The 72,089-nt window shown below is 36.1% G+C and overlaps 2 protein-coding genes and 1 long non-coding RNA gene across 12 annotated transcripts; all 3 read left to right on the top strand.

Annotated features, from left to right (window-relative positions):
- The first annotated feature begins 401 nt into the window (after positions 1 to 401).
- Positions 402 to 15,853, top strand: LOC115972095 (delta(7)-sterol-C5(6)-desaturase-like). 2 transcript variants are annotated; one of them, XM_031092244.1, is made up of 3 exons: positions 402 to 816; positions 11,255 to 11,560; positions 15,317 to 15,853. In XM_031092244.1, the coding sequence occupies exons 1-3, from the start codon at positions 579 to 581 to the stop codon at positions 15,607 to 15,609; spliced, it is 837 nt and encodes a 278-aa protein (XP_030948104.1). In that variant the 5' UTR covers positions 402 to 578; the 3' UTR covers positions 15,610 to 15,853. The 2 variants fall into 2 exon arrangements, with proteins under 2 accessions (XP_030948104.1, XP_030948105.1); XM_031092245.1 differs by lacking the exon at positions 402 to 816 and adding an exon at positions 8,396 to 8,855.
- Positions 15,854 to 19,209: 3,356 nt separating this feature from the next.
- On the top strand, positions 19,210 to 37,614 carry LOC115971811 (chloroplastic group IIA intron splicing facilitator CRS1, chloroplastic-like). Of its 9 annotated transcripts, none has more exons than XR_004087348.1 (10): positions 19,210 to 20,074; positions 20,746 to 21,277; positions 24,175 to 24,305; positions 24,844 to 25,194; positions 25,277 to 25,433; positions 26,936 to 27,228; positions 27,360 to 27,419; positions 30,485 to 30,571; positions 33,811 to 34,124; positions 34,259 to 34,481. XR_004087348.1 is itself a non-coding variant. In XM_031091865.1 (9 exons), the coding sequence occupies exons 1-9, from the start codon at positions 19,286 to 19,288 to the stop codon at positions 37,543 to 37,545; spliced, it is 2,478 nt and encodes an 825-aa protein (XP_030947725.1). In that variant the 5' UTR covers positions 19,210 to 19,285; the 3' UTR covers positions 37,546 to 37,614. The 9 variants fall into 9 exon arrangements, 4 of the variants coding, with proteins under 4 accessions (XP_030947725.1, XP_030947727.1, XP_030947726.1 ...); XR_004087350.1 differs by lacking the exons at positions 33,811 to 34,124; positions 34,259 to 34,481 and adding exons at positions 27,648 to 27,829; positions 28,867 to 29,014 and having other exon boundaries at positions 30,485 to 30,569; XR_004087349.1 differs by lacking the exons at positions 33,811 to 34,124; positions 34,259 to 34,481 and adding an exon at positions 27,648 to 27,829 and having other exon boundaries at positions 30,485 to 30,573.
- Positions 37,615 to 48,282: 10,668 nt separating this feature from the next.
- On the top strand, positions 48,283 to 50,000 carry LOC115970947. Its single transcript, XR_004087181.1, has 3 exons — positions 48,283 to 48,377; positions 48,488 to 48,579; positions 49,952 to 50,000. It is a non-coding gene; the product is annotated as an uncharacterized LOC115970947 (long non-coding RNA).
- The last annotated feature ends 22,089 nt before the right edge of the window (positions 50,001 to 72,089 follow it).

Here is a 72,089-nt window from a genome sequence, read left to right as displayed (position 1 = left end):
ACTAAAAAATTTAGCTATTGTTTTACTGCTGCAAAGGAGTTTTTTGTATTTTGACACATCTAAAATAGTTATATAACTATTTAGTTTCACTGTTACAGGTGCTCTGAGATCTTTCTCCCTCCCACCCTCGTATTAGTGCGGTTAAGTGTGTCGGTGACATAAAATAAAGAATTTTCAATGAAAAGTATGGATTACTGTAACTTAAAAATGTATCTTGCTTTCGCATCAAAAAAGGAATATGCATCTTGCTGAAGTCAAAGCAATATCAAAATATTTATTTTATCACGTCATGTCATAAGAAATGACCCAAAAGATAAGCCATGTCCAATCGTGGGACCAAAGTTTGATATATGTGCTATTTAAGGCAATTTGAGCTCAATGGTGCCCATTTACCAATAAAATCTATCTACAAAAAACCACCAATTGGATTGGACCCTCCGCAAATACAACTGCCCTGCACTGTTGTGACGTTCATATCTCTCTCTCTCTGTTCCAAATCGCCGGCCACATTTCTGGTGACCCATCACCGGAACCAGACCAGAAAAATCATTGGACCATCCATCCATCCACCACCAAGAATGGAAGACCACCATGGAAGTAGTAGTGCATATCTGCAACTATTCATGGATGAGGCCACCTTGTACAACCGCATTGTGCTTGGGAGTCTCTTGCCAATGAAACTGTGGGACCCACTACCTCACTTCATACAGTCGTGGGTTCGCAACTGCATTGGTGGTACTGTGATCTACTTCCTCTCTGCCTCCCTCTGGTGCTTCTACATTTATTATCTCAACCGCAATCTTTATTTTCCTACAGGTATGTATATATATTATATTGCTTTTTTAGTTGGGTTCAATTCACAATCACAGTAGTACTGTTGCTTTGTTTTTGGTGTTTTCAATATTTTCGTTGTTTGATTTGGACTTTGGACCTGTTGGCTTTGATATGAGAGGTGGGTTTTTCTTAATCTGTTTTTCATATTGTTGCTTAAAACATATAGTAATCTTGATGACTGTAGTATAAGATTAAATTATGGATGCTATTTTTTTTTTTTTTAAACATTTTCGGAGTAAATTTCATATTAATAAGTTTTTGTTTTTTTCTTTGATATAAGTCTGTTGCTCAGTTTAATTATATTTGGGTTCTTCTTTTTTTGGAAGTTAAATGAGGATTGGGAATTTTTTGTCTGTTTAGTGTTGTTGTTGTTGTTTTTATTTTTTATGGATATTCTTTATTTGTATAGATGCATTTCTTCTAGCTGTCAGTTTTGGATGTGCTGGTCTAAAGACTCTAAACTCTAAACTTTTCTGTTAATTGTTGTGAAAATTAAAATAAACTGCCTTTAGGGCGTCTAAGGTTAATTGTTGTGAAAAATAAAAGAAATAGTTTTTAGAGTATACGCATTTTTGTTTATTTTAGTATAAGAATATATTTTTGTCAAAAAAGTATAAGAACTTACTTTCTTATTTTACATTACAATTTTTTCAAAATACCACATCTCAAATTACCTATTCTAAAACCTATTTCAATAAAATATATATTATCCATTAATTTAACCACTTTTTAAAACTCTTACATCACTCACACACCAATCAAAAGAGTGAATTGAGAAATAAATAAAATGCTCATTTACACATGAAGAATAGCCGTGTAAATTTACATGGATACTGTAAGTCCTCTAATTTTACACAACTTTACATATTTGATATAAGTGATTTTTAGAGTTAGATGTGCAAAATGTAGACCTTAAACATTTGTCTAAAAGTTTAAATAGTCTATATATGACTCCATTATCTATATTACTATTTAAGGAGCTTCTTCTGTTTAGATTCCTCATTTTTTTAGTTCAAAAATGCCCTTACACTCCTATATTTAAGTAAAGATAAAACTAAATGCAATCCAATTAAAATGCAATTCTAACTCCTACTAAAACATTGCCTTAAAGATAGGATCACTTTCCTATAAATTTTCAAATTATATTATCCACTTATAAATTAGATTCTCAAAATAAAAATTATATATATAAAATAAAAATACATAATTTTTTTTTGGCTAAAAAAAAAACCTTATCGCACTCGTGAAGCGCGTATGATGAGGTTAATTTCTTTTGTTTTTTTTTTTTTGGTATCAATGGCGTTCTGTTTGGTTGTCTCTTAAACATTTATATATCAAAAGTTGTGTATAGGAGCATTCACTGCCGCCTCAACACACTTTTAGACAAATTTAGTCCATGTGTTACCTTTAGCTAATTTACTATTCACAAACACATATATCAATCTCAATATTCTATTAGTATTTTATTTAAATATTTTTCTCTCTCTAACAATATCCAATTTTTTTCATCCATCTTTTCAAAAAATTTGAACTTTCTCTTTGAAAACACTACCACCACCACCAAAATCCTAAACTAGAAACTCAAAGAAAAAAACTCAAATCAACGAAAATTCCCACGAGCAAACACTAAACACAAACCTAGTAAGAAAAACAATACAAACACAAACACAAAGCCACTCAAATTGCCTCATAGATCCAACACCCAGCCAAAAACCCAAATTGCACCCATCTGCATAGTCGCTCACCAACCAGAATGTGACCCATAAATCAAATTAGATTAGAACAATCCTTATGCAGTTGCCATCACTCGACCACAACTATCCCAGGGGAAGCAAGGTGGTTCGGTTGGTTTAATAACTCAATATGAAACTTTGAATATCGTGTTTCAGATCCGGGCATAAAGGTTTGATTAGAGAGAGAGAGTTTTGGTCTAATGGAGGGAGACGAGAGAAGAGTATCAAAGAGGGAGAGAGAAAAACAAAAATAAAATTGGTGAATTTGGTTTGCCGATCAATAGTGTCTCAACAATAGTATATATTTGTAACTTTTGGGGACAAAATTTTGATGCTGACTCTCTTCAACGAGCCAAGATGTCTTTATTCTTTAGTAGTAATACTACTAAAGAAATTCAAGATAAGATAAAACAAAGATTTGGGGCATAGGTCATTTGACAACACAAAAAAAAAAAAAAACCTTGGTCTTCCTTCTTTTGTGGGACAAAGCAAGCAAAATTCTTTCAATGACCTAAAAGAGAAGCTTTACTAAGAAATTAGCGGGTTGGAAGGAAAGCTACTATCTAAAGTAGGAAAGTAAATTCTTATCAAGGTGGTGGCATGTGTTATACCAACCTACACAATGAGCTATTTTAAAATACCTCATGCTTTCTGTGATGATTTAACAAGTATGATTCATAAAATTTTGGTGGGGATAAAATCAAGATGAGAAGAAAATGGCACGGGCCAGTTGGGACTTGGGAGAAGCTGTGTGCCCCGAAGTCTAGTGGTGATATGGGCTTTAAGTTTCTTAAACCCTTTAATTTGACTCTCTAGCCATGCAAGGGTGGAGGCTTCAAACGGGTTAGAAATCCTTGGTATACCAAGTTTTTAAAGCCAAGTACTTCCTAGACTGTGAGTTTGTACAAGCCTTTATGGGAAATAATCCTTCATATTTATGGAGTATTTTGTCTAGCTACTTAAAAAGTAGTACAGCGTGGATTGAGATGGCGAGTTGGTAATGGTAATAAGGTTTGAATATGGGGTGATAAATGGCCACTGACAACTTTAACTCACAAGTTTTCTCTCTGCCTTAAGTTATTCCTTCAAACTCACGGGTTTGCGAGCTCATCAATATGGCTATAGGCAATTGGAGTATAAAGCTAAACCAACATATTTTTGTCCTTGGGAAAGCTGATATTATTTAAGAGGATAAGAAAATCTGGCTACTTCCAATGGTTTATTCAATATTTGTAGTGCCTATAAGGTTGTTATGGAGATTTTTAAGGCCAAGTACTTCACGGATTGTGAGTTTGTACAAGTCTCTATGGGAAATAATCATTTATATGTATGGAAGAGTATTATGTCTACTTAGAAAATAGTATAGCGTGAATTGAGATGGCAGGTTGGTAATGGGAATAAGGTATATGGGGTTATAAATGACTACCGACACCTTTAACTTAAAAATTTTTCTCTCTGCCTCAAGTTATTCCTTCAAACTCTCGTGTTTGCGAGTTCATCAACTTGGCTATAGGCAATTGGAGTTCAAAGCTAATCCAACATAGTTTTGTCCATGGGAAAGCCGATATTATTTAGGGGATCCCCTTGAGTTCAAGACTTCTAGAGGATAAGATTTAACTTCTAGAGGATAAGCAAATCTGGTTCGAAACTTCCAATGGTTTATTTAATGTTCGTAGTGCCTACAAGGTTGCTTTGGAGATATTTAACCATGAGTCTGTGGGCTCTAGCTCAGATGTGGGGAATGTACAGAAAATGTTTTACATTTGCATGTTCCCCATAGGCATAAGATTCATCATTTTACATTGAAAGTCGTGATATCTTGCCAACTAACTCGAACCTGGTGCACATGCATATTGTCACACCCTAAATCCGATACCCGGATTTGTGACCATGATCTGTATGCTAATATCAAGTTTAAACCTAATATTTTAACAAAAATCAACTTAACTTTTTCCAAAACTTTTACAAAAGCTTCCCTCTTTCTTTTCATTTTTGTTTCTTTACTTAAATGATATAACTTTCTACTTGATATTCAAAGCATCTACACTGTACCTCAAAGGATAACACAATCCACCGATTATTCAAATTCTAAATTTCACATAATACATCTTTTAATACTTTAAGGTATACGCTTTCATTATATCCTAAAATACACCATACTACAAATCTAAATATCAAATTGCTAATTTAGGATCTATACATATAAAACTAAAACTAGCTCCTTCCAAACTCGACTAAGATTCCCTTTACTCCAAAATAAAATCTGCTAATTAAAAGAGTGGAGGGGATGAGCTACACAGCTCAGTAAAGGTAAGATATATAAGAATTCAATAAGAATGCATGTAAATCAAATCATTTCATTTTCTAAATGTTTGAATAGGAGAACAACTTTTCATGCATAGTATTTTATACTATTCATAATAATAACTTATACGCTCTTCATAGAAAATAATTGTTCTCATTTTTTTTATCAGGTTAATATTACCAAAAGCTTTCGAATTAAACTTCTTTCATTTCCTACAAAGTCACCATATGTATATTCTCATTACAAAATAATTATTTTAACTTAAATCAGATAATCGGAAACTTTGTATTAAACTAGAAACATCTTGACCCAATAAGAAAACCTTTCTTTATAAACCTCTTCCTGAAAAATATTATAACGTTCATAGTCATAAAACTTAACATTTCATAAAGAACAGGTATCTGATAACTTTTAAACATAAACTTGTACTTTTATCAGAAGTTTTATCTTTATAACACAACAGAACTTCAAAAACTTTTATCTTTAATGAACAGTTTTTCTTTTCATCAGAAACTTCTTCTTGCCATGAGAGCTTTTACTTTTCACATTACATTTAAACAAATCATTCTCACATGATTAATAACATAATATAGCTGTTCATAAATTACTTATTGGTTAGTCCATATTTGATAAGTTTGTACTTATTTGGGAGGTTTTTAACACCACGGTGCTAGGCATTCAGCATTCCCCACAATGCCAGGTATTCCTAGGATCACATCATAATACATAGCTTTCAACCATGGGGGTAGGTTGACTTCCTCTACAAGTTGGCCGTAACCAATAAGGGTGGGTACAGCAGAGCTAGTCCCACTTAATGGCCAATCATATAACATTTTTCATGAAAAGCCAGTAATTAACTTCTACTAACAGAGTTCAGATCACTAGACGACATAATCCAAAAACTTTTCATACTTATACATCATACTGAAATTTCTTATTTTGCATAATATTTCATAATAATAGCATTTCCATTCTTTTCTTTAAATATCATGTTCGAGGAAATTAGTAATGATATCAATATGCTTAAATCATATATACAAAATTTCAAAAACTCACGAACATATCTTTGTCAGAATAATGATTATATGCCAAATCTCTAATGAAAAATCTTTTAATGCATAATATACTTTAAAATAATCTCATGATTTACCAAAAACCCATATAATTTATCCCTTACCTGAAAGTAGAGGAATCGAGAGCCTACAGTCGAAGGAGTTTAGATTTGGGGAACTGGTAATACCTAAACCAAATATCAAAGTTTATTACTTACTATCAATTATTGCTTATCATAAACTTACATATTCATCTCAAAACCTATCTCTTAAAATCAAGAAAGTCCTAATCCCACCTCAATGAGGTTCTCACAAATACAAAATACATTCATCAGACAACATGATGTACTAAATCATAGAGAAACCAATATTTTCACACTAATCTCATATCTCTAGAAGAGCCAACTTTATTTCAGAAAGTTCTTTAAGGTTAGGGCAATAATGCATGCATAAACATAAACTCTTTTAAGCATGGTCATGTAACTATATACATTCATATGGTAACATACAACACGTCAAACAAAACAGCTTCATTAATACAACCGTCGCATGATTTAGAACCCCTCCTTTGAGTATTAAATCTCAAACCAAGTTACACAAAATTAATATATATATATATATATATATATATAAATATCCTTACCTTTATAAAGTTATATCCATCACATTAAAAGAGCATATATGTTCTAATTGCTTTGAGAGAGTGTGAAGAAGAAATAGAATGGAGTCTTGTCTTTCTTTCAAAGTGTGGATCCATGGGTTTGACAAAAGGGACTTAAGAGAGCTTCCTAGCTCTTTCCTTAAGAGAAAAGAGAGTAAAGTTAGAGGTGAGAATTCTAATTTTGCATGGACCGGTGGAAATGGAGAGGCTTCTTGGATGTTTGTCTTGAGAAAAGTCAAGGAAGAAGTGAGGTGGAGATTGGTGATTGCATGACCAGCCAAGTCTTCGTCTTTGGATTTGTCAAATTTTTTGCATTCACACTCACACTTTTCTACAAAGAATAATATCACATTACACACACACACACACACACACACACACACACATATAGATATATATCCTTACCTTTATAAAGTTATATCCATCACATTAAAAGAGCATATATGTTCTAATTGCTTTGAGAGAGTATGAAGAAGAAATAGGAAGGAGTCTTGACTTTCTTTCAAAGTGTAGACCCATGGTTTGACAAAAGGGACTTAAGAGAGCTTCCTAGCTCTTTCCTTAAGAGAAAAGAGAGTAAAGTTAGAGGTGAGAATTCTGATTTTGCATGGACCGGTGGAAATGGAGAGGCTTCTTGGATGTTTGTCTTGAGAAAAGTCAAGGAAGAAGTGAGGTGGAGCTTAGTGATTGTATGACCAGCCAAGTCTTGGTCTTTAGGTTTGTCAACATGCATGAAACTTTGGCATTATGTGAATTCCCATTAGTTGCATGTGGGTGAAATTTCCACTATAACATCTCATGCATCATGCTTAATTAAAACACCAACTATGTATCTAATAACTCAAACCACTTAATACAATTTTGTACATACTTAGTATATATTTAAAATACTGATAGCCATTCAATTATTTATAATCTTTACAATTCTTATTTAATGGTATTATAAAATAATATGTTTATTAAATACTTTTATATTAATTTTAGAAAGTAAGTGGCTTAAAAATAATAATTAACCACTCAAACACATAGTTTAATTATAAAATTGGATTGGGGGTGTTACACATATAATCCATGATAGTACATGTGAAGCTTGTCCACAGGAAGGAGAGAGCTCAGGTCATATTTTTCTGGTCTCGCCCAAAAGCCTGTGAGGTTTGGGTTAGTTCTATAATTTTTTATTCCAGTCCCCCCATAGTGTAGTACCTGATTTTCTTTGATCTTCTGTGTCATGTGATCATGATCAAGAAATGGGACCAAAATTCAAACGATATGTTACCAAAACCCATATTACCAAATAAGCTGTCAAATAAGTTGTCAAAACCCATATTTCAAAGAGATTAAATTCGGTAAGAATGTGGTGTAAAATTCTTTTTTTTTTTTCTCAAAAAAAAAAAAAGCCCTATGTTTTATCCATTCAATCCCAGCATGCCATATTATCTTATTACAAATTTAAGAATAGCCACAATCACACCCAATCAATTCTAGTACCCATATATAAATCCAACCAAATTAAGTGTTTATTGAGATATTTTTAGATGTGATAGAATATATTGAATTTAAAATGATGATATAATAATCTTTTATTAGATGAGGTAAAATATAAATTTTACTCCTCATTCTTACCAAATTCGAACTCTATTTTAAAACCAGCCAATAGGGATTGGTCATTTTCTTTTTTATTTTTTTATAGAAGAAAAATGAATAGGTGTAAATCGAGTCAACTTCTTCCACCTCAGCGAAACAGAATAATACTTTCAAGGCAGTTTGAGCTCAATGGTCCCCAACCCCACGTACAGCGCACTAAAAAAAAAAAAAAAAAAAAAAAAAAATTCAATGGTTATTGAATTGGATCATCCCCAAAGCCGCACTATTCATTTGTTCCCACACGATTAATTTTCGGAATCTTCGACTCATATACTCTGTTCCAACTCACACCTCCCACTTGACTCTCTCTGAGTTCCAAATCGTCGGCAACATTTCCGTCGGCCGATCACCGGAACCCGACCCGTGAAATCATTGGACCATCCATCCACCACCAAACATGGACGACCATGGTGATGCATATGTGCAACTATTCATGGATGAGACCACCTTTTACAACCGCGTTGTGCTTGGGAGTTTCTTGCCAATGAAATTGTGGGACCCACTACCCCACTTCATCCAGACATGGTTCCGCAACTACATTGGTGGAACTTTAGTCTACCTGCTCTCTGGCTTCCTCTGGTGTTTCTACATTTATTATCTCAAGCGCAATGTTTTTGTTCCTAAAGGTATATATGCGTTTTGGTTGTTTGGTTTAATTCACAATTATGTTGCTTTTTTGTTCTTGTGATTTTTAATGTTTTGGTTGTTTGGTTTGGGCTAGTTAACTCTGATATGAGATGGGTTTTGCTTGGTTATTAATTCTTAATCTGTTTTTGTAATGCTTAAACATATAGTAATCTAGATGACTGGAATATGAGATTATGGATGTAATTCTTTGATTTTGATTTCTGATTTCGTATAAATTTTTTTTTTTTTTTTAATTTTTTTTGGGGGTAAATTTCATTACAATAGTTGATTTTTGAAGTTTTTGACTTTGATATCGGCTGGGTTTTGCTCAATCTAAATCTGGGTTCTATTTGAAAGTTAATTGAGGATTGGAAATTTTTTGTCTGCATAATGGTTTCTTCTGAGCTTAGGCACCTTATTATTTATTGATTTACATGCTTTATTTCAATTTGTTTTGCTCTGTTCTAGGCACTGTATTATTTATTTATTTACACCCTGCCTGCATAATTGTGTTTGGATTTTAAAGTTAATCGTTAAGTATCATCAATGACCAGTGTTTGTTTTAGTGTTTTATTTTCAGTTGTGTTGTCAGATGCATTTCTTTTTGGTTGTCAGTTTTGGATCTGAGATGGTCTAGACATTTCAGTTAATTGTAGGGTAAAATAAAAGTCACTGCCTGTATGATTTCATTGTTTCTTCGTTTTTCTTTTGTGTCAATGGGTCTTGTTTGGTTGTCAGTTCAATCTGTGTCTAAAATTTTGCTCTGTCCATGAGTGGATACGTGTCTATTCCATTTGCTGCCACCTGTTTCTGCACCACTACTTTCTTATCACATGATAAGGAACACAATAATTTTTTTATTGAACTCACTAATCCAGTAGCAATCGCCTTTTATGGTGTGTTGAGAGAAAAATAGGGGAATGCTTCCTAAAAAAAAAACCGAAACGAATGAAGGAATGTGTATATTAAACTTTCAGGATTTTAGAAATGATCCATGCATCTTTGATCTCTTGAGAGTAGAAAATTTTGTATCTTGAGTACCATTTTTTCTGCTTCTCTATGGGATCCGGATTAGAGAGTAATTAGACTGGAACATTTTCAATTTAAAATAAAAAGGGTTATTCTTGTGCTGTCAGATTTTCAGCTTTCTCATCAATAAAATTTTCTCTTCCACTAATGTTACTTCCTAAATTAAATGGCTTAAGGATGAATAGAACAATTTTAAGCATAAAGCTTGATAAGTAGACCTCTACTTCTGCCCCTTGCCCTTAGTAAGGCCTAAAAATGTTTGCATTAAGCTTTCATGTCATGGAAATATGTGGAAAATTTCTAATTGTCAAGAAGCTATATATTGAATACTTTCACATTCAATGCACAACTTTGAGGGCTTCTGTTAATGTAACGTGCTGAATATCTGTTATTACTTGTAACTGTTTTTATGCAATGTTATCTATCGTGGAATTAACAATTGATTAAATAGTCATAGATGTGTCATAATACTGTCTGAACTAATACTTTAAAGTTTGGAAGGAGCAAGAGGATAAAGGGAGGAAACTGACGGGAGAAGGGAGTAGATACCCTTCCCCTTTTTTGGTTGCAGAGTGGAATGGAGAGAAGATAATTTATCATGTTCATTGACAATTATAGAGAGAGAAGTTTTAAGTGCTGGCTTGATAATTAACATTATGATAATTTTTTTTGATATATCAATAGTCTGGGGTGAGGGGATTTGAATCTTGGATGTCCCGGTTGGAAACTGTAGGAGGTGCCAACTAGTTAAACTTACCAGTCTCTTGGCAACACTATGATAAATTGTTAAGGTGTAAAGTACTGAAAATTCATTAAAGTAGGTATCCCTTACCTTCGAATTCTCCCAATTTGAGGACATTAGAAAAGTAAACTTTGAGGGGGTATGGTACCCCTCCCAACTCCCTTCAAATCCTCTCTGCCTCCTCCCCGCTATGTATATATACATATATATATATATATATATATATATTTAAAGAAAAAATCTGAAGAGGGAGAAGGTGAGTCACCCACCTCTTGCCCTCTCCTTCCCTTTTCTCCCCCTCTTTCCAAAGGCATTTCTACAAGGCATGCTTAAATATAGCTTGTAATGTGCATTTAACTTTGTCTTGTTTTGATTTTCGTTCCCTGTTGATTCCTTTGTGTTGCATAAGTTCAGGATAATGCTGTCTGAACTTAACTAACTCTAGATAGTTTATGAAACATTGAATTGATCTATTATATTTTTAACACCTAAGTAGTTGCTGTTTAATTCTTGAAAGTTCAGCTGATAATTGTTCTCCATTGTATGTTGATATTTTTATAAGAGAATCTCTTCCATCTGGGCCCATGTTAACATCTTTGTTGGATATGTTGAATACCCTTCCTGCAGATGCCATTCCATCTAATAAGGCCATGCTCTTGCAAATGTATGTCGCTATGAAAGCCATGCCATGGTACTGTGCTCTTCCAACTCTTTCTGAGTACATGGTTGAAAATGGCTGGACAAGATGCTTTTCAAGAATTAGAGATGTAGGTTGGCCTGCCTACTTTGTTTATTTAGCAATTTATCTTGTAATTGTGGAATTTGGAATTTATTGGATGCATAGGGAGCTGCACGACATAAAGCCTCTGTATAAGTATCTTCATGCTACCCATCATATCTACAACAAACAGAATACTCTTTCTCCATTTGCTGGTAAGTTCTCAAATTTACTAAATTCAATCTCCATGGTTTTATCTCTAGTTGGCTGGTCTTGGATTTTGGATGCTTGTATGTGTAATCTTTGCCTTTTAAGATTTACCTAAGCTGACATAGATGTTGCACGTTTATGTATAAGAAGTATCATGTCAGAAACATCTAATCCTGAAAATAATTTACATATCAGAACAGGGTGCAACTGGTACTGCTGAACTCTGAAAAGAATGTTAAGGGAGGTCCTAGGATATATCCTTTCTTGCTTAAAATAATTTTGTAGTGGAATTATTTTCCAGGGTGAGCATTTAAAGTATTCACTTGGTGCATATAATTCTCTTTTGGGTGAAATGATGATTCACCCCCAAATACTAGCTATGGCAGCAGGAACTATGTTGAATATAACTCCGGCATTTATGGAAAAAGTCATTCAACATACATGGATATGATCATACTACACACATATTGTCCTGCAAAAGAAAATTTAGGAAAAAAAAGATCTGGGGATTTGTAAAGATGCCATTATAAGTTATGCCTATTCTCTAAATAAAATCATCATTGGATCTCATTTACTGAATTCGACCATGACTATGAACATCTCTATACCAAATAGCCTTTCTCTAATGTAAAGTTCCCATCCTACCAAAAGTGTGATAAACCATGTTTTGCCCATTAGGTGATTCTCTACCAGATTTTTGACACAAACATATAGGGAATGAGGATGAGAAGCAGACTGCACTCAAGCCATAGGATCCACGTGAAATGTGTGCTATCTAATTTCTAAAGTCATCTTTCTTTTTGTTTCAATATATATGTATATATATATATATATATATAGAGAGAGAGAGAGAGATATGGGTTCGAGTTACACCTAGTGTAACTTTGATAAAGTTACACCTTTTTTACACCATAGATTTTTAAAAGATCTAATGGTTGAAAAAATATCATTAAATGCTATTACTTTCCATCTGATAACCTAATTAATCCCACTATTTTTCTCTCTCCCCTTATTTATTGCTTTCCACTTATTAAAAGGCACACCACACACCACCATTTTCAAGAACCAGCAAAACACAAACTCATCTACAGAAGAGCACCTTGCCATTGCACGGTACACTAGAAATTTGTTAGGTTGGCACTGTTTGCAATTCAAGCATTTTAGAGCAGTTTTCCTACCAAACTTAATTACCATATATCTATAAGAGTTTCTAAAGAGTTTTACTTTAGAAAGAATCCAAAAAAAAGTTAACTTAAATTTTAATTTATTTTTAATGATTCCTGATCTTTCTTCTATTCAACTCATCTTTTCTGTTCGTAAAAAAAAAAAAAAAAAAAAAAAATGCTCTAGCTAAGTTACTCACATTTTTTGCCTCACCTGTTTAAACTATGCGTGGATCATTTTATTCTGTGAAGATTGAAGAAAGTTCAGGAATCATTAAACAATTTTTTAAAATTTAACTTAACTTTTTTTTGGATTCTTTCTAAAGTAAAACTCTTTAGAAACTCTAATAGATATATGGTAATTAAGTTTGGTAGGAAAACTGCTCTAAAATGCTTGATTTGCAAATAGTGCCAACCTAACAAATTTCTAGCGTACCTAGCAATTGTTTCTTTGCTGAAACTCCCACTTTGGCAATGGCAAGGTACTCTTCTGTAGATGAGTTTGTGTTTTGTAGGTTCTTGAAAATGGTGGTGTGGTGTGCTTTTTATAAGCGGAAAGCAATAAATAAGGGGAGAGAGAAAAATATTGTGGTAGTAATTAGATTATCAGATGGAAAGTAATAGCATTTAATAATATTTTTTTAACCATTAGATCTTTTAAAAATATACAGTATAAAAAATGTGTAACTTTATAAAAGTTACACCAGGTGTAACTTTATAAAAGTTACACCAGGTGTAACTTGAACCCATCTCACACACACACACACACATATATATATGGCTGTCATGGTTGAATTGTGTTGCTTTGTTCTTAGTTTCCATTTGCAGGCGTAAGTATGCTACAACCTCATACCTGGCTCAATTGCTACATATGTCCCTTTTTCTTTACTGAAACGTTTCTTTCTACAAAGATATGATAATATGATTCATTAAAAGAACGTATTCTTGAAGCTGCATAATGCATATTTTTATTCTTTAGTTGTATAAAAGCTTATTGGATTTACTGGCTTTCATCTTGGTTCTCGTCTTTTTCTTTTTGGGGGAGAGGGGATGGGAGGGGGGACCCAGATCAAATCTGTGACACAGAAGATAGGGGAGAAAGGGGGCGGGGGGAATTACGTGCCATCAAGCTAGAAGCCCATTGGCATTGGTTCTCATGTTTGTTACATGACATTGATATTGTATTCTTTGGTTTATACTTGATGCAACAGTATGGTTTCCTTTTGGCCATGTTTCTCTTGGACTGACATCCATTATCATTTCTTCACTTTACTTTTGGAAAACTAAAGGGGGTGGGGTTTACCTAATTTTGGGCTAGTAGGAGAGGATTTCTAAAATTTTATAGGGTGTTATATGATTACCTGCAGTCTCATTCAATTTTCCATGCAATCAAGTTTGGGTGGGGACCAAGTATATTATTTTACTGAAGGGAAGTGCTCCATTTGGTTTGACACTGAATTCTGAGTTGTAATGCTCCGCCGAGGGAAGCTTAGAATTAGGCTGTGTCAGTTTGACTAATTCAAGTTGCTTCCTGTTTTGGCTCAAAGAAAATTTAGGACCACAACTTTTTCTGCCATGACTTTGCCAGCGATGGAGAAAAAGTGGTGGGTCAATGTAAAAGTGATAGGCATCTACTCGTAGTCTACCACATCAGAGTTGTGGCAAAAGTTGTGGTCTTAGGAGAACTATCTAGCTCAGCTCAAGCTCGAGTTGAACTTGGGTAAGTAGAGTTGCACTTGGCTTTTCCATGGGCTCATCAGGGAACTTTTCCATCTTTGATTAGTCATAGAAGAAAAAGATACTTTCAAGTTAAAACAGATTTGGTAAACCCTAATTGAAACGTCAAATTAACGTTAAGGTGTATGTGTGCATTTGATAGCTGTTTATTTTTTATTTAAGAAGTGCACATTTGGTTATTGTTAGGACTTAGGAATTTTGGATTTTGAAGGATTTTGTGAAAGAAAGAGAAGCCATGTTGGTGAAGGTGGACATAGAAATCTGTAGGTGACCACAGTGGGTTCTTTTTTTTTTTTTTTTTTTAATTCTCTCTCACTTATCAGGCACAAAGTTTAGGTCACTTTAATATGCATTGGCCATTACTTATTCTTGGTTGGCTTCAATGGTTAATGATTTTTGTGGTCTATCAATTGGGCAGACCCCAGCCTATTTCAGTAATAAATTCCCCAAAAAAGAAAAGAAATAAAGAATCAGTGTCCTTGGTACTTTCTAAGAATCAAACTTTAAAATGAAGACAGTTCTCAATATGAGATGACTCTTCTAGGCCAAATGAAAATTTCTAGTCTTCATGGAGTTTGATTAAAGTGTAGGATTTTCTTATTTGCTTCCAAGGCCAAAATAAGAACAGGTAGTAGACGGCTATATACACTGTTCGGCAAAGTATATGAAGCATGGCTCTATCTTTAATCTGACATTATTGTTTATTGGTTCACCTTTCTAAGCAATAAGCTCCCCAAAATTTTCTATGTTATGTATAACGTTCATATACTTTAAATATTCAGCCTTATTATTAGAAGGTTGCATTTGTAATGTCTTATTTAACTACATGAACTGATGACTATGACTTATCTGTTATGTCAGGTTTGGCCTTTCACCCACTTGACGGAATATTGCAGGCTGTACCACATGTCATAGCACTATTTCTTGTACCAACCCATTTTACATCACACATAGCATTGCTATTCCTCGAGGCTATATGGACAGCAAACATTCATGATTGCATACATGCCAAAGCATGGCCTGTCATGGGTGCTGGCTACCACACCATTCATCATACTACATACCGTCATAACTACGGCCATTATACTATATGGATGGATTGGATGTTTGGCACTCTTCGTGATCCGAAGGATGATGAATCCAAGGTCATGTGATGCTCTTGCCTTTGTTCCTGATTGGTCCTTCAGTTATTCAACTTCAAAATGTATTCGGATTGCTTTCTTGTATGCTGTCTTTGTATGTAAGTCATGTTGGTTACTAGTTTCTCTTATATCCCATGACTAGAGAATATTTGAGATATGTTTTTATCTCAGGTAGAACTCATTCTCACAAACCCATGTACTCTTCAAAAAATGGAGGTGTAGCAATGGATAAGCTAGGTTTGCTCTTAAAATGTTATTTTCCCTTCTTCTTCTCCTTACATGTGCTTCATTAGGCCCCCAAATGCTCTAGAGATGCATGCATATCTAGAATGCCTGTAACTCTTGGAGGTCAGGTACCAGTTGTAAAGGTTCGATTGCCTTATATTTCACAAAAAGGTTTTAGTTAAACGTCTAGAATCTACACGACTATGTAGTGTCATCAGCTTTACAAAAATTCTTGCTGGCACAAGCTTTCCTTAGGGCTTGTAATCTGAAAATTTCTGGCATGTGCATCATGGAACGGGTGGGAGATTGATGTATATGCAATTGCTTTGTTCAAATAGACTTTCCTTGCATCCCTGACCTGAGCTGCGGTGGGTCTCTTTATTTTTGATGATCTGGATAAAACTTTTATTGTAAACAAAAAACCCAACGGGTTACAAAGGAGTGCCACAGACAGTGGCTTGCTCCAAGAGAATTATATCAGAGAAACTAGAACTAGCTGAGCCCAAAACAAAACAACTAGCTAATCTATTGGACAAAGACCATAAAGCCAGGACGTGAGCAGCCATGTTAGCTTCTCTAGGAGTCCATTTAAACTTGTTTAATTTGTTTTTTGGTTAAGAGGTTACTGCAATAATATTAACTAGCCATAAAAGATGTTCTGGCTGAAAGCCTGAGTATACAAACCATCAGCATCCGCATTTAAAATATTACATAAGTCATCATTGGGCGGTGCATTAAGTACAACAAAATTTCTAGAAAAAGAACAGCCCGTTCTAGCAAGGTTATCGGCACATCTATTCGCCTCCTTAAACACATGGGTGACCTTGACATGCTGGAACTGCTCCAGGAGGTACCTGCCGTCATTGAGCAGAGCAATACATGAGTTATTAATAGCTTTCTTAGACAGCACAAGATTTACAACTTGGGCATCTAATTCAACATGCAGATGGTTAATGTCAAGTTGGGCTGCAAGCATCAGCCCATCCCTCAAGGCCCAAAATTTAGCAGCCACACTTGTACCCTGCCCAATATTCCTCATGTAACCCTTAACCCACTTCCCATCATGGTCACGGATGAGACCGCCCCCACTAGCATGTCCCGGATTTCCCTGCGACGCCCCATCAGAATTCAACTTGAACCACCCTTGATCTGGTTTGTTCCAGCAGATTGGGTTGACAGTGCAGTGCCTAATTTTTTGCCTCTTGCTCACACAATAGAAGAATTCACGTGCTAGCTGGATACACATCAAGTGTAGGTTGGGATTGACAGGGGCATTTTCAAAAACTACATTATTTCTATGCCTCCATAAGCACCAGATAGCAAATGGAATTGATTTTTTTTTGGCGCTAGAGAAAGGGGACTCGTTTAATTCTAATAGTCTGATAGATATGTCTCATGCCAGTTTTGATATATGATATATAATATGTCAATGTACTTGCTATGCAACGTAAGAATATTTTTGGAGTAGATGGAGGAGGATGGGAGAGTAAAGGGAATGGTGGTTATAATATATTAAAATATTGCACATTTTAGCCAGTGTTCATTCTCCTCTCTTCAATCTCCCTCCATCCAAACGAAGGTAAATTACGAGCTAGGTTATCTATACTGCTTAATTACTTCTCAATGCTTGGAGCAAAGCATAAATCAAACTACTTCGTAATGCATTTTCTTCTTCTTAAAACTACTACTTATTAATGCATGTAAAACTAAAGTACAATTTTGGTGATGGCACGATGGCATTTGTTTTGTCTATAACAAAGTTATGTGCAAATATCCATCACTTATAAATAGATTCACTATGGCACTATGGGCACTTGATAAAAAAAATGAAAAGTAATCTTATCACTATATATATGTAAGCAAGTTGTGACAATGTGTGTGTATTTTGTACTTTTCTAACATCCAATAAATTTTACATATTTGAGTTTATGCTTACCATAAGATTTGGCATCTTAATCCTAGTTAGATGATTGAGTTGAAACTCAACACTATAACAAGGAAATTATCTCGATTTGGAAGGAACAATCTCTCCTTCCTATAATTAGTCTTTTCATTTAAGGACCTCACAGAAGTAGAAATTTATCCGAGAAGGATTATGTGTCGTTAAATATTAATAATTTGTCACACTTGACCAAGGCACAATTCTTTTTCCAAGAGCCTTGTAATGACGGTCCAATTCTCCTAACAAGGGGAGCTGGGTTTGAATTCTTCTACCCTGCTTATTGAAAGAACTAGGTAAAAAAAAAAAGGTTTGTATGTTGTGACTTGGAACAAACCTTTCTTCGTAGAAAAAGGAAATATCAATTTCTTCTTATAACCCATCTATGAATAATAATATTTAATCAGTAATATTAGGTTGCTCCCTTCTACCCATTTCCCCCTCCCCCCCCACCCCCCAAAAAAAAGTAGAGCCAAAAGAGGAAAAAAAAAACACTATTTTATCCAAATTATTCATTACCACTTGAACTTCCATCACTTATTTATTGCATTTTTTTTTGTGTGCACCTATTTTATTAGTTTTTATTTAAATTGATATAGAGCAATTGTAACCAATTACTATGTCAATAATTACTAAATTTAATATTTAAATATTTTCCAAGCAATTTTAATTGAAGAATGAGAAGATTGGATTAGTCCAATTAAATAAATCTCTCTCTTTTAAGAGGAAATAAAAACCAGTCCTTATCCACTTGCCATTGCTTTATTTAAAAAATCATGTGACTTATATAAATCCCTTAATAAGTTTATTTAAATAAAGAAACATAACCACCACCACTTCTAGGTGAGTTGGTACCCGGTTATGTAAGTGACCTATTGCTTGGGGGTTCAAGCCCCCACATTTACCTAGCAAAAATAAAAAACATAGATGATGATTTAAACTGTCATTATATAAGTTGGAAAAAACTCTACTCAAGACCATTAAATGAGGATAATTTATTTCAATATATACACATGGTCATATAACTACTAATCAATTCAAAAATCATTGTGGGTTTCAATGATTATGGAGCCTTTTAGAAATTATCAATTTATAAGAAAAAATTTATGTGTATAGGTTCGGATGGTCATGTGGTTGTCCTCCCCTAATATTGAGAATAATGACTTTTAATATTTTTATCTTCACCTCAAAAGAAGCAAAAAGAGGTCTTAGCTATTTTATTTTAGTTTTTTTAACTTCTTTGTATACATACAATTTTTTAAAATACTGTTATTTTTCTGTACATTGTATATAAAAGAAATATAAAAGAAAAGAGACTTACTTATTAGAGATGAAAGAAAAAAATGCAAATCAGACTTCAAAAAAGAAAAAATCCAATAGCCGAACAAAATATCCATTCCAACGACCCTGATATTACATGGACATTTATGATAAGAAAGTGAAAAAAGAAAAAAAGTGCCACCAAAATCAGTCTTCTCAATTCTGCTAAAACTTTTACTCACTCTCACAGTCACTCACTCAGTCATGCCTACAATTCTCTTCCTCTCTTCCACTCCCCATTTCCCCTCCCAATATTCTCACCTCACCGTCTCATCCTCCTTAAACCCAAAACCTCCCAAAACCCATAACCCCACTCACTCCTCCAAATCCAATACCCCAACCCCAACCACCACAAACCCAGAATTCTCTGTTTCCTCAAACCCACTTTCACAATCCAATGCCACCGTTAAAGTTCCCACACCTCCATGGATGAAGGGTCCCCTTCTTCTTCAACCCCATGAAGTTCTCGACCTCTCCAAACTCCACACCAAGAAGAGCTCTAACAATGAAAGAGTGGAAAAGTCTGATAAGGCCCTGACTGAGAAAGTTGGTGTCAGAGGCAAGAGAGCGGTGGGAAAGATCGTAAGGCAAATTGAAAAGCTTCAAAAAAACGATCTTTCTGAAGAAACCCAGATGGGTTCTGGTGAGTTTGGGCTTGAAGTGTGTTTGGAAGGGCTTGGAGAAGATGGTAGTAGTGGTGAGAGAGTTATAGAGAAAATGCCATGGGAGAAGGATGTGGAAAAGTTAGTTTTTCGGAGGATGAAGAAGGAAAAGGTGGTAACTGCTGCGGAATTGAGGCTTGACAAGGCCTTGCTTGAGAGGTTGAGAGGTGAGGCCGCTAAGATGAGGAAATGGGTGAAGGTGAAGAAAGCTGGTGTCACTCAAGGTGTGGTTGATGAGGTTAGACTGCTTTGGAGGAGGAATGAGCTTGTTATGCTGAAGTTCGATGTCCCTTTGTGCAGGAATATGGATAGAGCTCAAGAAATCGTTGAGGTTCGGTTCATGTTTTCGTTTTGTTTTGTTTTTTTTTTTTTGGGGAACGAAATTGTACTTGTTAATTCTTTGTTTTTAAGGGGACTTATTGAAACGGGTCATATAGTTGTTAGATAATTGAAGTAGGATATTTCTAATAGCATGAAGATTACTACTTATTTATGTAACAATAGAAGATAGCTGTTGTGATTTAGAATTGTCTGCGATGCTTATAAGCTGGAATTCAACTACTAATTAGGGTCAGCCGGGGCCATTTTGCCAACTACCAAAAATTCTTTGGTTTTTGCAAATTATCCCCTGATTGTTCTTCAACACAAACAAGTGCTTTGCTTTTAAAATTAATCTTTTTTCTACTACTTTGACTGTCTTTTTGTTTAAATATTACTTATGTTCTGTAGATTGACCATATAATTGTGAATGTTTCCATTTGACTGCTTTAAGATGTTTAATTTTCTGGTATTTTTTGTACTACTTATGATGCTTTCTTGATAGGTTGAAATTTCTAATTATTTGTCATGCTACTTCTCTTATTAAATTATTATTTTCTTCATTCTTGTATAATGTTTGTTTGTTTGTTTTTTTTTTTTTTTTTTTTTGCTGAATACGTTTGTTTTTTTTATTTATTTTATTATTCCGATAGTTGTCCTTGTAATTCATTTCTTAATATACAGACCAAGACTGGAGGTTTGGTTGTTTGGAGTAAGAAAGATAATCTTGTTGTATACCGAGGATGCAATTATCAGTTAACTCCGAAGAAATTTCTAAACACTCGTGCATGGCTTGCTGGCAGTCAAGAAATGCCTCTCTACAAAATGGGTCAGCCACAGTTGGAAAGAAACTCTGATACTTTTCAAGTTAACTCCGATGAAAGTGCTGTAGTTGAAAAGATTTGCGGAAAGGACAGTAAGAGAGAGACTTTGCATAGTAGCATCTTTTTAAATGAAGATTTGAATTGCCAAGCAGTATGCGGATCACTTTATGAGAGGGAAATGGACAGGTTGTTGGATGGCTTGGGACCTCGCTTCATTGACTGGTGGATGCGCAAACCTTTGCCAATAGATGCGGACTTACTTCCTGAAGTGGTTCCTGGATTTAGGCCACCATTTAGGCTTTGTCCACCACATACTAGAGCAAAGTTGACAGATGAGGATTTGACATCCTTGAGGAAGCTTGCTCGCGCTTTACCTACTCATTTTGTCCTTGGTATGACCTTGTCTGTTGTCATATTTCAGTTTTGCCCCGAACATATAATTTTCAGGAAACATAGTAACAATATAATATCTACATATAAAAAAAACTAGGACAAGAAGAGAAGCAAAATATACTTATCAATAAAGGAAGAGAAACTATACCCCTAGATGAAGTCCATGAAAGCATTGCATAAGGTTGGATATTTATGGACTATAAAGAGACTTTTTTGTGTATGATGGTCACTATTATTATTATTTCTTTTAAGATCAGATATAAATTTTTGGATACAACTGTACTATGGTATCAATATTATGTAATTGTTTGTGATTCTCTCAATCTTTGTAATTATTTTATTTCATTGTGAGAAATGACTTTTTGGACACATCTAGAGACCACTAAATTTCCTTTGATATTTAAGATCTATCTTTTAGGGTGAAGGGGTACATTAAAGTTGACTGAGGTATGGTATACAGATTTTATTATTTTGGTTAGATGACCCTAAGAGGAAGTGGGTTAAAATGAGAAACCTTTGATTTTTAGAGTTTGAACTGAAATTAAACAAACCTATAGTGCTCCCACTCATTAAAGCTTCTTGTTTCAAGACAAAAATGTAAAAAATAAAAATTAAGAAGTAAAATGCTTCTTGTTTCCCCTCTTGAACACCTTCTCCTTGGGATTTCTGTTGGGAATTTTCCATAACTGCAATAGGTGGGTAATTTAGTATTGTTGCTTCTAAAGGAATAGAAAGAATATAGAATCTGTCATTCACATGAAGTGAAGTTTTCTTTTTCACATTAAGTCTACATGGTACTTGAGCTTAAAATTTAGCCTGTAATGGTTAAATTTATAATGATTGGCTCTCAAATTAATCACAACTTCACCACACAAAAAAAAAACCTCATAGGCTAACTAGAATACCGGAAAATTCTTATGTAATGTTTTTTGAAATATGATTTTTGTGTGGAATGGGTTTAAAACCTTTTAATATGACCAGATTCTTGTCATGTGTTGGTGCCTTTTAATCAAACCCTATTAGGGAAATGACTTTGGAGGTATGGCCATGAAACCTCGCATCTGTGGCATAGGGTCATTGCCATGAAATATGGGGAAGGAATAGGGGGTTGGAGCATTGGAGCTTGTAGTAGGGCTTATGGTTGTGGGTTATGGCAGAGTATTAGTGAAGGGTGGGAAACTTTTGCGAAGCATGTCTCTTTTGTGATGGGGGATGGTTCTCGTATTCTTTTTTGGCATTATAAGTGGACTGGTGATGTTCCTCTCAAAATTCTTTATCCTCAGTTATTTTTGTGTTTAGCTAATAAGGAGGCTTGTATTTCTGAGGTGTTAAGCCCTCCAGTGGGTGATAATGACAGAGTGTGGAGCTTAAGTTTTCACAGGGACTTCAATGATTGGGAGTTGGCGGCTTCCTACTCCTTTCTAATTTCTTCCAAACCCGTCTTCCTAGGGATGGAGGGTGTGACAGGCTTTGTTGGGATCTTAATGGCAATGGGAAGTTTGATACTCAGTCCTTTTAGCATAAGATTCGGAACACAGCTCCTTCCACTTTCCCTTGGAAAGGAATTTGGATAGTTAAGGTTCCTAAAAGGGTGGCTTTTTTTATGTGGACAGCAGCCCATTGTCAGATTCTAACTTTGGATAATCTTATGTTTTGTGGTCGCCTTTTGGCAAATCGTTGTTGTTTGTGCTGTAGCAACGCAGAATCGGTGGATCACCTGTTACTGTTTTGTCCGATAGCTCATTCTTTGTAGATGTATATGCTTCGGTTCTTTGGGATTGAATGGGTCATGCTAAGTTCAGTTGTGGACTTATTATTTTGCTGGTATCATTGGCTGGGGAAGCATAGCTCTGATATTTGAGATTTGGTTTCAGGTTGTTTAATGTGGATTATTTGGACTGAACGGAATCGGCGGTCTTTTGAAGATGAGGGGAAAACTGTGGTTCAGTTATTAGAGTATTGCCAGCGGACCCTCTTTGATTGGTCTCGATGTTGGGGTTGTTCGGATTGTTCTACCCTTTTGGATTTTCTTTCATCTATTAGAATAGATTAGGGGCTGCTTCTATTTTTTTGTTTCTTTTTTTCCTTTGTTCACTACCGTGAACTCTTTGTGCTTCTCTTGTTTTTCTTTTATTAATAATATTCTCTTCTTACTTATCAAAAAAAGTGTTTGGTCATGTTAGGTGTGTTTTGGATATTTTCAATGTAACAAAGTGGTGGATTCCTATGTGGCATCTGCAACTTTTCAAGCATACTCAGAGTTCCTAATTTAGTATAATGCTGCAATGAATGAGATAAGTAATCTCATCTGTGCGTTAGACAGGACATTATCTAAAGTACCTTGGGTTAAATTTTTTAGCAATAATGGCTAATTGTATCCTGTTCATTGTGTTCAATGTGTTCACCCTTAAACTGAGCACTAGTGAAGAGTCCAGACTCAGGGACAAGGAATATAGTCTCTCTACACATGATGGCCGTATAAATGAATCACCTGAATTTATCCTTTCCTCTGAAAATATCTTGTAGACTTTATTGATGTCATTTCAGAAGCATGCACTTGAATATCAATATGACACTTATGTACCTGAGTATATGGATTTACAATTCTGTATCATAACAACTTTAATCTTTTGTAATTGTACCATAATAATATAAATTGCAGTAAGCATTATATAATGCATCCCCAGAAAAAGTAGTCTTCAAAAATAATAAAACATATATTAATATTTAACAAAGTAGAGAATGATCATCATGGGTCTATTTTAGGCACAAAATTTAAACATCATAAAGAATATTTTTCAATTTTGAATCTGTTTATCATGCTAGATATTCTTTGCTATGCTAGCTGGCGTGTGTCATCAAGACTTTAATTCCAGCTTTCCTCTGATTTTTGAAGGGAGAAATAGAAAACTTCAAGGCTTGGCTGTGGCTATCTTAAAACTTTGGGAAAAAAGTCTTATAGTGAAGATTGCTCTGAAGTGGGGAGTCCCAAATACAAACAATGAGGAAATGGCGTTTGAACTCAAGGCAAGTTTGATAGAATATAGACTTTTGGGCTGTAGATATGTGAGGTCTATGACATGCCAGTATTTGTTTTGTTTCTTATATAAAAGTGTAAAGTCTACCTATATTGATCATTCACAAGCTTTGACCGTCCATGTCATCTCAAAGTGACAGTAGGGGCAAATAAATGGCCCACCTTTTGAGGCAAGGTTGCCCACCCCTTGTTCTCCCTAATGAATATCAACCTGATCCAACTACGATAGCTTCTGATCCATGTCACTTGTGCTTATATCACCACATCACTGCCGCAGTGGATGTGGTAGCTGCTAGAATAATTCTTCATTGATCTGAGCACAAGAACACCTGTATTGATGGCTGTTATACCTGGATTTAGAAGTTTGGTTTCTGGAAGGATCATGGGGGTAGGCTTTGATGCTTCAAAGGTGAAGCCAAGCGTGCCTATGCACATACATGCATAACCTATGTTTGTGATGCTATCTATTCCTGCTTGTGCATTATTTCCATGGATATATATTTATTTGAACATTAATTATGATTGCAGATTCTTACAGGTGGGGTTCTTTTGTTGCGTAATAAGTTTCTGATAATACTTTATAGAGGAAAGGACTTCCTTCCTGGAAGAGTAGCAAATTTAGTATCGGAGAGAGAAACTAAGCTCAAAGGATTCCAACTTCATGAAGAAGGTGCACGTCTTAAAGCGATTGAAACTATTTGTTTAGATAATGGCCCAACAGAAAACACTAGTATGTCTGGAACTTTATCAGAATTCCAGGATATCCAAACAGAGTTCAGGGACCTGAAAAATGGAAATTCAGATGTTGAAATTAAATGTGAAGCTGAAAAACAAAGATTAGAGAGTGAGCTAAGAAAGCAAGAGCACAAGCTTTTTATTGTAAGGGTCAATTATGGACTTGGACTTCCCTTAATCTTATTTCATTGCACTGTTTGTGAAATATGTGTTGTGGATTTGGCAGCTTAACATAAAGATTGATAAGTCAATGAAGGAGTTATCAAAGTTGAATGCTGCATGGGCACCAGCAGAGCAGGATGCAGACCAGGAAATGATGACAGAAGAAGAGAGACTGTGTTTCCAGAAGATAGGACTGAAGATGGATAGTTGTTTAGTTCTTGGTAATGAAAATCTTACTTGTCTAGTTGTGTAATAGCTCTATCCCGTATCCTTTATTTCTATAGAAGGCAGTATTCTTGGTTAGGTATTTAAGTTCTAAACTATTGATTGGTCCAATGTCAAAATTGGAAATGAATTTACTCTTAATGTATTGGGTGATAATAATTTCTGCAGAAATTTATTTTTGGCACGATATAACCTAATAATTAGTTGCCTAAAAAATGTGTTTCATGATTAAAAGGAGTTTAAGTTTTTGTTTTCATTTGTTTCTTGCCCAAGCATGCTGCATCCTAGTTGTTTCCTTTCAATTTGTATCCTCTGTTATGTTATTGATGTTCCTCTTTTTTATTCTTACATATCAATAAAAAAAATTGTATTCTCTGTTACAGATTGATTAAATGGCAGACACATTATTTTCTACTATGTGATTGTATTTTCATGAGTAACCCTGTCAGCTCTTTTGGTATCTTGTTACTTTTATTTAATTTTTTTGAGACACACACGCAAACAACTTTTAAGAGAGGATAAGACAAATTATACTGCACAGAACACACTTTCTTAAACAATGTGGGATAATTATCCTTTGTTTTTAGAAACAAACACACACACACACAAGGGAGAGGAAATGAGGTTCTAACACAAAGACACACTGCAAACTCCACTCAAAAGCCATGGTAATTTTTATGGGAGGGGGCAAGTTATACTGCACACAACACACTTTCTTAAGCAGTGTGGGATAATTACCCTTTTTTATTAAGTTATGTTTTAACATCTGAAATCAACATCCTGTGCTCAGTAGTTATTTCTTAATGAAGTGATTAAATAGCAGTAATAAGTTATTTTCTACTTTATTTTATTTTTGATGAGTAACCTTGTCAATTCTTGTATCTTGTTACGTATATATTAATTTACTCAAATTTTAAGATCTGAATTCAATATCCTGAGCTTAGTAATTGCTTCTGTTTATAGTGTACTCCTGAGCACATGGGCCTTTCTGCTCTTCTTCTTATTTTTGGTCAGTGGATCTTCCTCTTGTTTTGGGGCTATAATTTAGGGGCAGAAATGTCAACTCTCTCAGCGAATGCTATTCTAAATTGATCTGCATATTTTGATGGCATTACTTGAATTTGCAGCTATTATGGAAATCAATCTGTAAAATATGACTTAAAGCCTATTTGAGGAACTTCACAACATTAAATTTTGTCTTGCATATGCTCTACAGATTTGGCTGACTATTCTTAGTCAATCCCACTGACTTATTTACATATCCCAACTATAGCTGGGTGCTTGTCTGACTGTCTGGTTTTATCAAGAGTGTAGAGATGAAAAAGTCCTACTTACTGCCATAACTTTGCCTTGGACCAAATGGTTCTTAAAGGAAGTAATGAAGGGACATAAAAATTCTTTCCGGAAATGATTTCAGAAGCAGTAGTCTTAGCTGCTGCCTATTTTTTTAAAGTTATTTTTGCTGTTCACACATATTTTTGTTTTATGTTGGCTTCAGGTAGGCGTGGGGTCTTTGATGGTGTTATAGAAGGCCTGCATCAACACTGGAAATACAGAGAAGTAGTCAAGGTGATTACAATGCAGAGATTGTTTCATCAGGTCATTTACACTGCTAAACTGCTTGAAGCAGAAAGTGGTGGAATTCTTGTTTCAGTGGACAAGCGAAAAGAAGGTCATGCTATAATTATTTACCGTGGGAAAAACTACCGACGGCCTCTAAAACCAGAGCACAAGAATCTTCTGACTAAGAGAAAAGCATTACATAGATCCATTGAGATGCAGAGACTTGGAGTAAGTCAATTTCTTATTTTGTTCCTACTTCATCATCTCCAGGTTCCGTAAGAATATATATTTCAATCCATATATATCATCATGTGGTTAGAGACTATGATTTGAAAATTTTCCACCCCTTTTTGTCTCAGTCGCTGAAGTATTTTGCTTACGAGAGACAGCGGGCAATCACAGATTTGAAACTCAAATTGGTAATCTTGAAACTTTAGCTTATACTTGCATCTTTCTTAAGTAGTTTATCATGAGCGTGGTAACATCCTAATTGAAGCAAGCTTTCAGCCTTTTCTTGTTGACCATTTTAAAACTGTATACCACATTATCTACTTACTCAAACCTGCTACATTTGTTTCTGTGACTGTCTAATTGGTGAATACTGCAACTAGAATCTTGGTTTCATTTTTTAGCTAATGAGTTTGCAGGCAGAGCTGCAGGATAGCAGGTTGGTCGATCAAGGAGAATGTTAAGTTTTACAAAACCTTAGGTAATGGATTTATCATGCCATGATTCCTCTTAAAACGTTCATCTTGTTTGGGAGATGAAGGATGTGGACGTGCCATTGGAGGGGAATTCCCCATCTGCTACTCACCAAATTACTTTGCAAGTAAGGCTTTAGGTGGAACTCAGATAGTTTCCTTATAGACATGTTATCCTGTTACTTGATATCCCTATGCTATGAAGTTGAGGCAAATTTTAATTTTTATATTATGATTTATGAGTAAAATACTAAATTCAGTCATTTTAGATTTGCATCATTGTACAAGGAGCACTTCTTCCTTGGTTTAAGAACGATTTGGGTACCGTGGGCCTGAATTTGTGACAAGATTTCTCTAAAAATTGATGTGAAGGACTGTCAAGGTGTAAGCTAAATTCAGAAGGTGAGCCCCAAATATATGTGTGCCTCAAGGGCATCAATTATAGGCAAGTTTCCCTCTGGTTAGGTGCTACATTAGCATTCATCCAAACATATTGAGCCTCACCACTTGATTTGACTTAATGAGTCATTAAAACTGGCATATTGGAACTGAAAATTCATCTAGATTGGCTTTAGGATAGGCATTCTGAATGTGTCATATGAACGGTTTTTAGTTAATAATGTGTCATATGAACTCCTGCAACATAGATAGGTGTTTTCACCGTTGGTTGTATCACTGTATGATGAATTAAGCCAGAGCATCTATAAGTTAACTTGCTTGAAATATTCTCTCAAATAGGACTGAATAGATAATTTTGGGAATTAGTATTGCATATTCATGTGGCTAGTGTAAAAATTAGTCATTCTTTTATGAATGGACCACTATAGATACTCGTTGGGTTATTGACTACTAAAATACATGTGGTGACCTTGACTAATTTGTTGATGATCCATAGCCGACCCCCAAAAATTTGGGACTAAGGCTTTGTTGTTGTTGTATCATGTATTCTTGCTTTGAGACAGCTAATTTTAGTTGACCATCTCCAAGATCTTCTGTATCAAACAAAATTTGCGATTAAGTACATCCTACATTAATTGTCAAGATAGTTCCATGTCTACTCTTGAAAATACCTGAATAATCACATAAATGAATAACTTAGATTTTCTTGCATATGTATTATCCAATAGTTGGGTGTTAAATGACTGCATATTGTGTTAATTGCAAGAAAATGCTGAATGAGTGAGGATACAATTAGAAGGTGTCAGCTGCATCAAGTAATCCTTCATTCCCTCTTCTAGGCTTGACTGTGTTTCTGCTACACTGCCTTTGGTGTTGCTCATCTTCTTGTTTATGAGCCACTTAAGTTGATAATGGTTAGCCTTTTGAGACTTTAGGCCTATTAAGTTGATGATGTTTAGGCTTTTATGAATTTGCTATACTCACTATGTTGTTGAATTTGTTCTTGATTTTCTTGACATTTTTACAGTTAGCCTCTACTAGTAATTTTCCAAGGTAACAAAAATTAGTAACTGGATCTCTCCTTATGCGTAGGAGAAAACTAAAACAGATGCAACAACGAAATTGACGACAAAAAAATAAAAATTAATTTAGGAATCAACACCCAGGCTTGCTTGGAATCAGCAAAAAGCAAGAAAGCAAAATCAAGGAATCATTGCCAAGGGTTGTTTGGAATTGAATCATAGCCAAGCTAAAGCCCAATTTTGAATTTCAAAAATACCCTTGACTCTAGTAAATTAAACAAAATACTAATATCCTAATTGAATTATAACTAAAATACAATCCAATGGATCAATAAAAAAATATAATTGACTTCTTCAATAAAATAAAAATAACCCTATGTCACTCCTTTTCTTTTGTTTGTTTAAAGTTCATTTTATTTTTATTTTTATTGATCCCATGTGTGGGACTCCATTTAGTATAATATCTAGTAATCAATTTCTATTTCTACTTTTTCTGAGAGAGAATTCTTGGTACCATAATCCATGTGCCTTGTAGCCTATGGGAAGCTCAAAGAAATATTTATTTTAATTTAATTTTGGAGTTAATTTAATTTTATTTTAGGTGATAGTAGTTAATTAGGTTTATTACTTTATTTTTTATTTAATTTCTTAGAGTCAAGGGTACTTTTGTAATTCGATACTTAGGATTTCTCAAGTAAGTTAGAATTAGGGTTTAGTCTAGATAGTCTATAAGCATAATGTTAACTCTTACAAGAATTGAAAGAATTTTGATGACGAATAAAATTTCTCTTTAAATTCATCTAATGGTCTGGTGCTAGCCAATTGTAGGTTCTTTTTTGTTTGGTGCTGACTCTAAGCAAGCCTAGGTGTTGACTCCTAGGTTATCTATCCTTTGTTTTCTTGTTGTTTAATTTTCATGTTGCATCTTTTTGGTTTTGTCCTGTGTCACTTTGTCATTGCATCTCTTTTATTATGAGCTATATTACTCTTTCTTGGTGCAATCATTAGTTGTTACTACACGTGACCAAAGCATGTTATATGTTTCTCTCACAAGACCGCAAATGATGCTAATTCTAACTTCTCTCCCTGTTCATTCATTTCTTGCCTTATACATTTCCAATGTTAAATTCACTTTTATCTGAAGATTGTTTGAGATTGAGATGAATTTTCCGTGAACCATCATGAGCTAATTTTGTTGAACTGTAAACAACTAGAAAGCTACTCATGATCACATGGAATGTTTAATTATGTCTGTAGTCTATCAAACTTGCCTTGAGTTCAAATGCCATTTTACTTTAATTTGGACTTTGACCTTTTCTTTTGAGTAAGTTGATAATTTTTCTTTTGAAATATTGGTTTTAGGTCTCTTTTCTGGAATGGTTAGATCCACAATATCAATCATCATGCCACTTTGGTAGCCGAGGATTGTCAAAAACTTTAAACAATCTGGTAGGTCCTTTTACATCCTTTGCAATTATGGTGTCCCTCAAAATAATCAATAAGAAGACCAGAGTCTACCTTTTGACCATTATTTAAGTGTTTTAGTTTATTTGTAACATTTCAATTTAATCAATATTTCCCTTTATATATATATATATATATATATTAAGTGATCAATATTTCCCAATTTGCACAGCTACTCATTATACAAAAGTATAAAAATAGCCTGATTGAAAGGTTTGGGTGATTGTTGTGAGCTTCAAAAGATTTGGCAAACTTCCTAGGCACCAGAAGCAATCATGGACTGTATATTATTTTCCTCTTAAAAGAATGCATGTGTTGGAGTTTCTGGAAGTTTTCAGTAGTATTACTTTGTGCTACTTGAATTTTATTTGTTCAAAAATGTGTCTTATGGTGCTCTGAGATCAGCGTAGATGTATTAAATATGCATTCAGAGGTGAGGTGCTGAGGTCTAGTTTAAAGCATGCTGCAGCATTTCATATTTTACATAAATTTACCATATGCTGAATTGTGGGACTGTTATGTTGGGATAGAAATGCCAATGAGCTCTAGCTCAATTGGCATCTCCTATCCTTGTAAGTTTTAAGTGGAGGGTAAGGTCATGGGTTTAAGACTCATGAGGTACATGCATAACTTACCAATAATAAATGAGTTATACTGGGGTACAGAGTTTAAAAAAAAAAAGAAAAGGCTGTACCCAGTGCACAAAGCTCCTGCTTTTGCAGGGTTTGAGAGAGGTCATAGTAGGCAGCCTTACCCCAATTTATTGGATAGGATGATTCTTGGAGCACTGACTCAAAAAGTTAAAAAAGTGGAGCTACAGTTAATCATGTTGGTGGAAAGTGTAACATTTGGTTGTAGGTGTAAACCATGACATCCATAAGACTAGTCTCTGCTGGTGTGAAGGTGACTGTAAGAGAAACAAATGGGTGTACATTTGGCAATCAAATAAGTCATTCAATGTTCTCCATCCATCATGTCAATTCAAATTTTAATCTAAAATTACACTAAATGTGAAACTTCCTAACAGAATTTCAGTGTGATAGTAGAGTCTCAACACTGTTTTTGGAAGGATTTGGAGAGGATGTTGTGGAATGGCCTTATGGAATTCCCAAAGGGGAAGAAGGAAAAGGCTTTGGTGGAACTTGGATAAATTGATGACTCCCTTCTAACATATCAACTACCTTACCCATGGAAGGCTGGTCAGCTGGATTAGATTGTATGCACCACAAACCCACTAGAATCATCTTTCTTGCAAGTTCTTCCACTGCTTTATTTTTTTGATAGGTAATTAGAGAACTATTATTAATGAGAAAAAATGAAAAGTACAAGTTCTTCATGATGATGAACAACAAGAAACAGATGAAACAAATAGCAAAACAAAAGATAGGGAAATCAGAAAGATAATCTAAGGGAAAACATAAATTCTGAAAGAGACGAAGAATCAGTAAAGCCCCAACAATGAAGACCACTCAAAAAGACTGCGTTGGCATAAAACCTTTAACTCATCTAACATCTTCTCCATGTTCTCAAAGGAGCGATGATTTCGTTCCAACCAAACAATCCATATTAAGCACCCTGGAATCAAATTCCAAATATTCAAGTTATGCTTCCCAAGCCACTGATGCCAGCAAGATAACAATCCTGCCACCGATCCTGGCATAACCCAATGAATACCAAAAGCTTGAAGCATGAAGGTCCATCAGAGAATGCTCAAGAGCAGTTTTAAATTCCCTTCTAATTCTAGATGATTGTAGATCCAGTGTGGAAAATATATTTCACTGCTATGTTGGATTCCTGCATCAGTGTTCTTTCTTCCTGCAACCATTTCTAGAATCATCATCCCATAGCTATAAAAATCAGATTTTTGTGAGACTATTCCAAAGTTTCTTGAAAATACTTCTGGTGCAATGTAATCCAACTGTTCCTCTTGCACCTACTAGTGACATGGTGCTCTCTTTTCTGTTGCACAATTTAGCCAGACCAAAATCTGAGATTTTTGGACAGAAATCTTGGTCCAAGAGGATATTTTGTGGTTTTATATCAAGATGAAGGATTTGTGTATTACAGCCCTTGTGCAAGTACTCCAGGCCATTTGCAATGTCAATTGCAATTTGGTAAATTCTTTCCCATCCTAAGGGGGGAATTTTGTTTAATTTACTATAATCATATATTTACTTTTCAAGAGATCCTTTTGACATGAACTCATAGATAAGAGCTCTTTTGGATCCCTCAAAACAGAAACCCAGAAGAGTGACAATGTTTACATGGGCAGTTCTACTGATGCTGACAACTTCGTTAAGAAATTCTTCTCCATTACCTTTTGACTCACTCAACCTTTACTGCCACTATATGATTATCCGGTAGCTTTCCTTCGTATACATCACTGTACCCTCCTTGACCTAGTTTGTCTTTGAAGGAGTTGTTCATTTTCTTTATGTCTGAATAGCTATATCTTTTGGGAGCAAAGGATCCGCATTTCTTTAGAAAAGCCTCCACATATTCAGCACTCTTTGTTTTCTTCTTCCAGAAGACTACTAATTTATATGACGCTGACTTCCGTCTAAGGCAACAAAGAATGACTACTGTCACTATTATACTGCAGACTGCCGCCACTGATGCTGCATTGATTAAAGAAAGCAAACACAAGAGACACATATCCCTTCAAGTTAAAAAAATATATCTATTGTTCTTCAGTAGATTTTTATCTTTGATTTTTGTTAAATGAAAACGAAGGCAGGGAATATCACTTTTATAAGTATAATGCCTATTAAAATGTTGTTCCTCAAATTGAATTTGGATCTTGCAACAGAAGCATGACACCAAACAGTGAGTGAGATTATTTAAGCAACCAATTGCCAATTGACTTTCACATTTGTGTTATAATTTATGAGGTTGTAGGTTCAATATGATAGAGGTTCTACAGTGATTATTCAGAAATTAGCTGTTCTCTCCTTATTGACTTGTACAGTCAAGGTTGTTATGATCTGCCATGAAAGGCAAGAATTCAGGGCTAATTTGTTTGATCCATTACAATATGATACTCTCTGTTTTGTCTCTGGCTTCACTTTCCACATAAGCTCAATAATTTGGACTATGAACAGAGATTGCTCTATTTGATGCTTTCTACTGGACAAATTGAATGCGTGCTTAGCATGTAAGCATTCATTATAATTTATCCCAAAAAAGTAGAAGGTAAGCACTCATTATAACATGCACTTTGACAGGAAAAAAGAAAAGAACAGAGTTCTATGTACCTTCTGGACATCTGAAAGTATAAGGCTGATCAGGGCAAAAGCAGATGGGTCATTATTATGAAAGCTGGGCAAAAGCAGATTGGTCAGGGCTGATCAGGGCATTATTATGAAAGTATAAGGCTGATCAGGGAAAAAGCAGATTGGAGCCAATTGTATAAAAGCCAGTTTCAGTGGATGAATCATTATTATGAAAGCTGAATGCATTGGAGGCCAAGGCTGGAGTGACTGATGAACAACCGTAGAACAAGGTTAAGGATTCCAAAGTGAGGAGCATAGCTGAAAAGGTAGCTGCTGCTGGTGTCAACATATCTAGAAGTACAACTATTGTTGTATAAATCTAATCTAGCAAGCCTTAGAATATGTTTTTCATGATTGATCAACAAAACCTGGAATCTTTCTAACATGATCTGTAGAACAGGGAATCCATCTTGACACACAAACTTGAATTCTGGAATGCCACAGTATGAGGGTAAGGGATCTCCCCAGAAGGGGTAGCTACTGTTGTGGAAGCCTCCACACTTGAATGGCTGACTACAAGCAGTGTAGTCCTTATTGACTGCAAATATAGATACCGTGATAAAACCTGATGTTTGTAGAGTTAAATGAAGGGTTGTCGGTTGTATTCGAGATAACCACTCTCCCGAATGGGGAATAAGGGAGAGAATTTAGGATAAATTTCTGCTTATCTTCATTAATTCATTAATACGTTATGCCCTTTAAAATAAGGCATATGACAGTTACATCAGAAATTCAAATTATAAATACAAACAACTGCTGATAACAACCAATTTACACTTATCTCTTCCTACATAATAGGGATGGCTTAATAAACAACTCCTAATTTATTTAAACTCCTAAACTGCTCTTAATATTTATCATTCCTAATCTTTAACTCCAACTACAACTTCTTTATCCTTATCCTAAGTCTCTGCATAAACTGATGTACAAGTTGAGAGTCCACGTGCATTTACGCTCATATGTTGGTCTGTTGCTGTTGTTGCTGTTGTCTGAATCATAACATACCGGAAGAATGAAAAAGATGATGAAGCTAAGATGAAGAAGCTGGTGAAGCATGGGGCTGAATTCATTGACTTCTAACATTGTAAGGAATAAACAATAAAAGAGTGAATATAACATGGTCTACAACATCATCTTTGGTAGCGGGCTCTTTTGTGGAAGGTTGGTTGCTAGACTCTCTCTCTCTTTTTCATTACCAAAAAGGTTGACCAATGAATTATTGTAGACCATGAAAGATATGTTAGCAAAAAATAACTAACCTACTAACAATTGAAAGATATGTGTTAGTGGGTAGTTATTTTTGCACACGTCTCTCATTTATTGGATTTTGATATGGATGATCTGGTATCATTTGATACAAAATACTTTTTCATTGAGGTAATTTTCCAACTAGCAACCATTTGGTGGGAGATATTAGTTAGCATGCGTTTGAAACAATTCAGTAAAATAGCATCTCGAGTCTTTTAGATTGGAGTTTATTGTAGCAACTCGAGCCTAAAAGACTTGATTTCAATGGGCTGGCACAGTTGAGGTGGAGGCTGAAATCCACGTGGAACTCGAGATTTAGACACTCGAGTTCTATTTTCTCTTCAAACCGTTTTTTCCTTTCTGTATTTCTTTCTCTGTTTTCCCCTTCGCCCACACCCCAACGATTTCTCCAACTCTCAAACCCCCAAACCCACTTTTGAAGACAAAAAACCTAGAAAAAAAAACAAAACCAAGCAACAATACCAGATAGGAACATCAAACCCAAACGGGCTCCGGTGCTGAGATCAACAAAGCCACAACAAACCCAAGCTGCTTTGGTGTCGAGATCAACAAACCCAAGGTTAGGGAGCTGCTCTAGTGTCGAGATCATGATTTTTGGGTTTGGGTTTTTGCTTTGGTGCCAAGATATTATGAATCTGTGGGTTTGGGTTGTTGCTGCGGTGCCGAGGTTTGATGAATCTATGGGTGAGGTATAAGGAGAAAAGGAAGAACATGGAGAAAGGAGGAAGGAATGAAGAAAGAAAAATCAAGTGTCTAAAACTCGAGTTCTACGTGGTTCCATGTGGAAAATTGTCCACATAAGTGTATGAAAAAATTCTGAACTCGAGGATTAAAAGCTCGAGTTCTGCATTGATCTTGAGTTTTAAACACTCGAAATGCTAGTTTTCTAGGTAGTTTTGAAATGTGACAACTAACGAAATTCTTTATATTTAAGGTTAATTGGAAAAAAAAAAAAAATTCCTTTTTCATTTCTTAGAAACCTATTTACTAAAGACAGTGTATAATCACAAAAAAATTCTATTAAGAATAATAACAAATGTCATCATCTTCCAACAATAAAAAACTAAGTGTTGATAAAATATTGTTACAATATTTAAATTTTTGCAATAAATGCTGACATATATTACAATTGAAACTCTTTATTAAATTAAATACCTACAAACATTTACAATCAATATTTTGTTATTCATACTTCATTTTTTATCATTTTATTTTATGAGCCTAACTATGATACTTAGTTTACTTAATTTTTAATGAACACCTTTTTAAGAAATAAAACAAATAAAAAAAGAAAATTATAAATCTAGATAATTTAAACCACTAATAAATTATTGTTGTTTAGGTAACAAACGGAATATCATACATCATCATTTTTAATTTCTAAGTATGACTGACACATAAAAACTCAAACTATACGAAGAAAATTTTTGGGACATTAAAATTTAGCGAGGTATTTTAAATATTGCACAATGAAGTATTCTAGGAATCATAAGATTTTGTTAGGGGTTTAACTAAGAGAGTAATAGTAGAGCACATTGTGGTAGAACATTGTCAAGTCATGGAGGCAATAGCAGAGCACACAGTAAGGACGCAAGAGAAATAAAATTCACCCTCTTCGTCCTATTATGCTTTTCCTTCAGCGGTTATAAGGTCATTTGTAGAATTTTCACCAATGTGATTGTGTTTATATTCCCTACTTAGGTATATGTTTATATGGTTTTAATGTGTTCGTTTATTTTCTTTTCAAATTTGGTCATTGTACACCTTTCAAACTAGGTGGAAGAGTTTCATTCTTCAATCAATGGTTAATATGGATTATGTGTATTTTTTGTATTCTCAAAGAGCTTGAAGTTAATGTGTCAAGGCCTTCACTTGGGTATGATTTTGGTGGGCAGCAAGTGTTTGATGAAAGTTGTGAGTATCGTCACTTTGTAGCAAGAGGTTTGTTAAAGTTGCAACTGTGACTTAAGTATTGGGATAAAGGCTTATTTAAGGGTTTATAAAAAAAAGAAAAGACTTATTTAAGGTTCATGGTCTTCTTTATTGGTTCTTTTGGAGTCTCAGTCCTTTTTAAAAATGCTCTTGCAAGTTTTGTTCTTATACGTTGGTTTGTCTCTTCTTCCCTTAATATATTGCACTTTGCTTGAGTGGAATTTTGTTTCATTCCTGATTTCTTCGCCTCCATATGTGAATGATTTTTAGTTTTTATTTTTGGTTCAAATGGTTCTAATTTGTAGAAATTATTGTATTTGGTGTGTAATTAACTTTTGGGATTTTATTGTCAAATTAGACGAATTAATGGTGATTACCTTAGTTGTTCATTTTGATTTTTGATGCTAGGATTCATGTGGGAGCTACAAAGAACTTGAAGAATTTGAGGTCTCAAAGAGTATAGATGTGATGCTAAAGGGAAAATAAGCCTCCTGTAGGTTTCAATGTCAAGATTACGATTCCATGATCCGAATTACATATGAATCAACCAAATATGCGGTGAAAGGTTTTAATAGATCTTCAAATTCCACATTAACTTTTACTTACAATTGTAATTTTGGTCTATTTTTGTGGTTTTGAATGAATTATTTTTGTGGTTTATACTATTGTATTTATCTTTTTTTAATCATCCTATTGTTTAGCAAACTTCATGTTACAGCAAGCGCACATATATGGAATTGATACTTAAACCGGTGATAGGACAAAAATTTCTAGACTTAAGTAGTTGTATAAAATAATGCATATGAGTGAGTGAACCCTGTTCCCATATTTTTCTTTGTTCGTGTTAACCTTTGGCATTCTTAGGCTTTAGCAATAATGGACTTCAATTTGCTGCTGATACATACGATTTTTAAAAAGACTTTTATGTTATTTTAATAGATTTTTTTTATTTTTTTATTTTTTATATTTTTTTTTATCATCATAATACACCTTTGGGATGGGATGTACTCATATTTGGTTTGCAAAGTTGTGGATTATATTTATCTTAATACACATTTCTATCTGAATGCTTTTATAAGAGTGTTGCAGGTGTTCCATTAGATGGGTTAACTCACCCCACACATCAATGATTCTAAGGATTGGGTGGACATAATGCATCTAAGTTTATTGCGTACATGGGTGAGAGAAATAACACCAAATGAAAATAAAATCAAAATATGAAGGTTCAAAATAAAAATGTTCAAACTTTAATGGTAAAAATTAACTTGATATTTATCTTAATTCTCTTTTCTTCTTCTTTTCCCCTAAAGGCCACTACTTTTTATTCACCTAATAGGTCGATGTATTTTCTAATTACAAAAAGATGAGGTGTAGCATAAAAAATTAATTCATTTTTGACTTTATGAGTTCGTTATACATTGTACTTATGCTAATGGAGAACAACATGAGATTCAAATGTGGTTCAAAAGAAGACACTACAAAATTTCCCCAGTGAGAAAAAAAAAAAAAAATACCACTCACATTGTGTAGAAATATTAAGTTTAATTTCTGGTATACAAATTCTAAATCTAATTATTTTACTATTTCTAAAATTAAACAATTAACTATCAAATTAGTAGATACACAAAAAATGAACTAGCCTCTCAGCATGCGCTTGTTCTGAGGCTCTTCTATTTGTTTTTTATTGTAAAGGTTAATAATTTGTATTCAATATAATTTGAGATTACTATATTTTCCAATAATAAAACATAATAATTTGTAAGAAGACTATGGAAATAGATTAGCATGGAATTTAGGAATCTCTACAGTAAAAGAGTCAAAGGACTATCATCTTATTCATACTAATATTTTTCCTGTACACTACCAACATTAAAGAGTCCAAATCAAACACAAACAAATAATATCATAAATTTTGAGTGGAAGTTAAAAATTTTATTGAAATGGATTTAAGATGGTTTACATCCTTGGCTAACACAACAACAAGATACAACGAACATTCATCACACCCCTACGTTGTTGTTTTTTTTTTTTTTTTTTTTTTTTTTTTTTTTTTTTGATTGGAAAAATATAGTAATTTCAAATTATAATTGTTGAAATTATATATTATACTCAAAATCAGCTACCAATCAATTTTAATCCAACCTAACAATTAAATAAATTTCTATACAAATTAAATCAAACAAAAAACTATATGCACAACGAAAAATACATAGTTGTATATATCCAAAACCAGGTACTACACAAATGTATTCAAAAGCTACTAACCTTTTTGTATTCAAGGTGTTTTAAAAAATTTAATTATTTTAGTTATTTTTATGTATTTTTTTACTAAGTGATTATCTTTTAAGATTATAAATAACTTCATGAGCGCGTATTCAGAGGCTCTTCTATTTTTTTGGTAAAAGTTAATAATTTGCATCCATTATAAATTGGGATTACTACATTTTTCAATCACAAAAATACCTAAGGGTGTGATGAGTGTTATGCGTTGTACCAAATATTAACTTTTCTCCATGCATAACACTTATCACACTCCTAGGTACTTTCTCCATACATAACACTCATCACACTCCTAGGTATTTTTGTGATTGAAAAATATAGTAATCCTAATTTATAATGGATGCAAATTATTAACTTTTACCAAAAAACAGAAGAGCCTCTGAGCATGCACGTGAATGCGTGCTCAGAGGCTAGTCTATTATTATTTATTTTATAGAAATGCTATCCCCATAATATTTTCATAACAAATTCTAGATAACAAGTTATTACTGAATTTAAAATGGACCCACAACTAATATCACTTTTTTATCAATCAATAGTAGCTTACTTATGATTTGTTATGAAATTAATGTGAAAATGTTGTGGACTTAGCGTTTTTTTATTTGATCTATAAGAAACTAAGATCTTAACAATTGTGAAAATATTGTGATAATAACAAACGTTACAACATTTTCACAAAACATTTATTTTCAGTTGTGGTTGGTCACAGTCTCATAGTTTATTATTTTATTTTGATTTTTAAGAAATTGACACCCCAATAATTGTGAAAATATTGTGAAATTTGTTGTGTTAGTATAACAATATATATGCCAATTCATATAAATATTTAAAAGAAAAAAAAGGCACAAACCGATGACTTAGGGAAAAAAAAGAAAAAAAAAAGAGCATTGTAGCTACTGTGCCAATTGGACAAACCATGAAAGTACTGTAGCTACTGTGGATTTGTGCATTCACGCTTTTTATGTATAGAAATCTATCCTAGAATACTTTTAGCACAAGCATATACCCCACTTTTTTTTTTTTTTTTTTTTTTTTTTTTTTTGGAAGTAGTGTTAGAACTTTTAGTTTGATTTGTAAACTAAAAACCTAATAAAAAGCTAATTTAAAATCAAAGAAAATAAAAATAAAAATGGATAGGATCCTTTAAAAAATTCTAGAATTAACAAAATTACTATAATACCTTTAATTTATAGGGGATGGCAAAAATACAATTTTGGCCATAAATACAAAATTGGCTAAAACTTTTATGGTAAAAATTCAAATTAAAAATTGTTTTTAACATTTGGACACATATAATTAGACCTTTAAAATTACATGACTTTTAATTCAATTAGGCTTGACATTACCCATAAAATAAAATCTTGTATAGACGTATTGTTAAAGTAGTAACAAAATTTATTCTTCCATGACTGGAGCAACTACTTGAGGGCAAAAACAATCTGATCAAATTGGTATCAACAGCTTTTTAGGCAAGGCATGGTTATTATACATACTTTTAGGCTTTGTTACTTGAAACTTTTGAAATCTTTGCTATAAATATTTGGATGTAACTGAAAAATTATTATTTAGAGCTTTGTAATAAGAGTTTGAATTTGGTAAGGATGGAGTGTAAAATTTATGTCTGCATCTCAATAAGATCTTGTTCAACAAATTATAAATGTTGCGATGCAAAGTGTTTTTTTTTTTTTTTTTGGAGAAATAATTACAACATGCTACTAACCCCGCAGCTCGAACCCTTTCCTCCTCTAGACCCCCAAGCATTTTGTGCATGGAGAGATGCCAATTTAGTTACAAATCCTTTGGCGTGACGCAAAGTGTTTTAGATTTGAAAAGTCTGGGAAGCAATAGCTTTGTAGTAGCATCTTGTTGTATGGCCAAACAAAATATTGCTATTTCTACAGTAATTTTTAAAATTTTTTTTGGGATGAAGCAACTTTTATTCAACAGACCATATTACAACAATAGTACAAATCCCAAGCATTAAGCTGCAATCTACCTAGAGCTAACATCAGCCTAACATGTATTAAAAATTAAGAAAGGAGTTTTCACAAAGCACATTGTTAGAAATACTGAATAATTGTATTGTATTTCTCAAGTAATAGAATATACATAATTGCCTTTATATAGGAGGCAGAGTGTGCAGTATAAGTGTGCTGTACAAGTAAACAAGGTGGGCCTAAAACCCATATACCCTAATACACATTAACAGCCCCCCTTAAACTCAAGGTGGATGTGAGATTAACTTGAGGTTGTCAACCAAAGTACGAAGACATCCCTTAGGATGTGACTTGGTGAAGATATTTGCAAGTTGATCTTTAGAGGAGACTGAGATTAGCTTGAGAGCACCATGGACAAGATGATAACGGATAAAATGAAAATCGATCTCGATGTGTTTAGTCTGTTCATGGAAGACATCATTGTGAATAATATGAATGACACTCTAGTTGTCACAATAAAGAAGAGTAGCAGAGGATGTGGATACATCTAATTCTTTGAGAAGCCACCGTATCCAAAGGAGCTCAAATGTGGTATCAGCAAGGGCACGATATTCTGCTTTAGTACTGGAGCGGGCTACATGAGTTTGTTTTTTTGTTTCGCCAAGAAATCAGAGAAAAATCAAGAAGAAAGCAATAACCAGTGGTGGACCTGTGATCAGTGGGATCTCCTGCCCAATCAGTATCAGAAAATGCACGGAGAATAAGAGGAGATTGAGCAGAGTAGAAAAGACCATGGAAAAGAGTGTCCTTTAGGTATTGAAGAATGCGCAGAATAGCAGCATAGTGAGTAGATCGTGGAGCAGACAGATATTGGCTCACCTGGTGAACAACATAAGAAATGTCTGGACGAGTAACAGTGAGATAAACTAGGCTGCCAACCAAGTGTCTGTAAAGAGAGGGATTAGACAATGGTTTCCCCCCTGACGGAGTCAGATGTGCATTAAGTTCAACTGGAGTGTCAACAGTCTTGCTATTAGTGAGTCCAGCTTGAGACAAGAGATCAGAGGCATACTTGGCTTGAGTAATATAAAGTCTATCTGTAGAATGAGTGATTTCAAGACCCAAGAAGTAGCTGAGATGTCCAAGATCTTTCATCTCAAACTGCTGACTGAGAAAATCCTTGAGTTCTTGAATGCCATTGAGGTCATCACCAGTTATGATCATATCATCCACATACAGAAGAAGTAAAATAATGCCTTTGTCAGTGCGACAGAGAAATAAGGCAGAGTCATGATGACTGGCCATGTAACCCAAGCGAGAGATGGTAGAGCTAAATTTGGCAAACCAAGCTCGTGGAGCTTATTTAAAGCCATAAAGTGCACGCCGAAGGTGACAAACCTTGTTTGATTCAACAGAGAGACTAGGAGAAGGTTGTATATAAACTTCTTCACTTAAATCCCCATTAAGGAATGCATTTTTGACATCCATCTAGAAAAGGTCCCATTTACTAGTAGCAGTAACAGCTAAGAGGGCACGAACAGATGAGATGCGAGCAACTGGAGCAAAGGTCTTTTCATAATCAATCCCATACTCCTGTGTAAAACCTTTTGCAACAAGACGAGCTTTGTAGCGCTTAATGGACCCATCAAAACGAGTCTTAATCTTGTAGATCCACTTACAACCAACCACAGAATTCCCAGGGGGGAGAGTCACCAAATCCCAAGTATGATTTTTAGATAATGCATCAAGTTCCTCTTTCATTGCAATCTGCCACAAAGGGTCAATGGAAGCCTCAAGATAGGTGTGAGGCTCGTGCAGTGTAGCAAGGGTAGTGTAACAATGATAATCAAGTAAATGTGTAGGAATGGATCTTATCCGAGTTGAGTGACGAGGTGGAATGTCTTGTGCAAGATCTTCAAGCGGAGCAGGAGTAGGGGACCCAAGCTCAGGGTTGGGTAGCTTGTTTTCAACCTGTGCATCTTCCACCTGTTCATTAAAGGGTGAACTGGGATCAAAGGTATCTGGTGGTTGGACAGAGAAGTCTATAGGAGAATCAAGAGCAACTACAGGAGGATCAGGAGCAGCTACAGAATGATCAGGAGCAGCTACAGAAGGAATATGTGCCTCATCTGAAAAAAGATCTAAAACAGAGGAGGAAGATAGGAAGGCACAAAAGTGAGAGAGCTCGACAAATGAGCGATGTTCCCAAAAGACAACATTGCGGGAGATATGAAGATGATGAGAGACAGGATCATAACACCGATATCCCTTTTAAGTTTTGCCATAGCCAAGAAAACAACAAAGCCTTGACTGAGGCTCAAATTTGTTATGCTCATGTGGCTGAAGAAGAATGAAACAAGCAGAACCAAAGGAGCGAAGGTGGTGATAGTCTGGAGGGGACCCAAAAAGGCGCTCATATGGGGTTTGATTTTGAATAACAGGACTTGGAATGCGATTAATAGCATGAACAGCATGAAGAGCAGCCTCGCCCCAAAAAGGAGCAGGAACTTTGGCAGAGAGAAGAAGTGCACGAATAGTGTCAAGAATATGACGAAGTTTTCGTTTGGCTCTACCATTTTGCTGAGAGGTGCCTGGACAAGTTAGTTGATGAACAGTGCCATAGGAATGCAAAATAGCTTGGAAAGCATATTGAGTATAATCAAGAGCATTATCAGATCGAAAATTTTTGAGACGTTTGGAAAATTGAGTTTCAACCATTTTTGCAAAATTAGAATATACTTGCAATAACTCAAAACGATGTTTCACATTAAAAATTCAGCTATAGCGAGAGTAATCATCAACGAAGACAACAAAATATCGAGACCCACTGATACTACAGATAGAGGAAGGCCCCCAAGCATTAGAATGAATAAGGTTAAAGATATCAGTGGATGTTGATTCACTAGTATTGAAAGGAAAAGTTGGTTGTTTTCCTAACTGACATGAAATACAATCAAAATTTTCTGTAGACACTGAACCTAACAAACCTCTAGAAGCCAACTGTTGTACCCAAGAGGAAGATGCGTGAGCAAGTCGAGCATGCCAAGGTGCAAGGGAAGGAGTAGAAGAAACTGCAGCAGCTGTAGCAATAGAAACAGGAGCAACAAGTGGAAGACGAACGTTGTTCACAGGAAACATACGCCCAACTTTGGGACCGGTTCCAAACTCCTGTCCCGTCCTTGGATCCTACACAATACACCCAGAATAATCAAAGATAATGCGATAACCTAACTCAGTTAATTGTCTCACAGAAAATAAATTGTAAGAAAGGTCAGAAACATTAAAGACACCAGGAACCGAGAGATTGGAGGTCGAAACGGAACCTATATTATGACCAAACATTGTGGAATCATTTGCTGTGTGAATATTAAGAGGGTGTGGTGCAGGTTTAATTTCAGAAAATAAGGATGAGTGAAGAGTCATGTGATTGCAACAAGCAGAATCCATAAGCCAAGAGGAAGGAAACATACCAAATAAAATTGAGAGAGAAAATGAATAAGATGCATTACCAACCATACGAATGACATTGGTGATAACATTTTTAAGGCCATCTGTGGACATGGTGAAAGTGCGTCCTAAAGACTTAGACTGTGCAGAGATGGGAGCCATTTTTTGGACACTCTCAGTGGTAGCAACAGTAGCAACATAAATTGAAACAGCTGATTTGTTCCGATGATAGCAAGTCTCAATATTGTGGCCAAAACGTTTGCAAAAATTGCAAAAACGGTTGCTGGATTGTTGACAACGATTATTGCAACAAGAAGAAGACCTTTCCTTATTCTTCATTTAGAAGCAAAATATGCAAAAACGGACTGCAAAAATGAACTCTACGCGAAAAACTAGGTAAGGAGCACCAAGAATGCAAAAAGTCAACTCTGCCAAAAAGTCAACGGTCAAAACTAGGTCAAAGTCAACAGATGACGTCAGTAGAAGAGAAGATGACGTCAGCAGCAAATTGGACGATGACGTCAGCTACGGCTGACGTGGTAGAGTGACGTCACAGATGACGTTAGTAGCAATAAGGATGGCGGCGCGTGTAGCGTGTGAGACGCGTAGAAAATGTGCAGAATACTTCAGCGGCGCGTGAGGGCGTGTGGGAAGTCCGATGAGGCCGATTCTTTTTCGGTAATGTAGATCGAAGAAGGACGATTCAGATGACGGCGACGGTGAGATGATCGAAGCAATATTGAAGGCGTGTGAAGCGCGTGGAAAAAATTGCCGGATATTTGACTAGCGTGTGGCGGCGCGTGGAAGGTAAGAAGGTGATGATTCCGACGGCGTTGTGTAGATAGGTTGAAAATCTACACGGTGATATGTCTTATGTCCTAATCGGAGGTCCTTTGTGGATGATCTGACGAAGGCAGTGATCTTTGTGGCGGTGATCGAGCTTCTTGGAGGATTCAACCTTGAGCACCTCTGACGGCGGTGGAGCAGTCAGGAGAGGGCACGGAAAAGGTTTACTGACCCAAGAAGTCGAGGCAGTGGAAAACACCAACAAAGACAAGACTGCAAGACACAAGAAAGTTAGAGCAATGGCTCTGATACCATGTTAGAAATACTGAATAATTGTATTGTATTTCTCAAGTAATAGAATATACATAATTGCCTTTATATAGGAGGTAGAGTGTGTAGAACAAGTAAGTGTGCTGTATAAGTAAACAAGGTGGACCTAAAGCCCATATATCCTAATACACATTAACACACATATTAGCTTAAAAAATAATTTTTTTTTTTTTAATGTTTCTACTCCAAGAGAGCTAATATCTAACATCATGCACAATGAATTGCACATTTGCACCATATCAAATTCAAGTCAAATCTTTCCATTGCGAATTCTGGCATTTCAATTAATTCAACTTTGATAGATAATAGTTGCTCAGACTATATTCATATCTGTATAAGTCTAAAAGCTGAAGTGTAGCAATTAATGTTGCTACGCTCACATTGTGCCATATTAGCAGCTATGTCATTTCCATCATCTTTTCTGAATTTTTCCTTCAATTTTAAACTGAATTTTTCCTTCAATTTTAAAATAATTTTTACCAATTTTAAAATAGTAATAATTATAAAATTATTTCAAGCTCTATCTCTACTTTAAAGCACACTTCTTATAAATTTAATTCCAAGCCCAAATCCAATGCCTTCTAAATTGAAACCCTTTGTAAAACCTTCTGCTTTCTCACGGTTACAACTTTTTGTATTTGCTTTCCTTTTGTTACATGGTTTCAAATTCCTTTCTTCCACGTTTTGTTTCACCGTATCAGGTTTAGTTCCTTCCCCTTCCCCACCTTTTGTTTCTCACGGTTTCAGCTTTTGTTCTACAGTTTTACTCGCGGTTTAATTTTTCTGTTCTATGGTTTCAGCTTTTGTTTTGGTTTCTAATGGTAGCCTCTTGGTCTTCCTTCTGTCTTTCCTCTCCTCACAGTATATTAGTACTAACATAAGCTGGGTGATTGAGTTAAGGTATCCCTACATCCCAATTTCTTTTGTGCTCTATTTCTCCTCATGTTTTAGTTTTTCCCTTTTACGTTTTGTTTCTGCCTATTTCGTGTTGTCGTGTGGATGGTTACGTTGAATTTATTTTGTAAATCGTTTTTCTTACGCTGTTGAATATGTTACTGCTGGTTTTTTTTATTGGAGCACTGCTTCTTTAGGGTATGTTCATTCTGAGTTCTTGGATTGGGTCATATCTTGTGTTTTGTGCTCTATTCTTTTGCTTTATTTTATTTTATTTTATTCCTTTTCCTGTTTTGTTTCTGCCTATTTCGTGCTGTGGTGTAGATGGTTGTTACGTTGAATTTACTTTCTAAATCATTTTTCTTAGGTGTTGAATTTGTTACTGCTGTGTTTTTTAATTGGAGCACTCCTTCTGCTTCTTTTGGGTATGTTCATTCTGAGTTCTTAGATTTGGGTCATTTCCTATGTCATTCCAATGACTTAGTGTGACTTTGATTTATATAATTGCAAAATTTAAAGAGTTCCAACGAGCGTTAGTTGGGAACATTTGTTGTAATTTGTTTTCATGCAATAAAGGTGCTATCTTTTCAGAATATGAACGACGTGAAGATGTATCACTTGGAGAAAGTCATCGACCTGCAATTTTTAGTGTTTATGTTAACGAGGATACCAATGAAGTTAATTGTAATTCCCAATTAGAGTTCTTGTACTTCAGCATAGATAATTTAAGATTGTAAATATCTAGATTTTGATTCCTAATCTAAGCTCAAAAGAATCTAAATTTGGTTTTTTTTTTTTTTTTCCTCAAATGTCCTTTGGTTTAATATTTCACTTTGAAATAGAATAGCTTATGCACTTATTTTTTAATAGTTTTCTTAGAATTTTTGTTTGTTTATATAGTTCAACATATTTGGCTGCATAGCATTCTTTAGATCATCAAATTTCCTCCCTACAATAGAAATCAAGTATTTTCATTTGAAAAATCAATTCATAACTTCTTGAGATTGTGTGTGTGTGTGTGTTATGTGTTTATTCTGGGCTACCAACAATGCATTGATTAGGGCTCTTTAGTTTCTATTATATTGTCTTCATTTGTGAAGTTTTGACTTAGCAATTTTGGATTAATTAAGGCTAACTTAAAGTCTGGTTTACTCTGCAGTGTACAATATAAGGAAGTTCGACTTGAAATTCAAAACAAATTGAACAAGTGGGTTAGCCTATTTTTTCTTTTGAGATCAAATTATAATGGTTAGTAAGTTGTATTACTTATGATTAAATTGCTTCAAGTGATTCTTAAGCTACATTAATTTTATTGTCTTGAGTTTTCTTTCTTCTTATTTTTTCCTCAAAAATTTTTGGTTGCAGGTCAACTGGAACCATAACTTGTGTATGTATCCGCAATTGTTGATTGGGTATATTCAGTATCACCATCGACAATGCATCAAGTAAGGCCTAGGATTTCCTTTGGTTTACACTTTATGCCATGGTTGCTTCCATTTCCTATCTATATAATTAGAAATAGCTCTTTTCTTTCTTGAATATATTCGGTTTCTGACAATTCATTCTAGTTTCAAATCTTATGTTATGGCTCCCTAACTTAAAAGTTGCTGAAGCAGTTACTTCAACACTTTTATAGATTCTGAGGTATGCATCTGTGATTAACCTTACATACTGTTATCATCATATATATCTTTATTTGAATATTCAATCTTTAGAAATAGTCAATGACTGAGACTATGAAATTCTGTCTTTAGATTTGTGCAAGAAATTGAAGAGTCCAATAAGGAATAACAACTTGAAACTCGAATTTGATGCATTTTTGCCTGATATCAAGTTATGGATTTTGGTAAGCCATATTACTATTCTTGAGTTTTCTGTCTTTTTTTATTATTTACTTTTATCCTTGAGACTCTTCAGAGAATCATTTCGAATAATATTCAATAGGAAATGACTTCAGCACTTTTATATATAACAATTGTGATTAGTCTCCTTACATATTGATGATCATCATATATATCTCAATTTGAATGTTCAATCTTGAGATATAATCAATGACAAACTATGAAATTTTGTTGTTAAACTTTTGGCAGAAGATAAAGTTCCCAATAAAGAGGAGCATGTTGAAATTTGAATATGATTCATTTTTTTGTCAAAGATTAAGTTATATTATGTATCATCTTTAAAGGATGCCAACAATATTGATCTTATGGGAAAAGTTATATAAAAAAATTGAGAAAAAAATGTTTTGTATTACAATCTACTAAAAATGCTTTTTAAATATTTAAACATTTTCTATTTTTTACATCACTAACGTATTTTACAACTATCAAATGTTGTAACTTAAGTCTTAATATTCTTAAGTTTTTTGGGCAAAAAAAAAAAAAAAAAAATTTTTTTTTTTTGCAAAATGAAGTATCTATTCTGTAAGACTACCAAACTTGATAATTTGCAAATGATGGAACCACTCGCAATAATATTTGCATAGTTATATATTTCTAGCTAAAGGAATCATTAAGGATTCATCAAACTTGCAACTTTTAACCATTTAAACTTGCTGTTTAAGTACATGAATATTAGGAATTAATCTTATAGCTTTCATTAATCTAGAGGAAGATGAATTTAAAAAAAATGAAGTTTTTGAACATTTTTCTAAGTTTTTCCGTGCATTGCACGGGTTAGCAACTAATGGAGGATAAAAGATGTGCGGGGTTGACACATGACGACCCATGGATGATGCACTAGTTGCAATAATTGTGATGATCTTTTTGTAGCGGATGTTAAGGTTATCTAGTAGGAGAAGACAAGGAGGGATTAGGTGGAATTGGCGAGGACTGAAGGCTACCTTCTAGCATTTCTACTACCTTAGTCATTGATGGTTGGTTTGGTGGAATGGTTTGAATGCGCCACAAACTTATTAAAATCATCTTCCTTGCAATTTCTTCTTCCTCTTCACTTGTAATCCCATCCAATCTTAAATCCTTACCTCTTTCAAGATGCTCATAAATATAATGAGAAACATATATTTCACTGGTGTGAGACACTTCAGCATCGATATTTTTTCTTCCTGCTACTATTTCAAGAACCATCATTTCGTAGCTATACACATCAGACTTGTGAGATATTCTACCAATGTTTCTCTACTCCACTTCAGGAGCAATATATCCAGCAGTCCCTCTAGCATTCATTGTTGATACAATACTATCTTTCCTTTCACACAGTTTTGCAAGGCCGAAATCGGAGATTTTGGGACATAAATTATCATCTAAGAGAATGTTGTGAGGTTTTATGTCAAAATGCAGAATCCTTGTGTTACAACCACGATGTAAGTACTCTAATTCTCGAGCAATGCCTTTACAATTTCATTTTGTGTTTTCCATTTTAGTAGACCATTTTCACTTGACAATCCTTAAGTATATATGAACTTATCCAATGATCTGTTGGACATTTATTCATAAATCAATGCTCTTTTAATTCTTCTCATAAGAGAAACCCAGAAAAGCGACTACATTAATGCTAGCAATCTCATTAATGAATTCTTCTCCATTACCCTAGGACTCACTTAGTACTTTCACAGCCACTAGACGACCATCAGGTAGCATTCCCTAATACACAACACCGTATCCTCCTTGGCCTATTTTATTTATGAATGAGTTTGTCACTTTCTTCACAAACGAATAACTATATCGCTTTGGGGCAAGAGACCCATAATTCCTTATAAATGCCTTGAATTTTTGCTCATTTCTGGTCTTTCTTCCATAAGATCATTGCCGCATGATAAGCATTCTCTCTTAAAGTTGTAGAAAGCCACAATCGAGATTAATATAATCCCAGCCACAACTGTTGAAATGCCTGTATGCAAAGAATGGTTTAAGAATTGTGTTTCACTAATAATAATAATCATCAGGGCAACCAGGAAAAAAGTGAAAAAAGAAAAAAGGAAAATGGAAAAAGGAAAAAGAAAAAAAGAAAAAGAAAAAAAGAAAAGAAAAAGAAAACATGTATATCAGTATTAATAAGTATATGTTCATTCTACAGACCAGAGGTATTTACTTTCCATTTTATACAAGGGCCAGATAGCAGAACTTAGTAAGAAATACTTCTTGACAAACGTTCAAAATACCTATAGCAACTTTAACAGTTAAATTGTGCTTTGAACCTGCGTCAGGAACATAAGAAAAGTTAGACTTCTTTTTATGAAGTGAATGTTAGTATTAAAATTTATGTTGGGGTTAAGAGAGAGTGTAAAATAACAAAAAAAAAAAAAAAAAAGTAGTTTGGCCTGATGGTTTGTATCCATAATGAAAAGCCGTTAAGTGGCTATATTTTTATATTATTTTAAATTCGTGTGTTACAATAAGCTCATAAAAGGTATATACAGAGAGACTAAATCTAAAATACCCATAGACTAACATGGGGTTATTTTACTTACTCTACAAGTAGGTTTAATATTACTTTCCTTACACTACGAAGAACATTGATATCTCTAATATCCCCCCCTGTATTGATATATCTAACATCCTCTACATCAAAGTGAAAACTTAAAATCCCCTTGAGTTTGGAATATGAAAATGAGAACTAAAGTGCGACCATGAAGGACGAGATCAAATGTAGAATGGAATAGACATTATGTAAAGTGGAATGCTCAAGAAAAATATTGTGGCAGCAAATGATGACGGTAGACAACAAATGAAGGCTGGAAGATGGTTATTGTGCCAAAGGATTGCTACTATGGTTGGAGGATGGCTACAAAGGCTAGATGATGACTGCATTGGTAGGTTGGGGCACATTGGTAGAGGAACGGTGTCTCACGTATGCCATCCTCAAGCCAGTATTCCTTTATCGATGTCCCCTAGGCCATCTATGTAGCCATTCTTTGGTCATAATAGCTATCCTCTTGTGAAATTGCAGCTTTAGACCCAGACGGCTTAACTAACAATTCTCAATTAACTTATTCAGTTATTAGTTAAAGTAGTTAATTAACACAAGATTCAAATCACAAAAAAAGCACAAGTTGATGATGCATAAACATAGTTAAAAGTACAATTATGTTAGGATCACTTTTATAATGCCACTGTGTATTGGTTGTTGTATAAACTGATGCTATTGGTTGTATTAGTTGGTTATACTTGTTAATTAGGGCTTAACTATGGTTAATATTGAGTTAGGGTTAGTACTTGTAACTGCTGTTAGTTAGGTTGAGAGGGTTAGTTGGTTAGGGTACAGAGAAGAGGCAGTTATGCAGTCAAATAGGGCAGTACTCTTGTATAAAAGGCTACGATGGTCATTAATAACATTTCAAGCAAGAAAATTGTCACTAATTAAATCTACTTCCTATCTCAATTCTCTAATTCTCCATTCTTTCTCTATTCTGGAGGCAGAGCTGTCCTCGAACTTAGCTACAATCAAATACAATCACCCTTAATTTTCTTTACAATTAGTTCACTATCCTTGCAATTGGTATCAGAGCAGGCTTTCCTTGGCATCCATGGCAGAGACTCGTGCTTCTGCTGCAACCAACGACGCTATTGCTTCGCTTCGAAATACAATTGATCATCACACAAAGGAGTTACAAGAGATGAGAACCATACAAGAAATTCATATGAGAACGTTGAATGAAATGAGTCAACAATTGACTACAATCTTGCAGAAATTGAGTTCTTTAGACCAGGGTGGGTCTCTCTAATCTTAGAGAATTGGGGAAAATCAAAACCCTAGTTCTGCATTGTTGCACTTATGTGCAGGACCCCATTTCTCATCGCAATTATGACATAATCTTTTTTTCTTCCTCTCTTCCATTTGAGGAGGTGATATTCTTTTAATTGGCAATTTATTAGTCTTGTTATCTATCAATGGAAGAGCTTTGGGTGGACCAAGAATTGAGGGCTTACCTTGATCCATCTGAACCTTAGAAGACTTCGTACAACTCCAATTGTATTCTTCTTGAATCTTGGATAATCCAAAGGCCTCATTTAATGATTGAGGATTGAGCATACGAATAGAGAGCCTTATCTCATCCTTCAAGCCATTGAGAAAACAACTCAACTTGTGTGCAGGAGATAACCCCTTGATCATATTTGACAAGACTTCAAATTGAGCTTTATACATTACCATAGTAGTTGTTTACCTCAACTTGGTTAACATATCCATAGGATCATCATATGTAGTCGTGCCAAACCTCACTTGCATAGCTTGAACCAAGGACTCCTAGTCACAGAACACACTTATTTCTTCACTTTCTTGGAACCAAATTAGTGCTTCTCCCTCCATATGAAATGAAGCTAACATCAATTTCTCACCAGTGGGGTTATTATAGTGCCTGAAGTACTGATTAGCCTTATACATCCAACTCACAGGTTCTTCACTAGAAAATTTGGGAAATTCCAACTTTATGGGGCAAGACACAAGCAACAATGTTGTGTTATTTCTTCTTGATTGTGTGGAGTTTGTGCCTAATGAGAGTTCAGGGATATGAATTATTGAATTGGAAGAAGGAGGTGAGAATTCTGTTACTGATTGTTCCTTGAATGGTCAAGAGGGTAGTGTTGAAGAAGCTGGAATCACCCTTTATGCTCTAAGTGGTACTCCTATTTCTGGTACCATGAGGGTAATGGGGAGGATTAAGCACAAATCTTTGGAAATTTTGATAGACTTGGGTAGCACACATAATTTTGTTGATACTTCATTGTTTTCTCAGTTGCACATTCCTATGGACACTTCACAAGTTTTGGAAGTGAAGGTAGCTAATGGTGATTTGCTTAGGACTCAAGGGTTGTGTGAGGCAGTTTCCCTTTGTTTGCAAGGGCACCAATTTTTGGTTTAGTTACATGTACTGCCTATGGGGGGGGGGGGTGTGATTTGGTGTTAAGAACTCAGTGGTTGAGTGCTTTTGGGGTCATTCAATGGGACTTCAAGCTACTAACTATGTGTTTTACTTATGGACAAAAGTTTGTGCTCTTACATGGTTTGAAGGAAGCAGGCTCTCACATTCAAGAAGGAAACCAGTTCTTGAAGGAACTTGTGAAAAGAGAACTGGTCTTACAGATTGCATGTCATACTACTGCTCACTATATAGATCAGGCTACCCAAGTTCCTACCTAGGTTACTGATCTGCTGTTGGAATTTGAGTCAGTTTTTGTTACTCCTGTTGGTTTACCTCCCATCCGAGGGCATGAATACCAAATTCAGCTTAAGGAAGGAGTTCAAGCCATCTGCCAAAGGCCCTACAGGTATCCTTTTTATCGGAAAAATGAAATTGAAAAAATAGTTCAAGAGTTGTTGTCTGCTGGTTCAATTAGGCACAGTTGTAGTCCATTTGCTTCACATGTTCTTTTGGTAAGAAAGGCTGATGGGTCTTGGAGGATGTGCATAGAGTATAGGACTTTGAATCAAGACACTATTAAGGACAAGTATCCTATTCTTGTCATTGATGAGTTGGGAGGGGCTTGTGTGTTTTCTAAATTGGATTTGAGGTCTGGTTACCACTAAATCAGAATGAAAGAAGAAAACATCCCTAAAACTGCTTTTAGAACACATGAAGGCCACTATGAATTCTTAGTTATGCCTTTTAGCTTAACTAATGCTCCCTCTAGTTTTCAGTCCTTGATGAATGACATCTTTAGGCCCTTCTTAAGGAAGTTTGTTATTGTTTTTTTTTTTTTTTTTTTGATGACATATTGGTGTATAGTAAATCCTTGTCTGATCATCTTGGTCATCTCAGATTGGTCTTGGAGACCTTGGTCAAACATTAGCTATTTTCTAAGAAATCAAAATGTATGTTTGCTTGTGGGGAGGTAGAGTACTTAGGTCACCTCATTTCTGGTAAGGGAGTGAGAAATGACCCAAAAAAGACCGTTGCTATGCAGTAATGGCCTGTACCTAGAGATGTTAAAGCCTTGGGGGGTTTCTTGGGTCTCACTGGGTACTATAGGAAGTTTGTGAAGGGCTATAGACAAATTGCTGCACCCTTGACTGCTCTATTGAAGAAGGATTCATTTGTTTGGGCTCCAGAAGCTGCCAATGCATTTCAGATGCTTAAGGAGGTTGTCTCAAATCCTCCAGTGTTAGCTTTGCCTAATTTTACCAAGCCTTTTACTGTGGAGTGTGATGCTTCTGGTGTGGGTTTAGGGGCTGTCCTAATGCAAGATCACAAGCCTATTGCCTTTCATAGTCAAGCATTGAAAGGTAATAAGCTCTTACTTCCTACCTATGAGAAGGAATTACTAGCTTTATCGGTGGCAGTAAAGAAGTGGAGACCCTACTTGTTGGGAAGACCATTTGTTATCAAAACAGATCATCAAAGTCTAAAATACCTCTTAGAGCAGAGGGTGGGCACACCAGTACAACAGAGGTGGATTACCAAGCTCCTTGGCTATGCTTTCATTGTGGAGTACAAACAAGGTAAAGAGAATGTGGTGGTTGATGCACTCTTAAGAAGGTCAGGTGATGAAATTACAGCGTTTGCTTCTGTCCAATTTGATTTGCCTATTTTTGTTCCAAGTGTGTCAGCTATTTTAGATGTTCCACCTCCTTCAGAAGGCACCTTGTGCATTATATCATTTCCTACTCCATCATGGTTGTCTGATCTCAAGAAGAGCTATACTTCTGACCTTAAGATACAGACTATTGTGCAAACCATTTAGTTAGGTTCTGATGCTCCTCCTGGGTTTACCCTCTACAATAGGTTACTATTTTATAAGGGTAAACTGTATTTGGGTGAGTCTAGTGGTGATTTGAAGTCTGTGGTCCTGCATCAGGTGCATGACAGCCCCTTGGGGGGCCATTCTAGCTACCTTAAGACCTTGCAGAGGCTTCAGAGAGATTTTTACTGGTCTGGATTGAGGCAAGACCTAAAGCAATATGTGAAAGAATGTGATGTTTGCCTGAAACTTAAACATGAGACTTGCTTTCCAACTGGGCTGTTGCAACCCTTGCCCATTCCAGAAAAACCATGGTTAGATGTGAGCATGGATTTTGTGGAAGGACTGCCCAAGTCTCATATGCAGTCTGTGGTATTGGTGGTAGTGGATAGGCTTACCAAGTATACTCATTTTATGGCTTTCTCCCATCCTTACGCTGCTACCAAGGTGGCTAATGTCTACCTACAATTTGTGTTTAAATTGCATGGTATGCCCTCTACCATTGTTAGTGATAGAAATCATAGTTTTAAAAACCGGACCGGACCGTCTGGTTCAACCGGGAACCGGACACTAATCCGGTCCGGTTATTGTTAAAACCCGAAAATAGAAGAAAAATCGTTAAAACCGGAAAACCGCCTATTTAACCGGAAAACCGGAAATCAGTACGGTTAAACCGGTTTTTAGCAGGTCTTCTTTAAAAATTAAAACTACAGATGCTGTGTTAAAAAAAAAAAAAAAAGAGAAAGAGAGATTTTTTTTTAGATTTGAGAGTAGAGATTTTGATTTTGAAAATGTTTTCAAGCTTGAAATTGTGAAGCCTAAGACACCGATAGTTACTCCAAAAACATCAGATCTCCTATCTTTATGTTGAGGAAGGAGACCAAAAACGAAGCAAATTTCATATGACTTTATCTGTCTGCACTCCGCTTCAGCCTTTGTTTTCTGCTCTTGCACATACGCATATTGATAGGAGAGACACAGAGAGAGGGAGAGAATTTTGAAGAAGGAAATTCGGAAATGAAACTCTAGCAAAACCAAAAAGTGGATGGGAAAGAAATAAGTCCAGAGACTTGTTTGAAAGTTTGAATAAATGTGTGGTGTGTGTGATATAAACGTGTAAGTGTAGGATAGGTGGGAAAAAAGTATCAAGGGCAATGATATTGTTACCTATTGGTGACTTTCTTTTGGTTATTTGACAAATTAGAAAATAATTAAAAATTGTTTGTAATTGCTATTCTTCACCTTTTTATGGTTGTGTTTTTTTTTTTTTTTTTTTTTTTTTTTTTTGGGTTGAGTATTGTGAAGTGGTGTCCAAAAGTTGGAAAGTTAATATTTAATATTTTACTATTATTAATTTTTTTAGTTAAAATGACTAGTTATAAAATTATTTATTTATTTTTATAATTAATAATTATTTATTTATTATTTATGACATCATCGGTTCAACTACCGGTCGAACCCCGGTCGGACCATAAAACCGATAAACACTCCCTATTCCGGTTCTTTCACCGTACCGGTTTTTAAAACCATGATAGAAATCCTATATTCACTTCTCATTTTTGGAGGGAATTGGTGAGATTGCAAGGAGTGACTTTGACTATGTCTTCTTCTTACCACCCTCAGATTGATGGCCAAACTGAGGTGGTAAACAAGAGCTTGGAACACTACCTAAGGGCTTTTGCAGCTGACAAGCCACTACTTGGGTTGAGTGGTTACCCTTGGCAGAGTTTTGGCTTAACACCAATTTCCATGTTGTTGCTAAGATGACACCCTTTGAGGCTTTATATGGTTACCCTCCTCCTCGGGTTTTAGATTATGTAGCTGGTACTACAAGGGTTGGGGCAGTGGACTTGTTGCTTAAGGGCAGACAACAACTTTTGTCCTTGCTTAAGCAGAATTTATGTGCTACTTAAGAGAGGATGAGGTGGTTTGCAGGAAAAAAGAGGGTAGAGAGGTCCTTTGCAGTAGGGGATTGGATGTATCTAAGGTTGCAGCCATATAAACAGTCCTCAGTGCATCATAAGAAACCTGGGAAGCTGGCTCCAAGGTACTATGGGCCATTTTAGGTCATCCAAAGGATTAAGGAAGTGTCTTATAAATTGGACTTGCCTTTTGGTTCCCTCATTCATCCTGTGTTCCATGTTTCCTGCCTCAAAGCTAAGTTGGGAGACAATGTGGTGCCTAGGCCTACATTGCTTGCTGTAAATGCAGATTTGGTGCTTACCCCAGAACCTGTGCTGATCTTGGACAGAAAATCTATTCAGTTAAGAAGCAGAACTGTGACCTAGGTTCTAGTACAGTGGCAAGGTGAGTGCAAGGAAGATGCTACCTGGGAAATCCTATATGATTTGCAAGCCAAATTTCCTCACCTTGTGGGCAAGGTGCTCTAAGGGAGGGGGTCTTGTTAGGATCACTTTTATAATGCCACTGTAACCATTGTTGTATTGGTTGTTGTACAAACTGATGCTATTAGTTGTATTAGTTGGTTATACTTGTTAACTAGGGCTTAACTATGGTTAATAGTGAGTCAAGGTTAGTACTTGTAACTGTTGTTAGTTAGGTTGAGAGAGTTAGTTGGTTAGGGTATAGAGAAGAGGCAGTTATGTAGTCAAACAGGGCGGTACTCTTGCATAAAAGGTACGATGGTCAATAATAACATTTCAAGCATGCAAATTGTCACTAATTCAATCTACTTCCTATCTCAATTCTCTAATTCTCCATTCTTTCTCTATTCTAGAGGCAGAGCTGTCCTCGAACTCAGCTACAATCAAATACAATCACCCTTAATTTTCTTTACAATTAGTTCACTATCCTTGCAAATTAGCACACAACCGCATAGAGAGACCAATATTGGTTCATGAAGTGAAAACCCTTGTAGAAATACCTACCAAGATGAAAACACTTTAAGGGCAGATTCAAAAAGAAAATCAACTATAAAAGGCTGTCGCAGTACATGCATGTTTATAGACTATTGTACTTGAGCTCCTTGCTCTTGCTAGTAATTGCATACTTCTACATTTTTCCTTCTATGTAATCCGCTTCGCAAACGATCGCCGCTTGTAGATTAACCCACTAGGCACTTCAAGAGATTCTTGTTAGTTTGTGCAACTAAGGACATCTATGTGTTTTCAGAGCAAATTCCTACACAGACATAGGTGGGTGATCAAGGTATTTTGGTTAAGGACATCTCAAGGATATTCAATGGAGAGGTTGGGAAGACAATCATATTTTCTCTTAACTGTTTGATAGCTATTTTCCTATTAGAGAGTAGGGTTAAAATTTTTTATGGGAAGGGATTATGGTTACGATGGCCACATAATCTGCCTAGAAAGTAAGTTTGTAATATTTTAAAAGCTTTCACTCAAGCGAGTGTCGAGTGAGGGACTACAAATTTTTTTTTATAATTTTCAATTTTGTTTGAATGTGATTTGGTTTTCTATCGAGCAAGCTCTTCAATCTTTCACAATGAACAGCAGTCTCATTGTTAAACCCATTTTACACCCTTTATGAATACAAAGAAAAAGACCAAACATTGCAAACTTTTTGTCATGAAATATGCCAATGTGGGGGACTTGGGCCAGGTGATCGGTACCAGCCCATCAAGCTTAAGCCCAAATACACAAGTCGAAACTAGCCTGGGGGATTGGAGCTGGCCCAAATCTTGTAGGTGTAAGGTTGAATTTAATCAACCATTTTATTGGCTTTATTCCGTGCCAAATTTGCTTGTATTTCAGCATTTAGTAACCCTGTATTTAGGTGGGTTTGATGTAAGGGTAGTGAGTGAGATAGAGTGTTGATTGCTCAAGAATGCAAGAAAACAGAGACTCGCGGTTTGCTCTCGTGGGTAGTTCGCGGCTTCAAGCCGCCAAACGCAGCACACGTGCCAAACGTGCCAGAAGGTGAACAGTCATGCTATCTGGAGCACTATAGGACAAAACAGGATAACTGGGCATACGGTTATCTTGCGACTGGGTCTCGCGACTTAGTCAAGTCGCGAGGCCAAGCCGCGAGCCACCCCTGTTTTGTAAAATCTGACGTTTCACATTCCTCTCTCACTCCAGTATAAATACCCCTTATACCCACAAATGTATGAGAGTTTCTAGAGAGAATTTTGAGAGAGAAACCCTAGAGAAAAACAAGATTGATTCATCTACAATCTTCACCTAAGAGACTCTTCAAATTCCTCTACTCTCTTCCTCTCCATTGATACATCCTTGAGAGGTTCTTGGCCAAATCCCTTTCTCACCATACCCATATCTGTGAGAAGGTTTATTTGGTGCTTTGGGAAGCAGTTAGGAAGGAACCAATTCATATTGGTTGATGCTATGGTCTAGTAGCGGAATCCGGGAAGCTAGAAAAGAAAAAGATTCGGCGCAACCTCGTTGGAGCAGGAAGCTTGGAGGGCTTAGGTGCACTGGGTAGATTAGGCTTGGAGCGTCTATTGCTGTCCATGTATCCAAACTACATTTTCTAGTGGATTGTTTACCGCTTGGAGGGCGGCAGAGAGGTTTTACGCCGAGGGTTTCGGTTTCCTCTTCGATAACATATCGCGTGTTGTCCTTGTGTTTGCATCTTCCTTCCCTTTTATCTTTGCCTTTTATTATCTACTGTGGGTTGTGATTTTAAATTGGCTTAGATTATTTTCCAATTCTGTTTTATAGTTTTTGTTCATTTTCCGCACACTAGTTGTTTGACATAAAGCTTGAATTGGTTAATCTGTAAATTGGGGGTCTAAACGTTCAAGAGTGTTTATACACATATTTGAACTTTCAGTGGGGATGGGCCCAGCCCAACAATAAGTGTATCAGGATCTAGAGAGCAATGTTCGGTGAACTTGTTAAGTGTTCGGTCACATATCGGCCCACTACTAACCGTCAAGACAATGCGAAATTAACAAGGACGTAAAGAAGTTCAGATTGCCACTGAGCGCTAGAAGAACTTTTGTGAAGTCTTTGCTGAGCACTATTTGGTGTTTGGAACAAGTTTCAACAGAATCTTCAAAAGACATGATGATTCCTTGAAATTTTGAGTGAAAGTGGGATTGCATGGAACTTGGCGAAACAGTAATGATTGGAACCCCACTAAGAAGAGATTATATAAGTGGAGTGAAGGTAGATAAGTGGGGTTGGTGAAGGGCTTGCTAAAACAACAAAAGAAGAAAAAAGCAAGAAAGAAGTAAGAAGAAAGGGGAAGAATAGTAACAAAGAGGGAGGACAAAAGAATTGAGGGAGACATACGAGAGATAGTAAGGGATTAAGTCTAAGAAGGAAAGGGTTTTTGGGCTAGAAATCACGAGGGTACTTGTAGTTGGGCTGTTTAGGCTCCATTTGAGGCTAAATTTATAGGATTGTGAGGAATCCCACCAACAAATAGATTTGGAGCCCAAATCCACTTCCATAATTATTTATGTTAGTAGGGTTGGGGCACCACAACCAAACTATAGATTTCCTAACAATCTCCACCTGTAGCAACTTTATGACAAAACACCCTAATATTGACTTGAGTATCTCTGCAAGTCTATGAAATCACAAACCAACAAAGACTTACACCTATTCTAGAGACATGATTCTGGGGCTAGAACAATTTACCTGTCTTTGTTGAACTTGAACAAAAATATTAAATGTGTTACAAACCCATGGGTAGAACTCACCTTTAAAAATCGGCTTACAAGGGAAGGGTACCCAAGAACTTATAAACACATAGTTAATCTTATACTTAATCCATGTGGGACATTAGGATCATAACGTATCACCATGCTCTGCAGTCGACGTCCATGACGACTCACTCTAGTGACATTGACCTGATGGTAGCCCTTTCTCTTTTTGGTGGTTCCATTTACCTATCAATAATTTTAAATTTAGCCTCTAGGTTGCCCCCTCCAAATCTGACCGCAAAGCTGCAACTCATTTGATTCCATACTCAATGAGCTACATCCGATTACTCAAATTGGTGGTTGGCTTTGATACCAAATGTTACAAACCCATGAATAGAACTCACCCTTGAAAATCGGCTACAAGGGGAGGGTGCCCAAGAGTTTATAAACACATGGTTAAGTTTATACTTAATCCATATACGACATTAGGATCATAACAAAATGAAACTGGTATAGATAGTAAAAGTAACAATATTGATCAAGCATATCATAAGAATATGAATATCATGAAAAGCACGGATAGCTTGACCATAAACAAAAATGGTGCACAAGCAAGACCCATAGCATGTCATAGAGTAGGAAGTGCATCAAGAACAATCAAGTTGATGACTATAATGGTCAATCATCAAGGATATGACACATTTGAACATGTGAAGCAAATTAGAACCACAAAATTAGTAAGTTCGACATGTTCAACACAAAGCAGTGATTACACTTCTCAACACAAGCTTTTATGTTTTAACCAACTTATTACATACCATTGCAAAGAATGTCAATAAATCAAAATTCAAACACATTTAATGTTTAGAGAAGTACATACAAAGTAGAAATATGAAACATTAATATATAGCAAAAAAAGGTATCCCCTCCAAGTTCATAGTAGCAAAATAAATTCCCCAAAATTTCTCTCCCCCTACTAAGAGCAATTAAAAAAAAAAAAATCCAAAAAATTATTCCCCCTTTTTTTGTCATGAAAGCCAAAAAGAGGACTCATAAATGACCATCTAGACATGGCAAATGGGTGGGTTGGGCCGGGTTCGAGTTGGGTCAATCAGTTGTGGGCCAAAAACGGGTCATTTTAAGTGGGTTAAAAAGGGGTTTGGGTTAATCGGGTTACGGGTTGGGTCGGGTTGACCCGTATTTTTCACTTGAATTTTTTTTTTTAAAATAAAAATAAAATAAAGAAAACAACATGTATTTGTCATTTGGAAAATCATGCAACAAATTACTTGATGTAAAATGCATTACTTTGAATTCACCACATATATCAAGAATGAACTTAATTAAACTTATTAATACTTATTCAATAATTTTAAAATTATAAAAATTCCAACATTGCTAACTAAAACAAAATAACACAAAGATAAGAAAAACAAATACACAAGTTTTATTTCTACACAACATCAACATCCCAAAATATAAAACAAAATTACAAATGACTTATTGGATAACTCATTTGACAAAGAATAAAAAAATATAAGAAATTTACAATCTTGAAAATTAATATTATAATCTATTACTAATTGTGGTTGGCACTCTATTTCAATTTGAGACTATACGTTTGTAGGGGCACGATTCCTTTGCGGCCCATTAACATTTTTGGGCTCACACACGAAAGATCCCTCACAATATGATTTGTAGAGAGTGGGCTTGAAAAGCTTGGGTTTGGTCGCGGGGCGATGTTCCGATCCTGACTTTAGAGGAATTCCTATAGGAAAAGGAATTGGGTTTTGATGTTTAAGCCCTATGGCGTCGCGTCCAATGAGATTGATCTCCTCGGACTTGGTCCGAGGACCATTGAGGTCATTCCTGGTTCCCCGACGGCGAGTCTTTTTTATGATCTGCATGTGCTATTAGGATACTTCCACCCCCGGAGTCCCCCTCCCCCCAGATGGGATCCTCTCCCAGGTTCACTTACTTCTTCTTTTATACTCGCCTGTATTTGCTGTCCTTCGTCCACGTGTAGGGTCAATCTTTACAAAACTGACATTTGTCCCATCAGTCCAATCCCGGAATTGTTGGGGATGGTTGATAAAGCTGAAGAGTATGGCTCTGTCAGGGGCAGCGCATTGAATGGTAATGAGAGCAGCTGTCCCGAATATTCTTAGATTCTCTTTTAAGTTTGGCCCTATACCAGTTTCACCCTTCTTCTTTTGGTGGGGCTTTGGATCTGCCGAGGACTAAGTTGTCCTCAGCTACATCACAAAACTGTTTGATGCTCTGTATTGTAGAGCTTGGGCCGTAGCTCTCCTTGGCTCGGGCCTTCGGACTCTTTAAGGGTAAATGGGCCTGGCCCATAAATTATTGGGCCCCACAATAGCCCCTCAAAACCCTGTTATCCGACTTCTGGGTTGGAAAGGAGGGTTTTGGTAAACCCGGGCCTTTAGTATGGCTTATTTAGTTCATGCCCCGCATTGATGTGGGCGGTTTTCCACCTGTCCAGGAAGTTAGCCGGTTTTGAAGGAATTCCCTTTAATCCGCTCGTGATCTACTCCTGCCGCTTGACTGTCCCAGACGCGCCCTTAATGACTCCCCTTTACGAGGTTCATTTATGTCCGGCGGCTCATCTGATAAGCTGGGGAAGTGGAACGGACACCTCTTTTTTCTTCAGATTCTTTTGGGAATTTGAATGCATTTAATACCCCCCATTTTGCCCTTCCTATAAGAAGGCAAGCAAGAGGCCATCACTTTCGCGCAGACCCCTTTCCATCCTTCTGAGATCTGAAGCCCATAGCCTCCTTTAGCGTTTGTTTAACCCGATTATTATACACCATATTGTTATACGTCTATCATAACAAATGATGAAGGAACCATGCCCCTCCTCAAAACACCATGCTCTGATAAAGCTTGAAATGGCTCGGTCAGGGCAAGGATGGCGCAGACTTAAGATTTGTCCCGCCTCTCTTTCAGCCAAAATCCGAAGCAGGGGCTCGTCACGTCAAACTTTCGGCGTGACTGAGTCGGGAACACCCAATGTCAGCACCACCTGGCTCCTCACGAGCACACCTAACACGGCACCAGTGTGTTAGGAGTCAGGGCTGAGGCAGAGGCTAAGTGCTTTTGCTTCTCCCTCTCTTTGCTCACTAGTGCCCTCCTCCGCCTTCCTCTCCTAGTCTTCCCAGCACCAGCTCCGCCTTGGTGCTGTCCTTTTCCCTCTTTTACTCCTCTCTTTGTCTTTTCATCTCTTCCCCTCTTCTTCTCCTCCTTCTCTTACTCATGTCCTCCATCTTCTTCATTCATCTCCTCCATCTTCTTCATTGATTTCTTCCTTACTATTTCCTTCTCATTCATTTTTTTTTTTTGAAGTGGGTTCTTCCCTTAATATGAGCAACAATGAGGCAGAGACTGGAGAGACTTTGAAGACGAGTTTAAAAGGCGCCTGACCGTTTACTTATCTGTACTGCGGATGTTAGTGTTGCCTCGGCAGTCCTTCTTTTGTATAGGCTTGTTGATGCCCCTTTTTGTACATTGTAATAATTTTTCATATTAATAAAAGTTGTTTCTATTTCATTTTGCATGTTTTGTCTCTATATTTTATAAATTTGCAAGCGTTGCTCGGCACAATAATATAGCATCTAGATCGCTGTCAACTAAGATCAAAATACTTGATAATAAAAAGATGTCGCCATAACTTTAACAGAAGTGCTTGGCACAATAAGGCCGACTAGTAAAAAGTAATACTTACCCCTGCTAGCCGAGGAGAGAAACGAAGGCTTGGTGCCGTGTGAGGAATAACCATTTGAAAATATACCACCCACTAAATGAACAGCCCTCTTAGGCCATTGAATACTGGGGCGTTCCACCACCTTCCTTACACCTTTGTTGTCCTTAACCTTTTATGGTGTTTAAGCCGTGGGTCAAGTGATCTGACATTTTTATCAAGTAGCCCATCTTACGAAATCCAAACCTTTTCTTATCCAAGTAGTCGGTTTCACCATTGGCTTGGGTCCGAGGACCATACAAGGCCTTGGCTCTATCCAGAACTTGTAATAATAATAATTTTTGTACTTGGTTTCCCCATAGGCTTGAGTCCGAGGACCATACAAGGCCTTGGTTCTGTCCAAAACTTGTAATAATAATAATTTTTTGTACTTGGTTTCCCCATAGGCTTGAGTCCGAGGACCATACAAGGCCTTGGTTCTGTCCAAAACTTGTAATAATAATAATTTTTGTACTTGGTTTCCCCATAGGCTTGAGTCCGAGGACCATACAAGACCTTGGTTCTGTCTAAAACTTTATGCTCTCCTTTTTTTTTTTTATGCACTTGGTCTTTCCTCAGGTGTCTTATAAGCTGCCGAGCAGGAAGTTGTCCTCGGCAACGGCTATTCCTTGGTGTGGGCCATAGTCCGTGGGCTTCCATGCAGAACGGGCCTGAGCCGCGAATTTACCAGGCCCACAAACTAAGAGGCATTTCCGTAGTCTTTGGTCACGCGGTACTTTTTGGCGTCCCAGTGTTCGAGGTGCGCCTTCTCGAGGATCTTCAAATCTTACGGCTGAGGATGAAGTTGGAAATTGAGCCAAGTCTGCTTCGTCTGTAGCGTTCCTTGGAAACTTGCACGAATCAAATGCCACCGGTTCACTTCTGGGTATAAATAGGATAGGGGATCACTTCACTTGCACATGAATTCTCCTGTTCTCCTCAGAACCATATTTCTTCCATATCCGCGATCTCTCTTTCTAGTGCCACTGCCTTAAAGCAAGATGTTTGAGGCGTGGATGGGGGTGAAAGGTCTCCGCGCGCTTCAGAGGCACCGAATCCTCAAGGTGATACGGTATGAACAAGGATGGTACAGATTCGAGCCAGTCCTCCGTTTTGACAGGAGGAAAAAGGGGTTCCTCCCTCTTTTAGTCAAAATCCGAAGCAGGTTCTGGTCATGCCAGATTTTTGGTATGTCCGAAGAAGGAATTTCCGCCATCAGCGCCGTCTGCCTTGTAGCAGGCAAATTTTTGCGGGGGCTTCCCAACTTCCGGCTCCCTGCACCTTTTCTGTAGATGGTGTTAGCCTGAGGTCAGGTTCTTTGGCTGCCTGAGTTATGGACATGTAGAAGCGTCGAGGAATAGTTTCCTTAGACGACATCTTGGAACAGTAGCCAATCTCTCCTCTGAGCTATCTCCTCGGCATCATCTTCACTCTTTTGTACTTTTCTTTTGCTTACGCAGTTAACTCTAATGTAAGCTTATTTCAGCTTTTTATTGTACACTGTACTGTTCTTTTGTCTTAATAAAAGATGTGTTTATTTCTTTATACATACTTTTTTTTGCAACAACTACTTTGGGCCTGAATATTAAGTCTAAGCCTGCTTATAACAATATTCTGGGCAGAAGAATACTTTAACACAAATCCCTATTAGTTTAAACTCGCAAATATTATCAAGTATAACAATGGTGATCCTCAATAGATTAAATTCATGGAACTAACTGAGATAGCTATTGAGTGCTGCGCGATGCACGCTAGACCAATTCCCGAGAACAATAAACTCTAAACAATTCGTCCGAGATGATAGTCGAGTAGCGAAGGACTTTGTGCTTTCAGGTAATATGCTGTATCGTACCGCATCATTCCCTTTGGTACAGGGGATCCGAGGGTAGACCGGGGAACCCGTGCAATTAAGGGATTGACCCAATTGTTAACGAGGAGTTCTCTTCGGATGGATCTTGAGGTTTATGTGCCATAGAACTTGGTTTCCCCATAGGCTTGAGTCCGAAGACCATGCAAGGCCTCGGTTCTGTCCAAAACTCATGATCTTTTTATGTACTTGGTTTCCCCATAGGCTTGAGTCCGAGGACCATGCAAGGCCTCGGTTCTGTCCAAAACTTATGATCTTTTTATGTACTTGGTTTCCCCGTAGGCTTGAGTCCGAGGACCATGCAAGGCCTCGGTTCTGTCCAAAACTCATGATCTTTTTATGTACTTGGTTTCCCCTTAGGCTTGAGTCCGAGGACCATGCAAGGCCTCGGTTCTGTCCAAAACTCATGATCTTTTTATGTACTTGGTTTCCCCATAGGCTTGAGTCCGAGGACCATGCAAGGCCTCGGTTCCGTCCAAAACTTATGATCTTTTTATGTACTTGGTTTCCCCGTAGGCTTGAGTCCGAGGACCATGCAAGCCTCGGTTCCGTCCAAAACTTATGATCTTTTTATGTACTTGGTTTCCCCGTAGGCTTGAGTCCGAGGACCATGCAAGACCTCGGTTCCGTCCAAAACTTATGATCCTTTTATGTACTTGGTTTCCCTGTAGGCTTGAGTCCGAGGACCATGCAAGGCCTCGGTTCCGTCCAAAACTTATGATCCTTTTATGTACTTGGTTTCCCCGTAGGCTTGAGTTCGAGGACTATGCAAGGCCTCGGTTCCGTCCAAAACTTATGATCTTTTTATGTACTTGGTTTCCCCGTAGGCTTGAATCCGAGGACCATGCAAGGCCTTGGTTCTGTCCAAAACTTATGATCTTTTTACTTGTTTTATTTTTCGACCACCAGCCCTTACACCAGGGCGAGGAAAGTTGGCCTGAGGCTGGAAGCCCCTAGAGACGCCCGCGCCCTTAGCACTGCGAGGCGTAGCCCCTAGCAGAAGTTTACGTCGGAGCAACTACTATATGTCGCCGGAGACGGAGGAGACCCTAGAAATTTCTGCTTGCCAATGAGTTGATTCCACCGCCACCTGCGCCAACGCGCAAGCTTCCCCACAGACGGCGCCAATTGTAGGGGCACAATTCCTTTGCGGCCCATTAACATTTTTGGGCTCACACACGAAAGATCCCTCACAATATGATTTGTAGAGAGTGGGTTTGAAAAACTTGGGTTTGGTCGCGGGGCGATGTTCCGATCCTGACTTTAGAGGAATTCCTATAGGAAAAGGAATTGGGTTTTGATGTTTAAGCCCTATGGCGTCGCGTCCAATGAGATTGATCTCCTCGGACTTGGTCCGAGGACCATTGAGGTCATTCCTGGTTCCCCGACGGCGAGTCTTTTTTATGATCTGCATGTGCTATTAGGATACTTCCACCCCCGGAGTCCCCCTCCCCCCAGATGGGATCCTCTCCCAGGTTCACTTACTTCTTCTTTTATATTCGCTTGCATTCGCTGTCCTTCGTCCACGTGTAGGGTCAATCTTTACAAAACTGACATTTGTCCCATCAGTCCAATCCCGGAATTGTTGGGGATGGTTGATAAAGCTGAAGAGTATGGCTCTGTCAGGGGCAGCGTATTGAATGGTAATGAGAGCAGCTGTCCCGGATATTCTTAGATTCTCTTTTAAGTTTGGCCCTATACCAGTTTCACCCTTCTTCTTTTGGTGGGGCTTTGGATCTGCCGAGGACTGAGTTGTCCTCGGCTACATCACAAAACTGTTTGATGCTCTGTATTGTAGAGCTTGGGCCGTAACTCAGTCCTCGGCTACATCACAAAACTGTTTGATGCTCTGTATTGTAGAGCTTGGGCCGTAACTCTCCTTGGCTCGGGCCTTCGGACTCTCTAAGGGCAAATGGGCCTGGCCCATAAATTATTGGGCCCCACAACGTTAAAGTTTGATTGTTTACTTATTTATACATTATCTCTTTTATGAATATCATATCATTGTTAAGTAACACACACTCTAGAAAATATCATAATTTATTTTGAAAAGTTGTCTATTTTGGACATAAATTGTTAAAAAATAGGTCTAAGCATTCTTTAATTTATGTTAATTTGATAATTTGGCTTCACTATTTTCACACCTATGAATGTTTCTCACACATGTTTACAATTTTAAATCTATGTTTTTAACTCTATTGTAATCAGATTATCTAAGCATGTACTTTGCTATTTGATATTTTAAAATTTTTATACATTACAGAATGCTCAACCATTCATTTTTCAATTCATTTGTATGCAGTTATGTAAATGTCTTAATTGTTTCTTTAAAGCTCATAACAAATAATTAAACCAATATTGTCTTAATTTATTATTTTTTTTTACCAAAAAAAAAGTTTTAAAATAAGGTTTGGGTTGCAGGTTAGGTCGGGTTGACCCACAAAAACAAGGGTTGGGTCACGGGTCATGGGTCAACCCATTTTTGCTTCGGGTCACAAAATGGGGTTCGGTTTGGGTATGTTTTGGGTTGGGTTGGGTCAGTAAATTCTGACTTGTTTTGCCATGTCTATAACCACCATGTGGTCACTAAAGCTGATTAATATCTCATCCATAAATGCCATTTCTGCACAAATAAGCTCTGAACTTTGTATGCATAAGCTCGTGATTTTGGAGGAGTTGTTGTAGGTAGGTCAAGGTTAGTAGCCATAGCAACATCTACCTTATCAATATCATGATTCCATTCGTCCTCAAAATGATCAGCAGCTTCAGGTGTGGGTTTGGGATGGTTCTCCAAGTGTGAGGTGCTCATATTTAGGGATCAAACACCGATGGCTATTTGTAACTTGCCACGACTTTCTTTATACGATATTTGGATATGTTGATACCTGATGAGCTTGATGATGAGATATTGAAAAGGAAGGATAGCTTTAGAAGAGAGGTTCTCAATTGCCTCTTTGTTGATAGGACAAATGTGTAAAAAAAATGTCAGTAGGCGTGTCAGTGATGAGATCAATCAGCATATGAATCCAAGACGGATGTAGGGTAACATATGGGAGATAGGTAGGGGTGGCAAAATCTGACACGACCCGCGAACCTGACACGACTAACTCGTTTATAAACAGGTCATGGGTTGAGGCTAAATGGGTTCGGGTCATATCCGGGTCGACACGGCTGACCTGTTTAATAAACGGGTCGTGTTCGTGTTCAACATGTGAACCCGTCTAACCTATTTGACCCGTTTAGATAATAAAGGTATTAAATTTTGTTATTATTGCTTAATTTTTTGTTGTAGTTATATGTTTATTACTATATTTATGGTTGTAATTGTATTTTAATTTTAGATATATAGAAGTTGATAATAGATTATTTAGGTCATGTATGACCTATTAATCAAACAGGTTATTAAACGGGTTATTTGTATTAACTTTTACATGACTTATTAATTAAACAGGTTAAACATGTTGGGTTGGGTTAACCTGTTTAATAAACGGGTTGGGTTAGGGTTGAGGATTCTTGACACGTTTACTAAACAGGTCGGGTTCGAGTCAACCTATATAGCAGAGTACTTATGGCTTGTCACGACACGAACTCGACCCGTGAACACGAATTGACACCCCTAGAGATAGGAAAAAATGTTGAGAGCACATAGTAAGGCTTAGAGAAGTCAGTATTGAGGAATGAACTTCTTAGTAATAACCATACAGCAAGACCTTAGGAACCCATTCAGTTTGGCGACCACAAACAAGGGCGAGCTCTTCATTTATTGAGAGACGAGTCCTATCTTCATATGATTGAGGTAACTGATCTTCTACTCTAACGATGCCTAGGAGTGTGGAGATGAGATTGAGGTTGGTCCCTAGATACACTCCTTTGACATATGATTTGAAACCCTCATTCTTGATTATCTCATGAGCATTGGTATAGACTATAGTATTCTTGAATGAGAATAATGGGGGGTGGTGCAAGGTCAGTGATGAGAGATAACCACCCACAGAAATGAACATTTGATCCGTGCTAACCTGCTTGGGTTTAGTTTGGAAGGTGGCCATTGCGCTGGTTGAGTGACTTTATCTGTTAAAATGGTGTGGTACGGTTTGGCATGTCAATACTACTATTTAAGGAGCTTTCCCTATTTGAGATCCTCATTTAAAAAAAAAAAAAAGCCCCCTACACCCTTATGTTTAAGTTAGAGACAAAACTAAAAGACAATTCAGTAAAAATACAACTCTAACTCCCACTAAAATATTGCCTAAAAAATAGGGTCACTCTCCTATTTATTTTCAAATTGCTTTATCCACTTATAAATTAGATTTTCAAAATAAAAATTATATATACTAGCCTCTGGCACGCACGTGAGGCTTTTCTATTTTTTGGTAAAGGTTAATAATTTGCATCTATTATAATTTAAGGTTACTACATTTTCCAATTACAAAAGACCCTAGGGGCGTGATGAGTGTTATGCATTTGCAGGTGAAATATTTTTTTCATCACACCCCTAGGTTTTTTTGTGATTAAAAAATTTAGTAATCTCAAATTATAATAGATACAAATTATTAACCTTTACTAAAAAAATTGAAGAGTTTCGCACATGCTCAGAGGCTAGTTTAGGATCACTACATTTTAGAATTACAAAAAAAAAAAAAAAAAAAAAAAAAAAAAAAAAAAAAAAAAAAAAAACTAAGGTGTGTGATGAGTATTATGCATTTGTAGATGAAATAATTTTTTCATCACACCTCTTGATTTTTTTGTGATTAAAAAATGTTGTAATCCAAAATTATAATGGATGCTAATGATTTAACCTTTACTCAAAAAAATAGAAGAGTCTCTGAGCAAGCGTCGATTTCAATTTAAATCCTAGCATTTAAAAAAAAAAAAATTTACATCAAGGCAAATACATCAAACATCCAATGTACAAAATATATACTTTACATGGAACCTAAGTCCAAATAAGAAACATATAGAGCAAAGAAGCTTGTTTCACCAATTCCCTCTGTTTCCCTATTTGTAGATAGGAAGGGACACAAAAATGTTTGATGGGTTATTTGTAGATAGGAAGGGACACAAAAATGCTTGATGGGTTATTCAGTACTTAACTACTTATTCTTTCATATCTTTATGCCTCAGCACCACCTTGTCTTGCCATCTTGGTCTTATATGTTCTAGAGTTGAATTGGCTACCTCTTTGCAGTTATCATCAATATAATACAATTCCTTCTCATGTCTAAAAGCTAGATAGAAAGAACCCTCAAAGATAACAGTATAGTATCAGTCTTCCTGTGATTCCTGAAATATTGCAACCTCTACAATTCCTACATTGAAATAAAACACCAAAACATTTACTTGTCTTAGACTTAGAAGCTTCAATTAGGAACAAAGTATGCCAGAAAATAGTAAAAAAAAAAGTATCCTTTCTCTTTACAAATGCACCTAATGGTTCTTTCTTCCTAATTCATATCCAAACTTACATTTGTTTGGACATATGTGGATATTGTTAGAGACA

Source organism: Quercus lobata, chromosome 12, assembly GCF_001633185.2.
Source record: "Quercus lobata isolate SW786 chromosome 12, ValleyOak3.0 Primary Assembly, whole genome shotgun sequence".
NCBI lineage: Eukaryota > Viridiplantae > Streptophyta > Magnoliopsida > Fagales > Fagaceae > Quercus > Quercus lobata.
The sequence above is the reverse complement of the archived record's forward strand: the minus strand, read 5'-3'. Positions and strand labels throughout refer to the sequence as shown.

Coding starts and splice junctions, on each gene's coding strand:
- LOC115971811 (XM_031091865.1), top strand. CDS start 19,286: ATGCCTACAATTCTCTTCCTCTCTTCCACTCCCCATTTCCCCTCCCAA. Junction 25,434..26,935: donor GGATAGTTGTTTAGTTCTTG/GTAATGAAAATC, acceptor TGTTGGCTTCAG/GTAGGCGTGGGGTCTTTGAT. Junction 27,420..30,484: donor CAGATTTGAAACTCAAATTG/GTAATCTTGAAA, acceptor TATTGGTTTTAG/GTCTCTTTTCTGGAATGGTT.
- LOC115972095 (XM_031092244.1), top strand. CDS start 579: ATGGAAGACCACCATGGAAGTAGTAGTGCATATCTGCAACTATTCATG. Junction 817..11,254: donor CAATCTTTATTTTCCTACAG/GTATGTATATAT, acceptor CCCTTCCTGCAG/ATGCCATTCCATCTAATAAG. Junction 11,561..15,316: donor TACTCTTTCTCCATTTGCTG/GTAAGTTCTCAA, acceptor CTGTTATGTCAG/GTTTGGCCTTTCACCCACTT.